The 72,089-nt window shown below is 42.7% G+C and overlaps 3 protein-coding genes across 8 annotated transcripts; 1 reads left to right on the forward strand and 2 right to left on the reverse strand.

The window, feature by feature from the left end:
- Positions 1–4,945: 4,945 nt before the first annotated feature.
- On the reverse strand, positions 4,946–37,186 carry igsf5a (immunoglobulin superfamily, member 5a). Of its 4 annotated transcripts, none has more exons than XM_029691242.1 (9): positions 37,101–37,186; positions 36,564–36,641; positions 17,466–17,777; positions 11,929–12,219; positions 8,408–8,521; positions 7,560–7,584; positions 7,359–7,447; positions 7,019–7,086; positions 4,946–6,507 (listed from the first exon to the last, which is right to left on the reverse strand). In XM_029691242.1, exons 2-9 carry the CDS (start codon positions 36,604–36,606, stop codon positions 6,400–6,402), a joined length of 1,050 nt encoding a protein of 349 aa, XP_029547102.1. In that variant the 5' UTR covers positions 36,607–36,641; positions 37,101–37,186; the 3' UTR covers positions 4,946–6,399. The 4 variants fall into 4 exon arrangements, with proteins under 4 accessions (XP_029547102.1, XP_029547101.1, XP_029547099.1 ...); XM_029691241.1 differs by having other exon boundaries at positions 7,019–7,083; positions 7,359–7,450; XM_029691239.1 differs by having other exon boundaries at positions 7,359–7,450.
- A 7,926-nt stretch (positions 37,187–45,112) lies between these two features.
- Positions 45,113–55,906, reverse strand: LOC115148924 (tail-anchored protein insertion receptor WRB). Of its 3 annotated transcripts, none has more exons than XM_029691245.1 (5): positions 55,785–55,906; positions 53,625–53,790; positions 46,560–46,627; positions 46,316–46,376; positions 45,113–45,609 (listed from the first exon to the last, which is right to left on the reverse strand). In XM_029691245.1, the coding sequence occupies exons 1-5, from the start codon at positions 55,872–55,874 to the stop codon at positions 45,536–45,538; spliced, it is 459 nt and encodes a 152-aa protein (XP_029547105.1). In that variant the 5' UTR covers positions 55,875–55,906; the 3' UTR covers positions 45,113–45,535. The 3 variants fall into 3 exon arrangements, with proteins under 3 accessions (XP_029547105.1, XP_029547103.1, XP_029547104.1); XM_029691243.1 differs by having other exon boundaries at positions 46,262–46,376; XM_029691244.1 differs by lacking the exon at positions 55,785–55,906 and adding an exon at positions 55,463–55,637 and having other exon boundaries at positions 46,262–46,376.
- Positions 55,907–56,365: 459 nt separating this feature from the next.
- Positions 56,366–59,719, forward strand: LOC115148926 (non-histone chromosomal protein HMG-14). Its single transcript, XM_029691246.1, has 6 exons — positions 56,366–56,533; positions 58,065–58,091; positions 58,276–58,305; positions 58,408–58,443; positions 58,538–58,645; positions 58,762–59,719. Exons 1-6 carry the CDS (start codon positions 56,516–56,518, stop codon positions 58,807–58,809), a joined length of 267 nt encoding a protein of 88 aa, XP_029547106.1. The 5' UTR covers positions 56,366–56,515; the 3' UTR covers positions 58,810–59,719.
- The last annotated feature ends 12,370 nt before the right edge of the window (positions 59,720–72,089 follow it).

Here is a 72,089-nt window from a genome sequence, read left to right on the forward strand (position 1 = left end):
AGGAAAATGGCTGTGTGGTTTTTCTTGTGTTGGAACTGTCCTAACATAATCTAACTTTATGCTTTCGCCGTAAAGCCTTTTTGAAATCGGACAATGTGGTTACATTAAGGAGACGTGTATCTTTAAAATGGTGTAAAATGTCATATGTTTCAGAACTTTGAATAATGACATTTTGTGGTTTAGAATTTGGCACTGATTTTTCACTGGCTGTTGAATAGTGTGAACTGTGGGTGGCGTCCCACCTCCGCTACCTATGCTAGCGTAACCAAGAGAGGTTAAATGGCCAGAGATTTGAGTCTGTATGTTGGCAGCAGCCTCTCTATGTTAGTAGCTTGTTGATAGCGGTGTGAACAGGCAGTGGCTCTGTTGGTTGTTGTCCTTGATGATCTTTTCGGCCTTCCTGTGACATCGGGTGCTGTAGGTGATGCATTGTGCAGACCGCACTACCCTCTGGAGAGCCTTGCGGTTGAGGGCAGTGCAATTGCCGTACCAGGCGGTGATACAACCCGACAGGATGCTCTCGATTGTGCATCTGTAAAAGTTTGTGAGCATTTTAGATGACAAGCCACATTTCTTCAGCTTCCTGAGGTTGAAGAGGCGCTGTTGTGCCTTCTTCACCACGTTGTCTGTGTGGGTGGACCATTTCAGTTTGTCCGTGATGTGTACGGAGAGGAACTTAAAACCTTCCACCTTCTCCACTGCTGACCCATCGATGTGGAGGGGGTGGGTGGGGGGGGGGGGGTGCTCCGTCTGCTGTTTCCTGAAGTCCACGATCATCTCCTTTGTTTTGTTGGAGTTGAGTGAGAGGTTTTTTTCCTCACACCACACTCCGAGGGCCCTCACCTCCTCCCTGTAGGCTGTCTCGTCATTGTTGGTAATCAGGCCTACAACTGTAGTATCGTCTGCAAACTTGATGATTGAGTTGGAAGCGTGCATGGCCATACAGTCATGGGTGGAGAGCCTACATGACTGTATGGAGAGGGCTGAGAACGCACCCTTGTGGGGCCCCAGTTTTGAGGATCAGCGGGGTGGAGATGTTGTTTCCTACCTTCACCACCTAGGGGCGGCCCGTCAGAAAGTCCAGGACCCAGTTGCACAGGGCGGGGTCGAGACCCAGGGTCTCGGGCTAAGTGACAAGTTTGGAGGGTATTATGGTGTTAAATGCTGAGCTGTAGTCAATGAACAGCATTCTTACATAGGTATTCCTCTTGTCCAGATGGGATTGTGCAGTGTGCAGTGTGATGGCGATTGCATCGTCAGTGGACCGATTGGGGCGGTAAGCAAATTGGAGTGGGTTTAGGGTATCAGGTAGGGTGGAGGTGATATGATCCTTGACTAGTCTCTCAAAGCAGTTCATGATGACAGAAGTGTGTGCAATGGGGTGATAGTCATTTAGTTCAGTTACCCTAGCTTTCTTGGGAACAGGAACAATGGTGGCTATCTTGAAGCATGTGGGGACAACAGACTCGAATAGGGATTGGTTGAATATGTCCGTAAACACACCAGTCACCTGGTCTGCGCGTGCTCTGAGGACACGGCTAGGGATGCTGTCTGGATCGGCAGCCATGCGAGGGTTAACACGTTTAAATGTTTTACTCACTTTGGCCACGGAGAAGGAGAGCTACAGGATTTGGTAGCGGGCCATGTCAGTGGCACTGTATTGTCCTCAAAGTGAGCAAAGAAGTTGTTTAATTTGTCTGGGAGCAAGACGTGGATGTCCACAATGGGGCTGGTTTTCTTTTTGTAATCCGTGATTGACTAGACCCTGCCCCATATCATATTTGAGCCGTTGATTTGCGACTCTACATTGTCTCTATAGTGACGCGTCGCTTGTTTGACTGCCTTGCAGAGGGAAAAGCTGCACTTTTTCTGTTCGATCATGTTTCCGGTCGCTTTGCCATGATTAAAAGCGGTGGTTCGCGCTTTCAGTTTTGTGCGAATGCTGCCATCAATCCACTGTTTCTGGTTAGGGAAGGTTTTAATAGTCACAGAGGACACGACATCTCCGATGCACTAGCTAATAAACTCGCTCACAGAGTCGGCGTATCCATCAATGTTGTTGTCTGAGGCTATCCGGAACATATCCCAGTCCCCATGATCGAAGCAATCTTGAAGCGTGGAATCCGATTGGTCAGACCAGCGTTGTATTGACCTGAGCATGGACGTTTCCTGTTTTAGTTTCTGTCTATAGGCTGGGACCAACAAAATGGAGTAATGGTCAGACTTGCCAAATGCAGGGCAGGGGAGGGCTTTGTATGCATCGCGGAAGTTCGAGTAGCAATGATCCAGAATACTACCAGAATTGTTCTTAGGTTAGCTTTGTTAAAATCTCCAGCTACAGTAAATGCAGCCTCAGGATGTATGATTTACAGTTTACATAGAGTCCAGTGAAGTTCTTTCAGGGCTGGCGAGGGATCTGCTTGGGGGGGATATACACGGCTGTGACTATAATCAAAGAGAATTGTCTTGGAAGATAATGTGGTCGGCATTTAATTGTAAGGAATTCTAGGTCAGGTGAACAAAAGGACTTGAGTTCCTGTATATTGTTGTGATTACACCATGAGTCGTTAATCATAAGGCATACACCCCACCCCTTCTTCTTACCAGAGAGATGTTTGTTTCTGTCGGTACAATGCGTGAAGAAACCGGATGGCTGTACCGACTCTGACAACATATCCCAAGTGAACCATGTTTCCGTGAAACAGAATGTTACAATCTTTGATGTCTCTCTGGAAGGCAACTTGTGCCCTAATTTCGTTCACCTTGTTATCTAGAGATTGGACATTGGTGAGTAACATGCTTGGAAGTGGTGGATGGTGTGCTCGTCTTCTGAGTCTGACCAGTAGGCCGCTCCGTCTGGCTTTGCTGCGGCGTCCGTTTTGTTTTGGGTCGGCCTCTGGGATAAGATCGCGTGTCCAGGGTGGAGGTCCGAGCAAAGGATCCGCTTGAGACGTATTCCTGGTCATAATGATGGTAAGTTGACATCGCTTTTATATCCAATAGTTCTTCCTGGCTGTATGTAATAAAACTTTAGATTTTCTAGGATAACAATGTAAGAAATAATACATAAAAGAACAAATAACTGCATAGTTTTCTAAGAACCTGAAGCGAGTCGACCATCTCTGTCAGCGTCATTTCACTGGAGGTATGATGGGTGTGTTGGGTCATTGTCCTGGGTTATTGTCCTGTTAAAAACAAATGATAGTCCCACTAAGCCCAAACCAGATGGGATGGCGTATCACTGCAGAATGCTGTGGTAGCCATGCTAGTTAGGTGTTGTAACGGCTGTCGTCTGAAGAAGTGGACCAAGGTGCAGCGGAGTTAGTGTTCATTATTAGAATTTAATATCAACAACATGAACACTATACAAAACAAGAAAAGAGTAAACCGACAGCAAACAGTCCTGTCTGGAACAAAACACTGACAGAAACAATTACCCACAAAACCCAAAGGAAAAACATGCTCCTTATGTGTGACTCCCAATCAGCGGCAACGAGCTTCAGCTGTGCCTGATTGGGAGCCACACACACGGCCCAAAACAAAGAAATACCAAAACCTAGAAAAAGGAACATAGAACGCCCACCCAATGTAACACCCTGGCCTAACCAAAATAAAGAACAAAAACCCCTCTCTTTGGCCAGGGCGTTACAGGTGTGCCTTGAATTCTACATAAATCACAGACAGTGTCACCAGCAAAGCACCCCCACACCATCACACCTCCTCCTCCATGCTTCATGGTGGGAACCACACATGAAGAGATCATCCGTTCACCTACTCTGCGCCTCACAAAGACATGGCGGTTGAATCCAAAAATCTCACATTTGGACTCATCAGACCAAAATGACAGGTTTCCACCGGTCTAATGCCCATTGCTCGTGTTTCTTGGCCCAAGCAAGTCTCTTCTTCTTATTGGCGTACTTTAAAAGTGGTTTCTTTGCAGCAATTCAACCATGAAGGCCTAATTCACACAGTCTCCTCTGAACAGTTGATGTTGAGATGTGTTTGTTACTTGAACTCTGTGTAGCATTTATTTGGGCTGCAATTTCTGAGACTGGTAACTCTAATGAACTTATCCTCTGCAGCAGAGATAACTCTGGGTCTTCCTTTCCTGTGGCGGTCCTCATGAGAGCCAGTTTATCATAGCGCTTGATCATTTTTGCGACTGCACTTGAAGAAACTTTCAAAGTTCTTGACTGACCTTCATATCTTAAAGTAATGATGGACTGTCATTTCTCTTTGGTTATTTGAGCTGTTCTTGCCATAATATGGACTTGGTCTTTTACCAAATAGGGCTATCTTCTGTATACCACCCCTACCTTGTCACAACACAACTGATTGGCTCAAACGCATTAAGAAGGAAAGAAATTCCACAAATTAATTTAAAAAAAGGCACACCTGTTAATTGAAATGCGTTCCAGGTGACTACCTCATGAAGCTGGTTGAGAGAATGCCAAGAGTGTGCAAAGCTGTCATCAAGGCAAAGGGTGGCTACTCTGAAGAATCTTAAATCTAAAATATATTTTTGGGTTATAACATGATTCCATATGTGTTATTTCATAGTTTTTTATCTCTTCACTATTATTCTGTAGAAAATAGTAAAAATAAAGAAAAACCCTTGAATGAGTAGGTGTGTCCAAACCTTTGACTGGTATTGTAGGTTTGAGGTAGAACGTCCTTGTATGTGTGGTTGAGTGTATTTCTGTCAACCATCCTCTTTAATTGCTTCATTAGTCCAAGCAGCATTGTTATGCAACACCATGATGCAGATGATGTCATTTCAGATTAGAAAGCACTGAGATCCACTGATGCAGGCTGACCGATTGACTCTCCATGGCTTTTACACCCCATGGCTTTTGGAAACTTTACCTCTGAAATGGTTGTTATTATTTACCATGCTTATGTTGCACTCTGAAACGTTATATTAGTCACGGTAATGTCTTTGGTAGGAAAATTAGAAAGTGTTTATTTGATTACATCATACATCACTAGACTTGGCCCGGTCAAAACAATTTGACATACTTCATCTGGTAAATCCCTACCTCACAATTACAAGATGTTGCGTATTACAGTAAACAATTGTTAAATGGAATGGAGGTCACTCATATGGAATTGTTGTCATTTTTATTATAAATATAGAATTGATTTATTATGATTATGTTCTGTTTGAACAAAAAGGCCCATGATTATGAAGTTATTACACTATGATAATGATGGAAGACTCTTTTAGGAAATTGCTACACCATCATGTTTTTGGAGTATGACAAAACTTTGTTTCGGGTAGGGTTGAAATACATTCCCTGGTTTTCCGGATGATTCCTGAAATTAGGAGGGAATAAGCAGGAAATGGAATCCGCCTTCCTGGATTTCTAGAAAACCTGGACATTTCTGGAAAGTTACCAGAATTTTGCAACCCTAGTCTCGGGTAATTGCACTTCTCAATATGTCTAGCAAATCACATTGCATACATGCCATTAACAAAATAGACCTATGGGGTAACATTCCAGAAGAGAATACATTTGAACATTGATATAGGCCTAAACCTGAATGGCTGGAGCAGTGAGAGTTCCAACAGACTCAGACACCTTCTTATGGGCTGAAGGAAATGTGGAGGATTCTCTCTGAGCACTTCAGCTCACTGTCATAAACCTCTGGTTCAATCATGCTGAATTTATGAGGCCCACCACAATGCTAGCTGGTACAGTAGATAGAAATGTGGCGGTGCTGGGGCTGTGGGGGGACAAGCTCTTAACCTAACAGAGTTATGGAGCCCTGTGCTCATGACGATTGAGAGGCAGGCCTTGGTGCATCAATCAGTTTGTCAGAGTTTCCATCACATTTACCTTGCATTGCCAAACCTTACTGTCAAAGAGAATTTGGGTGCGTGCTTATGGACTAATTTACACAGTTTGCCATTATATTAAACCATATAGAAATGCATAGCTTGCCGAGTGTGACAATTATTTATCTTCCATGTACTTTAATAAACATTGGCCCCCTCCAGGTCTCCCTTGTGAAAGAGATCTTTCGACCTCAATTGGTCAACCTGGTTTTTCAAGTTTACTCTGCTCCCCATACAGAAGTTTAAAAAGCAGATGATGTCCTTTACCCCTCTGATGTGCTCCTAAAACTCAAGGAGAATTTGTTTGGTTGGCATCATATGCCCCTGCCCTTAGTTGATATAGATGTGTTTTGACATTATTTGGCCTGGTAGGTTTCCCTACAAGCAAACGCTTTGAGGCTTAGTTCCAAAATAGAGGCACCACTTTGTTTCAAAAGTTGGGGAAGTTTCCAAAATGATAACATGAAGAGCAGAGAAGGGCAACATTAAAACATTTAGAGAACATTTGACATATTTTACAGCTTGATTCTGCTGTATGTGAGTAAGATTGTACAATTCCTTCACACAATAGTAACATGTCTGTGTTTCCTGACACCAGTTCCACCCAGGATGTTGTATGCACTGGCATGGCCATTTGCTACCTGGTTACCGTTGACAAGATCAGGAATCTGGTAAACAAAAGCAAAACATAGTTTACAGTGTATACTCTTCCCTAAATGTGTCCCAAATGATACATGTGGTTTACAGTTTATGTTTAACCTCTCCCATTTAGGTAATGAAAGAGCACAGTAACACTTTACAGCTCTCTCGCACTCTCTCTTTTAGGGTTGTTGGTTCGATTCCCACGCGGGACCAGTATGAAAAAGTACATATGCACTCAGTATTGTAAATCGCTCTGGATAAGAGTGTCTGCTAAATGACTAAAATGTAAAATGACTAATAATCTTCAGCTGAAAATGCAATCACCCTGAAATTCATAGGTTATGACTTATTACAGTTGACTTTAATATTACATTTGTTAAGTTTTATGAGGTACTTCTTACCAGACTCATTACTGTAATGAAAACTAATCAATTACACTGTAAATAAATCATACAGAATAAATTGGCATCTGAACAAATTAATAAATCCACATTTAAATCTAGAGGCCACCTCATGTGTCAATGTATTATTACGTACCTCAAAATGTTTTGTATAGTTAGTCTGGATGTAACCACTATCGTTGAATTCACTGTGGGTGACACCTGCTGTAAGAAAGATACATCTCAGTATTTTACCATTGGAGTTTTTCCAGGGATAGAAGAATGTGTACACATGTGACAGCATGGCTGTGAACATGTGACAGCAAGAGCCTTATATTAACATACCATGGCATAACTTAAAATAATTTTGTTAACATTAAAAATGTGTTCTGTTAATCGAAAATGTCATTACAATCTGTGTGTAGGCATAAGTGCCTATGCGGGCGCATGTGTGTGCCTTTGTGTGTGTGTGTAAAGACAGAAATAATAGCTCCTACTTGTTTTGCCGTCTATCACGTATGCAGGGTTATCCTTGCCCTGTCTCTGTCCCACTGCACCACCACTCATCTGGATCTGGGACCTCGTTCTCCTGGGAAACATCAAACACTTCACTGCAACAATCACACTATAAACCTCACATAATGATCAAGGTAACTGATCTGGTAATTGGGGACAAAATGGTAGCAGAACTCTCTTACCCCATTTCCTTCTGGTAGCTGGATTCTGAAATGAACCACAGAGAGAAAATAATAATGAATCAGGTATAGACATGTGTTGCTTTTGTTGATGGTAATAATGCCAAGATGAATGTAGTAGGTCCAACTTTATTTGGATAGTCGATCTGTAGATGCTATCTACAGGCTATCAGTAACATTTCAACTAACTATCTACTAACCCTAACACTAGGTCTAACCCTAACCTTAACCTAACCCTTATTCTAAACCTAACCTTAGCAAGCACTTGCTTATCAACAGATAGTATGACCATCAGTAGAGCAACTACAGATGGAAAATCCGGACTATCTAAATAAAGTGTGACCGAATTAATTCTCCAACATTTGTCCCTAGACATATAGGCCTACTGGTAGGTGTTATAGACCTATAGTCAGAGTTTTGATATTAGACCTCATGTGTACCCTTTCAGACAGTGAGTAATCTACATCCACAAATGATCATACATTAACCTTCATACTCATTAGAAAGTTTACTGCAAGTCAATCTCTTTGTTGGCATCTCCTTGAAGTCTGTTGCTTGTTGAGCTATCCTGTATGCATCGGACAGATGAGAGGCAAGCAGCGGGAGCCAAACAGTCCTAAAGTCACTATATTTTCTGACTGGTGTGTCCTGTATTTAGATGAAGGCCTCTGCATATATCTCACCCTGTCATTGTCCTAATAGAGGACATCAGTGAGACCTGTCCTGACTCAGTCTACTTGTTTTCTACTTTCTTCAGTGAAACAGAGCAAGAGGCTTGATTTGGGCATGACTCCTGCTCCTTGGACTACAGGGGGTTTGACCTTGATACAAGCTAAAGAAAGACTTCTTACTTGCTTCTTTTCTGCGTTTGCAGCAGAAGACGATTCCAAGGATGAGCAGCACCAGCAGAGCGAAGCCACCGATGGAACAAACGACTGCGATGAGCACAGTCCAGTCATGGGGCTCTGGTGAAACAGTGGTCTCAAGATAAGTAAGAGTTAGTGAGTTAGTATGTATGGTTAGTAAATATCACAATGAAGACTGACATCTTAGCCTTAATCTCAGTTGGCTATTGAGACAGAAGGTTCTATTGTAAGTCCAACCTGCCACTAGTTGTTACAGTACTAAACTAATCAAATGTGTGACGGAACTACAGAAAATTATAAATGGCAATATATGGGAGTTTTCATGTACATGTAATATGGAGCCTCTGTGCTATTGGAATAAATACATAACTTGTATCATGTAAGTATCTACCTGCATAAACAAAGAATTCATTCACTTATTTATTAATGTAATAAGTAATTATGGAAAAATAATCACGGTCCCACAGAACAGTACAAAGGCATATGTTAAGGGAGGTAGCTCTAATCCTTTCTCATATTTTTTATTGCTCTAAAAATTGTAAGGCCAGCCAGGATCATCAGCTTTTAATTGTGATTTTTGGCAGCACCTCAACTTGGCCAGGAACCCATAAATTCCCTTTCCTGACTCCGCAAGGGTTCTCATTTCTGACAGTGTAAGCAGACCTCACTAAATTCTATCCATGTTGAAGGTACTGTCCAGGCTACTGGAAGTGACCAGACATGGCCGGCACTATGGGCTGGCCGTAGGGGGAACGGCCCGCCCTACCTTACCTTCTTCCCTGTCCAAATAAAACATTTAAATATTGATCATTTATTTGATCGAGAAGCAAACAGAAAGACTGATCAATGTCAGATACGTGCGAAGGTAACCCATCTCACCGGAGAAAGAATCCGAGTGAGCAAAACAGCGCCCCTCTGTCTCAGTATGTGTAGCCAACGTATCTGATGCTGGGTGGCCAAAAAGAGTATTGCATATCATACTCTTTTTGGCCAGGCAGCATCAGATACATGGGCTACATACAGTAAGACAGAAAAACACTGTTTCACACGCTCGGATGGTTTCTCTGGTGAGATAGTTTCAGCCACTTGCAAATTGAAGGAAAGTTGGCGGGTGCACAGTGTACTGTTTGGATGCTGGAATTATTTTGGACAAACGTGCGAAGGTAACCTACTTTTGAAGTGATTTGTTTGACAATCAGATAAAAACAGACTGGTTGTGTTCATGCACATTAAAATGTAAGATCATCAAGGACATCAACCACCCGAGCCACTGCCTGTTCACCCCGCTACCATCCAGAAGGCGAGGTCAGTACAGGTGCATCAAAGCTGGGACCGAGAGACTGAAAAACAGCTTCTATCTCCAGGCCATCAGACTGTTAAACAGCCATCACTAACACAGAGAGGCTGCTGCCTACATACAGACTCGAATCCTTGGCCACTTTAATAAATGGATTACTATTCACTATAAATAATGCCACTTTAATAATGTTTACATTACTCATCTCATATGTATATATAGTTGAAGTCAGAGGTTTTCATACATTTATGTTGGAGTCATTAAAACTTGTTTTTCAACCACTCCACAAATTTCTTGTTAACAAACTACAGTTTTGGCAAGTCAGTTAGGACATCTACTTTGTGTATGACACAAGTAATTTTTCCAACAATTGTTTACAGACAGATTATTTCATTTATAATTCACTGTATCATAATTCCAGTGGGTCAGAAGTTTACATACACGAAGCTGACTAGGCCTTTAAACAGCTTGTAAAATTCCCGAAAATGTGGTCATGGCTTTAGAAGCTTCTGATAGGCTAATTGACATCAATTGAGTCAATTGGAGCTGTACCTGTGGATGTATTTCAAGGCCTACCTTCAAACTCAGTGCCTCTTTGCTTGACATCATGGGAAAATCTAAAGAAATAAGCCAAGACCGCAATTTCCAAGCGCCTGAAGGTACACGTTCATCTGTACAAACAATAGTACGCAAGCATAAACACCATGGGACCACGCAGCCGTCATACCGCTCAGGAAGGAGATGCGTTCTGTCTCCTAGAGATGAACGTACTTTGGTGCGAAAAGTGTAAATCAATCCCAGAACAACAGCAAAGGACCTTGTGAAGATGCTGGAGGTAACAGGTTCAAAAGTATCTATATCCACAGTAAAACGAGTTCATAACGACATAACCTGAAAGGCCGCTCAGCAAGGAAGAAGCCACTGCTCCAAAACCGCCATAAAAAAGTCAGACTATGGTTTGCAACTGCACATTGGGACAAAGATCGTACTTTTTGGAGAAATGTCCTCTGGTCTGATGAAACAAAAATATAACTATTTGGCCATAATGACCATTGTTATGTTTGGAGGAAAAAGGAGGAGGCTTGCAAGCCGAAGAACACCATCCCAAGCATGAAGCACGGGGGTGGCAGCATCATGTTGTGGGGGTGCTTTGCTGCAGGAGGGACTGGTGCACTTAGATGATGGCATCATGAGGAGGAAAATTATGTGGATATATTGAAGCAACATCTCAAGACATCAGTCAGGAGTTAAAGCTTGGTCGCAAATGGGTCATCCAAACGGACAATGACACCAAGCATACTTCCAAAATTGTGGCAAAATGGCTTAAGGACAACAAAGTGAAGGTATTGGAGTGGCCATCACAAAGCCCTGACCTCAATCCTATAGAAAATCTGTTGGCAGAACTGAAAAAGCGTGTGCAAGCAAGGAGGCCTACAAACCTGACTCAGTTACACCAGCTCTGTCAGGAGGAATGGGACAAAATTAATCCAACTTATTGTGGGAAGCTTGTGGAAGGCTACCCGAAACGTTTGACCCAAGTTAAACAATTTAAAGGCAATGCTACCAAACACTAATTGAGTGTATGTAAACTTCTGACCCACTGGGAATGTGATGAAAGAAATAAAAGCTAAAATTAATCATTCTCTCTGCTATTATTCTGACGTTTCACATTCTTAAAATTAAGTGGTGATCCTAACTGACCTAAGACAGGGAATTTTTACTAGGTTTAAATGTCAGGAATTGTGAAAAACTGAGTTTAAATGTATTTGGCTAAGGTGTATGTAAACTTCCGACTTCAACTGTACTGTATTTTATACCACGTATTGCATCTTGCCTATGTTGCTCGGTCATCGCTCATCCATATATTTATATGTACATATTTTTATTCCATCCCTTTAGATTTGTATGTATTAGGTAGTTGTGGAACTGTTCGATTATTTGTTGGATATTACTGCACTGTCGGAACTAGAAGCACAAGCATTTCCCTACACTTGCATTAACATCTGCTAAACATGTGCTAACCATAAAATTTGATTTGATACATTTCTACAGTTATATTACATGTATTTACTATAAAAACGAATTTAAAATGTGTGCATGCTCTTGTCCCGTAAACAAAACGTGCCCCCCTATGGAAATCAAATGCCTTTCCAACTGATTCGTTCTGGCGGAGGTCCTGGACAGACAGAAGAGTCAGAAGAGTTCTTACCAACCACCAGGTAGATGGAGCTGGACAGTGGGGTGGTCAGGGCAGATACGCTGGCCAGGCACTTCACTTGGACACTGTTGACCCCACGGACAGTGAGGAGGCTGATGGAGTTATACAGACCGTCCAGAGCCTCACTGCTACTGTTGTAGCTGTTCTGGTCCACCACGACCCCATCCACCACCCAGATCACTGTGGGCTTAGGGAACCAACCAGAGGCCTCACACCGGAAGATGGCCTCGTGGCCCTGGGCCACTGTTATGTTACCTCCCACAATCCTCACTGTGCCACTCTCTGTGGAGACAGACAGAAGAGAACAGTCAGCAACCATGAGGGATGACATCTTACATGAAACACAATGAATATACTGTAGTGTTAATGTTGGACCACCTACAGAGTGGATAATTCTCCAGATGTAGGATCTTAATTTTGAGCCAGTTTGCTTCAGCAGGAAAATAATCCTGCATCTATGTTCTAGTATGGCAAATGCTTCGTGAATGTCCTGACTTAACACTGGTCCCAGCTGAGGGTTGGCCACAATGTAAACAATCAATGTAATATCGACATCCATTCAGTTGGATATTACTACTGCCTGCTTAGAAGTATTGACACATGGAGGGGAATATGTTTGTAATCAGGTAGGTCCAAATCAGGGGAATGAGAAGTCCATCCATGCACCATACTGTATATCAGGTGTGAAGGTACAACCCAGATGCAGACCACGTTGAATAAACAATAGCTTAATATTCCAACAGGGACAGACAATGGACAGGTCAAGGCAGGCAGGGCTCAGTAAACCAGAGGTGGGGCAACGGTACCGGGTAGCAGACAGGCTCAGGGAGACAAAGGGCTGTGAGACATGGGTTTGACTCTGGAGACATGAAAGGTGGGATGAATACAAAGGGTACGAGGCAACAGAAGATGAACAGCAGAGGGGCTAATGATCTTGGAGATGGGTAACGGGTCGATAAACCGGGGGGAAGGATTGCCGGATTCCACCCGGAGGGGCAGATCCCGGGTGGATAGCCATACCTTCTGCCCGAGACGATACCGGGGAGCCGGGGTCCGATGGCGATCCGCTTGTTGTCGATACCTGGAGGTGGTCCTGAGGAGTGCTCTCTTCCAGGTACGACGACAGCGGTAGACAAACATCTGGGCAGAAGGTATGCCGACCTCCTCTTCCTGCTCAGGGAAGAGTGGGGGCTAATACCCAAGGGAACACTCAAATGGTGATAGGCCCGTGGCAGAGCAGGGAAGGGTGTTGCCGGCGTATTCCACCCACACCAGCTGCTGGCTCCAGGTGGTGGGGTTGGCGGAGACCTGGCAGTGCAGGGTGGTCTCGAGGTCATGGTTGGCTCGCACCGACTGGCCGTTAGACTGGGGGTGGAACCCAGAGGACAGGCTGGCCAACGACCCAATGAGGGTGCAGAACACCTTCCAGAACTGGGACGAGAACTGAGGGCTGCGGTCAGAGACCATGTCCACGGACAGTCCATAGATCCGGAAGATGTGCTGCACCATGAGCTGGGCCGTCTCCTTGGCAGAGGGTAACTTGGGGAGAGGAATGAAGTGGGCGGCCTTGGAAAAGCGATCCACCACGGTCAGGATGGCGGTGTTGCCATCAGAAGCGGGGAGACCCGTGATGAAGTCCAGGGAGATTTGAGACCTTGGGTGATAAGGAATGGGCAGAGGTTGGAGGAGGCCAGCCGGAGCTTGTCGAGGGGTCTTGTTCCTTGCACAGACCGTGCAGGCAGCGACAAAGGCGGCAACGTCCAGAACCATGGTAGGCCACCAAAAGTGCTGTCGTGTGTAGGCCAGGGTCTGCCGGGAGCCTGGGTGGCAGGCGAGCCTGGAGGAATGGGCCCACTCCAGGACCACAGAGGGGACAACGTCAGGCACGAACATCCGGTTATCTGGGACCCCCTAGGGTTCGGCTGGGACCGCTGTGCCTCCCGGACCTGTTTCCCAATACCCCAACTGAGTGCCGTCGCCAGGCACGAGGTGGGAAGGATGGTCTCGGGCTCCGGGGTGGTAGCTGTGGGGTTATAGCAGTGAGGCAGGGCATCCGGCTTGACGTTCTTGGACCCCGGCTGATAGGTGAGGGAAAAGTTGAACTGGGTAAACAGCAGGGCCCATCTCGCCTGCCTGGAGTTGAGGCTATTGGTGGTGCGGAGATACTCCAGGTTTTTGTAGTCAGTCCACACAATGTACAGATGTTCCGCCCCTTCGAGCCAGTGCCTCCATTCCTCCAATGCCATCTTTACCACGAGAAGCTCCCAATTCCCCACATCGTAATTCCTCTCCGTGGAGGTGAGGTGGTGGGAGAAGAAGGCGCAGGGGTGTAGCTTAAGGTCCAGGGCAGAATGTTGGGACAGAATAGACCTCACTTCGACATCCGAAGCATCAGCCTCCACCACGAACTGACGGGAATGGTCCGGATTAACCAGGATGGGAGCCGTGGTGAAGCGGTGTTTAAAGTCCCGGAACGCCCGGTCCGTGGCCTTGGACCACATGAACAAAACCTTGGTAGAGGTGAGGGCAGACAGGGGGGAGACCAGGGTGCTCTACCATGTGGAAATAGTCAAATTTTACAAATCAATGAGCCTCCCCTTATGCATGGTGCAACTCTTCCAGATAGTCCATAACTGCTGAGCCCTACAAGGCATTTGCATATCCACAGTGTGTTTCCCCTATGCTTGGCTGGTTCTTCTATCATTTTGGGGATAGAAAAGTCACCAAAAGGATAGAAAAAAAAGGAAAATTCTCCCTCGTGAGGACATTTGCAGCATCACCATGAGGACAAAGGCTATTCTAAACTCAGGGGTTTGGTTTAGGGGTAGGGTTGCAATTAGGATTAGGGTCAGAATTTGGGTTAGGGTAAGGGGTTAGTGGTTAGGTTTAGATTTAGGGTTAAGGTTAGGAGTTAGGTTTAGGTTAGGGTTACGGGTTAGGGTAAGGGTTAGGGAACATATTAATTGTAGTTCCCCACGAGGATAGAAGACCATAACGTGTGTGTGTGTGTGTGTGTGTGTGTGTGTATGTGTGTGTGTGTGTGTGTGTGTGTGTGTGTGTGTGTGTGTGTGTGTGTGTGTGTGTGTGTGTGTGTGTGTGTGTGTCTGGACTGGCCTGGCCTGAGGCTGCAGGAGAAACTCGCTGCTCTGAACTGTGCTGACCACTCTGTCTCCCATTCCATGTACCAAAATGCTGCCGTTGGTGAGGACATTCTCAATTTTACTGTAAATTAAGGCGAGGCTGAAAGTTTTACCAACAAAATATAATCTGGCACCCTGGTACCCTGCAAACCACGACCAATTCGGTATTTTACATGAGTCAAATATAATGGAGTCTATTGTCCATGTTGTTAATGCACACAAGCATAAACATTCTTGTGTAAGAGGAAGCTGGTTTGATGTTGATGCCTTTGCCGAGAAGCTGCTTAAGTACCAGCCCATCGGGGAGATGCTTGGACAGCCTTCAGGTGTAGGTGCAAGATGGTGGTGCTGATATTTGGCAGTCTCGGCCACGTACACAGGATTGCAGTGCATGGCCTCCAGATTGCTGGTCTGACAAAAACAAGGGCAAAGCAGTTGGCTAGGTACTGCTCTGTTTTCGCTGTCGAGGGTGTCACGTAAAAATCTTCCCAGCGTGAAATAGTTCCCAATCGTTCTGATTGTGACGTCATGTTGTAACATTCCCAGTCAATAATTGCACGCGCATCTGTGTGGATGGCTGAGCTCCTGCAGATGTTTCTCTCACACCCCCTCGCCCTTGATTTAGCTAGCTAGCTAACTAAGTAACAAATATATGCAGTGTCAATCGAAAAAGTAGGGCCCAAGTCCTTGCAAACGCAAAAAACTCTCCTCACATCAACCCTCAGCACTTTGACGCGCGAGTCCGGGTATTTATATGCAGACCTCACTCCTCAACGAGCTTCTGATTGGTCCCTGGCCACCATTGATTGGCAGACATGTGAAGCAAATTTTTACGCTGGGAGAGATATTACAGATTGACGTCACAATCAGAACACAATCAGAATGATCAGAACTATTGGGAACTATTTCACGCTGGGAAGATTTTTAAATGACAGTGGGCAGAAGGAGGTGCTTTCTGTACCCTTGAGTGCCATTCATACAGGGACCTTTGAAATGTTAGGATCCTTTTTTAATGTAAACTTGATAGGTGGATTTAAATAAAGTATATAAAGTATGTGTGTGTGTGTGTGTGTGTGTGTGTGTGTGTGTGTGTGTGTGTGTGTGTGTGCGTGTGCATGTGCGTGCGTGCGTGCGTGCGTGTGCGTGTGCGTGTGCGTATGCGCACTTGTATGTGTGACTTGAGGAGATCATGCTTCAAAGAAATGCTTACCATCAAAGTAAGCAGTAGAGTACAATTAACCATAATGCAAATCCTACGGCTCCAATGCACTAGTGTGTTTTACCTTACCCTTGTCTAGGAGCCAAAGCATACTTGCTGACTGGAAACAACGGCTGCAAGGGTGGTGTACAAAGTATTGTGGTGTACAAAGTTTCTCTGGAATCCATAGACAGGCACTGTATTTTCCTTGCACATTTGCTAATGTGTAGATCAGACCAGTAAGATTTGTGGCTACAGCAATAAGACTTACGTTACATGGTCTTGGTTCATTGGTTATTTATTACACTAATCACTTTTGGCAACTGTGGCAAATTAGCTAGACAGAGAACTTGCCTTACCCACTTGACACAGACGTCAGTTCAACGTTTAGTTTTGATTTACATTTGGTTGAGCTGACAATTAACGTGAACTCAATCCACCAAAAATGTCACCCTGTCCTTGGAAGTTGATAACTTTTTGTAAATCCAATCAGTTTTCCATGTTGATTCAACGTCATAACATTGAATTATTTGGCTGAAAAAAATTACGTGGTAACTTCGTTGATAAATCAATTTTTGCAAAGTGAGTACATAAAGGGTTCTTTGGCTTCTCCATATGGATTATAGTATCTGCCTTTCTTCTCCAGAGGAATTAACATCAATATTATCCACTCTTCTGCTATAGCAACTGCCCCAGTTACTCTGCAGTTTATTAATTCATTTAATTTAATCTTCTCAACAATGGTACTCTATCATTTCAGTAAAGGTGATTATTTAAATGAACTCCATATTCTAACCTTGGATTATATAGAAGCTCATCAAAAGTCTTTTAAAGAGTTATTTCTGTCTGAATCAGACTGTTCCATCTGCCTAATACATGGATCTTTGTTCCTGTGTTGGTGATTAGCCAGGACCTGCTGAGAGAACAGATTATTAATCCTTTCTATGCTTAGAGTTTACAGTGTGATACCACTTCTCTCCTCTCTGATCTTACAGTGTATACTACTGCTCTCCAGAGCATAGGTCGGTTATTACACTACTGTCATCTATAGTGATACTGTATGTGCACAGCATATACAGTGCAGGATGAGATGGGAAACAGACATTATTTAACTACTCTGCACATTTTGATTCCAGTAAAGAAACCAGTCTTCACTTCTAAGGATGAAATATTGAGGAATTGTTCCCAACCTTGGACAAAGAGCTGAGCGGTCTGGATCGGCTTTTCCTGGACGCCACAGCTGACGTCACCAGAGTCGCCCCTCCAGACATCCCGGATGATGAACTCCCAGCAGTATATGTCGGGGCTGGAGTAGTTTTTAACGGAGAAACGATGGTTGTGCTCAGACACACCGGTGACACTGTTAATGGTGAGGACCAAAACAGTTTTAAGCATCCATGACATGGAGTACCACTCCTCAGACAGGCTGATGTTAAACCGAGCCTCTGAGCCCCGCAGCACAGTCACATTCAGGGGCTCCAGCTGAGGGACTCCTGAGACTCCTGAAGAGGAGAGGAGAGGAGAGGAGAGGAGAGGAGAGGAGAGGAGAGGAGAGGAGAGGAGAGGAGAGGAGAGGAGAGGAGAGGAGAGGAGCATGGTGTGGTTAGGGTTGGGGGTGAGAGGAGATAATGATTATCTATTTGTCATTTGTTATATTTGAGATCATTAAGTTTGCTGATGACACAACAGTGTTAGGCCTGATCACCGACAACAATGAGACAGCCTATAGGGAGGAAGTCAGAGAACTGTCAGTGTGGTGCCAGGATAACAACCTCTCCCTCAATGTGAGCAAGACAAAGGAGCTGATCGTGGACTACAGGAAAAGGCCGGCCGAACGGGCCCCTATTAACATCAACAGGGCTGTAGTGGAGCGGGTTGAGAGTTTCAAGTTCCTTGGTGTCTACATCACCAACTAACTATCATGGTCCAAACATACCAAGACGGTCGTGAAGAGGGCACGACAAAACCTTTTCACCCCCAGGAGATTGAAAAGATTTGGCATTGGTCCCCAGATCCTCAAAAGGTTCTACAGCGGCACCATCGAGAGCATCCTGACAGGTTGCATCCCCGCCTGGTATGGCAACTGCTCAGCATCGGACCGTAAGGCACTACAGAGGGTAGTGAGAACGGCCCAATACATCACTGGGGCCAAGCTTCCTGCCATCCAGGACCTATATAATAGGCGGTGTCAGAGGAAAGCCCATAAAATTGTCAGAGACTCCAGTCACCCAAGTTGTAGACTGTTTTCTCTGCTACCGCACGGCAAGCGGTACCGGAGCGCCAAGTCTAGCACCAAAAAGCTCCTCAACAGCTTCCACCCACAAGCCATAAGACTGCTGAACAGTTCATAAAATCGGCACCGGACAATTTACTTTGACCCCCCCCCCCCCCCTTTTGTACACTCGCTGTTTGTTTGTTACCTATGCATAGTCACTTCGACCCCCCCCCCTACATGTACAGATTACCTCAACTAGCCTGTACCCCCGCACACTGACTTGGTACCGCTGCCCCCTGTATATAGCCTCGTTATTGTTATTCTTATTGTGTTACTTTTATTATTACTTTTTATTTTTGTCTACTTGGTAAACATTTTGCTAATGGTTAATGGCTTGTAAGTAAGCATTTCACGGTAAAGTCTACACTTGTTGTATTCGGCGCATGTGACAAATACATTTGATTTATTTTGATTTGATTTGATATATTTGTGAATTGTTAGGTTCTGTTTGCAAGATAAGCACAGATAAGATAAGCTTTTGTTGAAGAACATTCACTACAGAGTGAAGTTGAAATAGCTATGAAAGGGCCAGGGTGACGATTGTTGTTTATGGCCCTAAGTGGGGGGGAATGGACTTAGAAACAATAAACTAATTCTGTTCACAAGTTTCCCCTTGTTGATGAATTTAGTCACCTTGGCTGGTCTCCTTGGAGATGGACGTTCCCCTGAACTTATACATCTATAATGATTCCGAGCCACTGCACCACTCAAAAGGAGAGCTCAGAGCCACTTCCACTACTGCTACTACTGGGGTCAGACTGCAGCCGCTAAGACTTCTGCCGCTAAGACTTCCTGGTCCAAGAGGGTGGAGTGGAGTGGAGTGGAGCCGAACCGAACCGAACCGATGGTGCTCCAATGCTCAGATGACTGATGCAACGCATGCTATTTCCCAGAAATTGGATGATTGACTTTCCTAACGCGCGTGAGTGATTTGAGGTGCTCTGAGAGAGAGATCTCCTTACCTATGGAGCGATTTCAGTGCCAACAGAAATTGTATTTGAATTCCATAATTTAGAATTTGTATTAGAATGTTGAATTTGAATTTAATATTTTTTAATTTGTAATACAGAAATGTAATCATTGAATTCATAAATTGAAATTGCATTTCATGATTTGAAGCTAAATTGGATGAATATTGCAATCAGTTTTCAAATTCAATTTAAATTGAATTGTATATTCAAATTCAATATTTACATATTCAGTTTCAATATGGTAGATACTGCATTCATTGTCTGTGTATGAAGTTTAAAAACTATAATTTCAAGTTGATCAAAGTTTCATATATTCAACTTCTCAGATGTATTCAGATTCAGTTTTCAAATTCAGTTCTCTAAATGCAAATTCAAAAGCAGAGACAACAGGAAAGGCCAGAAAAGGTAGAGGAGAACAAATAGAATCAAACTCTCTCTGTGGTAAACAGAAACCTCTGTTTCTGAAGCCAACACCCAAACAGACTCAAAACAACACAGGGCAATCCAGAACGAACTGTTGGGACTGTATCTATGTTGGTGTTTGTAAATGTGCACACCCAGATGTCCTTGAACGAATTATAAATAAACTACATTTTAAAAACCTTGTCAGTGTGGTGGCCTGGGGCCTTAGTACCTGCATTCTTGTCTTTGCTGCAAGTGCCACACCTTTAGAACAGTAAACCTGAGGAACCCTCTTGACTCATTATTCTGTCGATAGAACAAGTTCCTAAAACAGTCTCAGGTGTTTGGAATGTTGGGCCTGTTTACACTCTGAGGTGCTCATTCATTACATAATAATAGATGTATTTTACATAGCTCTTTTCATACAGACTTCGTCACTTTAAAAAAAAATGCATCTAAGGAGCCCCATGGAGCTCCAATGAGACATGGATAGGCTTTCAGCAAAGTGACTTTCACTTTTACTTGAGTCATTTTCTATTAAGGTATCTTTACTTTTACTCAAGTATGACTATTGGGTACTTTTTCCACAACTGCTGGTAATGACAGGGTTGTGGGTTCGATTCCCACGGGGGACCAGTGCGAATGAAAATGTATGCACTCACTACTGTAAGTCGCTTTCGATAAGAGCATCTGCTAAATGACAAAAAATTGATGAGGCTACTTGTGGCTACTTTGAAGAATATAAAATATATTTTGATTTTTTGAAACTTTTTTGGTTACTACATGATTCCATATGTGTTATTTCATAGTTTTGATGTCTTCACTATAATTCTACAATGTACAAAATAGTAAAATAAAGAAACACCATTGAATGAGTGGGTGCTTCCAAACTATATAAACTCAGCAAAAAAAGAAACTTTCACTGTCAACTGCGTTTATTGTCAGCAAACTTAACATGTGTAAATATTTGTATGAACATAACAAGACTGAACAACTGAGACATAAACTGAACAAGTTCCACAGACATGTGACTAACAGAAATTGAATAATGTGTCCCTGAACAAAGGGGGTGGGGGTCAAAATCAATGCAACCAGCTGCATTAAGTACTGCAGTGCATCTCCTCCTCATGGACTGCACCAGATTTGCCAGTTCTTGCTGTGAGATGTTAGCCCACTCTTTCACCAAGGCACCTGCAAGTTCCCGGACATTTCAGGGGGGAATGGCTCTACCCCTCACCCTCCGATCCAACAGGTCCCTGTATGCCACCAGCCATACAGAACGAGCAGTATGGCTGGTGGCATTGTCATGCTGGAGGGTCATGTCAGGATGAGCCTGCAGAAAAGGTACCACATGATGGAGGAGAATGTCTTCCCTATAACGCACAGCGTTGAGATTGCCTGCAATGACAACAAGATCAGTCCGATGATGCTGTGACACACCGACCCAGACCATGACGGACCCTAAACCTCCAAATCGATCCCACTCCAGAGTACAGGCCTCGGTGTAAAGATCATTCTTTCGACGATAAACACGAATCCGACCATCAACCCTGGTGAGACAAAACCACGACTCGTCAGTGAAGAGCACTTTTTGCCAGTCCTGTCTGGTCCAGCAACGGTGGGTTTGTGCCCATAGGCGACGTTGTTGCCGGTGATGTCTGGTGAGGATCTGCCTTACAACAGGCCTACAAGCCCTCAGTCCAGCCTCTCTCAGCCTATTGTGGACAGTCTGAGCACTGATGGAGGGATTGTGCATTCCTGGTGTAACTCGGGCAATTGTTGTTGCCATCATGTACCTGTCCCTCAGGTGTGATGTTTGAATGTACCGATCCTGTGCAGGTGTTGTTACACGTGGTCTGCCACTGTGAGGACGATCAGCTGTCCGTCCTGTCTCCCTGTAGCGCTGTCTTAGGCATCTCACAGTACATACATTGCAATTTATTGCCCTGGCCACATCTGCAGCCTTCATGCCTCCTTGCAGCATGCCTAAGGCACGTTCACGCAGATGAGCAGGGACCCTGGGCATCTTTCTTTGGTGTTTTTCAGAGTCATTAGAAAGGCCTCTTCAGTGTCCTAAGTTTTCATAACTGTGACCTTAATTGCCTACTGTCTGTAAACTGTTAAGACACTAACGACCGATCCACAGGTGCATGTTCATTAAGTATTCATGGTTCATTGAACAAGCATGGGAAACAATGGGTAAACCCTTTACAATGAAGATGTGTGAAGTTATTTGGATTTTTACGAACTATCTTTGAAAGACAGGGTCCTGAAAAAGGGACGTTTCTTTTTTTGCTGAGTTTATATTTAAATATTTCCAATTTCATAAAATGTTGTTACATGTAGTCTTTTGGTTCAACCATAATGCATAATAAGCATCATAAACAGGGGGAACATATTGGGTGTACTCTGATAAGGTGGAGAAATAATACATTAATTTACAAGACCTGTTCACAGAAAATACAATTGGTCATAAGATGGGCCTGAGATCAAAGTCAATATTCAGAACACTAGGGGTCAATGTGTTTAAAATAGGATATCCAGTAGGCCTCCCTCTGTAATAGTAGGATCTCCATGTTACCTCCTCTCCTTGGTAGAGCAACATGCTCAATGCCTGTGTATTTGAGGGAGGAGATGGGATGGTTAGCTTCAACAAAGTGAGCTGCTATTGGATAGTTAGTGTTCTTACACCTGATAGAGCTGCGGTGTTCAGCTATGCGTTGTTTTAATTGTCTTTTCGTTTGTCCTACGTAGGCTTTCCCACATGTACAGGTGATGAGATAGATTACTCCCTTTGTCTTGCATGAGATGATACCCCTAACAGGAATTTTTCAACCTCTATGTGGGAGTCTGAAGAAGGATGTTTTTGTAGTGCTATTGCGCTGTGCCTATGAGCTACATTTGTAGTTTCCATTTGGAATGGATGTCAAGAGTGTCTGAGTGAGCTCAGGGGGCAGGTCAGATCTCACCAAGTTATCCCCAATATTGTGGCCATGCTTATAGATAATACCAGTTCAGCAAGTTGCAAGATGCAGTTATTGGATGGAGCAAGGGTAGAGTCTCTGCAGTGCCTGCAAGCCTCCAGTGTGTGGGATGTTAGTGTACAAGCTCTCCACATCAAAAGTGGCCAGCAGGGTGCCCTCTGGTATCCTTCCTAAGCCCTCTATCAATTATATTTTTATTTCACCTTTATTTAACCAGGTAGGCAAGTTGAGAAAAAGTTCTCATTTACAATTGCGACCTGGCCAAGATAAAGCAAAGCAGTTCGACACATACAACAACAAAGAGTTAAACATGGAGTAAAACAAACATACAGTCAATAATACAGTAGAAAAATAAGTCTATATACAATGTGAGCAAATGAGATGAGATAAGGGAGGTAAAGGCAAAAATGGCCATGGTGGCAAAGTAAATACAATATAGCAAGTAAAACACTGGAAGAAAGTGCAAAGTAGAAATAGAAATAATGGGGTGCAAAGGAGCAAAATAAATAAATAAATACAGTAGGGGAAGAGGTAGTTGTATGGGCTAGATTATAGATGGGCTATGTACAGGTGCAGTGATCTGTGAGCTGCTCTGACAGCTGGTGCTTAAAGCTAGTGAGGGAGATATGTGTTTCCAGTTTCAGAGATTTTTGTAGTTCGTTCCAGTCATTGGCAGCAGAGAACTGGAAGGAGAGACGGCCAAAGGAGGAATTGGCTTTGGGGGTGGCAGAGAGATATACCTGCTGGAGCACGTGCTACAGGTGGGTGCTGCTATGGTGACCAGTGAGCTGAGATAAGACCTAGCATCTGAGATAAGGCTGAGATAAGACCTAGCATCATCTACAAGACCTAGCAGGGTCTTGTAGATGACCTGGAGCCAGTGGGTTTGGCGACGAGTATGAAGCGAGGGCCAGCCAACGAGAGCATACAGGTCGCAGTGGTGGGTAGTATATGGGGCTTTGGTGACAAAACGTATGGCACTGTGATAGACTGCATCCAGTTTATTGAGTAGGGTATTGGAGGCTATTTTGTAAATGACATCGCCGAAGTCGAGGATCGGTAGTATGGTCAGTTTTACGAGGGTATGTTTGGCAGCATGAGTGAAGGATGCTTTGTTGCAAAATAGGGAGCCAATTCTAGATTTAACTTTGGATTGGAGATGTTTGATGTGGAAGGAGAGCATACAGTCTAACCAGACACCTAGGTATTTGTAGTTGTCCACATATTCTAAGTCAGAACCGTCCAGAGTAGTGATGCTGGACGGGCGGGCAGGTTCAGGCAGCGATCGGTTGAAGAGCATGCATTTAGTTTTACTTGTATTTAAGAGCAGTTGGAGGCCAGAGAAGGAGAGTTGTATGGCACTGAAGCTCGTCTGGAGGGTTGTTAACACAGTGTCCAAAGAAGGGCCAGAAGTATACAGAATGGTGTCGTCTGCGTAGAGGTGAATCAGAGACTCACCAGCAGCAAGAGCGACATCATTGATGTATACAGAGAAAAGAGTTGGCCCAAGAATTGAACCCTGTGGCACCCACATAGAGACTACCAGAGGCCCGGACAACAGGCCATCCGATTTGACACATTGAACTCTATCAGAGAAGTAGTTGGTGAACCAGGCGAGGCAATCATTTGAGAAACCAAGGCTATTGAGTCTGCCGATGAGGATGTGGTGATTGACAGAGTCGAAAGCCTTGGCCAGGTCAATGAATACGGCAGCACAGTATTGTTTCTTATCGATGGCGGTTACGATATCGTTTAGGACATTGAGCGTGGCTGAGGTGCACCCATGACCAGCTCTAAAACCAGATTGCAGAGTGGAGAAGGTGCGGTGGAATTCGAAATGGTCGGTAATCTGTTTGTTGACTTGGCTTTCGAAGACCTTAGAAAGGCAGGGTAGGATAGATATAGGTCTGTAGCAGTTTGGGTCAAGTGTCCCCTCCTTTGAAGAGGGGGATGACAGCAGCTGCTTTCCAATCTTTTGGAATCTCAGACGACACGAAAGAGAGGTTGAACAGGCTAGTAATAGGGGTTGCAACAATTTCAACAGATAATTTTAGAAAGAAAGGGTCCAGATTGTCTTGCCCGGCTGATTTGTAGGGGTCCAGATTTTGCAGCTCTTTCAGAACATCAGCTGACTGGATTTGGAAGAAGGAGAAATGGGGAAGTCTTGGGCGAGTAGCAGTGGGGGGTGCAGTGCTGTTGACCGCGGTAGGGGTAGCCCGGTGGAAAGCATGGCCAGCCGTAGAAAAATGCTTATTGAAATTCTCAATTATAGTGGATTTATCAGAGGTGACAGAGTTTCCTATCCTCAGTGCAGTAGGCAACTGAGAGGAGATGTTCTTATTCTCCATGGACTTTACAGTGTCCCAGAGCCTTTTTGAGTTTGTGTTGCAGGAAGCAAATTTCTGCTTGAAAAAGCTAGCCTTGGCTTTTCTAACTGCCTGTGTATATTGGTTTCTAACTTCCCTGAAAAGTTGCATATCACGGGGGCTGTTTGATGCTAATGCAGAACACCACAGGATGTTTTTGTGTTGGTTAAGGGCAGTCAGGTCTGCAGAGAACCAAGGGCTATATCTGTTCCTGGTTCTAAATTTCTTGAATGGGGCATGCTCATTTAAGATGGTGAGGAAGGCATTTTTTCAAAATAACCAGGCATCCTCTACTGACGGGATGAGGTCAATATCCTTCCAGGATACCCAGGCCAGGTCGATTAGAAAGGCTTGCTCACTGAAATGTTTCAGGGAGCGTTTGACAGTGATGAGTGGAGGTCGTTTGACCGCTGACCCATTACGGATGCAGGCAATGAGGCAGTGATCGCTGAGATCTTGGTTGAAAACAGCAGAGGTGTATTTAGAGGGCAAGTTGGTTAGGATGATATCTATGAGGGTGCCCGTGTTTACGGCTTTGGGGTGGTACCTGGTAGATTCATTGATAATTTGTGTGAGATTGAGGGCATCAAGCTTAGATTGTAGGATGGCTGGGGTGTTAAGCATGTCCCAGTTTAGGTCACCTAGCAGCACGAGCTCTGAAGATAGATGGGGGGCAATCAGTTCACATATGGTGTCCAGAGCGGTCTATAGCAGCCGGCAACGGTGAGAGACTTGTTTTTAGAGAGATGGATTTTTAAAAGTAGAAGTTCAAATTGTTTGGGTACAGACCTGGATAGTAGGAAAGAACTCTGCAGGCTATCTCTGCAGCAGTAGATTGTGTGAAAATGTTGTAGTTAGGGATGAAGATTTCAGAGTTTTTGGTGGACTTCCTAAGCCAGGATTCAGACATGGCTAGGACATCCGGGTTGGCAGTGTGATAAAGCAGTGAATATAACAAACTTAGGGAGGAGGCTTCTAATGTTAACATGCATGAAACCAAGGCTATTACGGTTACAGAAGTCATCAAAAGAGAGCCCCTGGGGAATAAGAGTGGAGCTAGGCACTGCAGGGCCTGGATTCACCTCTACATCACCAGAGGAACAGAGGAGGAGTAGGATAAGGGTACTGCTAAAAGCTATGAGAATTGGTTGTTTATGACGTCCGGAATAGAGAGTAAAAGGAGCAGGTTTCTGGGGGCGATAAAATAGCTTCAAGGTATAATGTACAGACAACGGTATGGTAGGATGTTAATACAGTGGAGGTAAACCTAGGCATTGAGTGATGATGAGAGAGATATTGTCTCTAGAAACATCCTTGAAACCAGAAGATGTGTGGCTGGTGGAGCTGAAAAGTTGGATAAGGTATAATGAGCTGGGCGAGAGGCTCTACAGTGAAATAAGCCAATAAACACTAACCAGAAGAGCAATGGACAAGGCATATTGACAGTAAGGAGAGACATGCTTAGCCGAGTGATCATAAATGTCCAAGTGAGATTCAGACAGCTAGCCGGGCCATAGGTAGCAAGCTGGCAGAAGATGGAGGGAGGTCAGATCATATGACTAGTGTCTTTGACGTAAGATGGGAGATTCTCAACCATCAGTTTAATGTGTTGGTCCAAAAACGTAGAAATGTTGGACGTCACAGAGTCCATTGCTGCTACAATGGGTCTACCTGGGGGAGGAGACACTTGTTTTTGTAATTTAGCGACTGTATAAAAAGTTGGTATCTTAGGAAATTTCACACATAGAAATTCACATAATTTTTTGGTGATTTGTCCTGATTCCAAATAGCTTTCCACTGTGGATGTGATATTATGCTGGAATTCTAAGGTAGGGTCTTGATTCAGTTTGTGACAACCTTTAGATAGTTGTCGACGACATTCATTCACATTTTCACATTTGTTTTGTATACAAATTCCTCCTCCTTTGTCACATTTATTCATGATAATCTAAGGATCTGATTTTAAGTACTTAAGAGCCATTCTCTCGTCTCTACTCAGGTTATCATAGGATTTGTGTTTCTGTTTGTCTTTCAGTAGGTCACATACATCATTTTCAACAATCCTGCAGAAAGTTTCTATGGATGCATTGCGTTTGGGGGGAGGTACGAATGAACCTTTTGCTCTAAATGTGGTTCTCTCAGAGTTCTCAGGTACCTCAGAAGGCTCCATCTCCTGCTTGACTCACGGTAGGGCAGGTAAGCCTATTGATTAACATGGTAGACCTATGTGTATATCTCATTGAGGATGACATTTCAAGTGGGGTTTTGTAAGTTTCACTCTTATCAAAGAACTCACACAATCTCAGATTACGTAAAGTTGAATAGATCTATCTGGATGTCAAAGTCATCAATGTATGTAGTAGGTGCAAATGATAACCCCTTATTGAGAACACTAAAGTGGTAAGCTGAAGACATTTAGCGCCTGTTGAACTGGGGGCCGTCCTGGATCTCAATTGGTAGGTATCGCAGGGTGGTAGTGGATTTCCTCTTCCCCCGACTTACGTACTCGGGGTGTTGTCCTCGACGTTGTCCCCAGTGTCCCCGCCCTCTGTTGTAGAAAAAACGCTCACCATCGTAGAGGAGCCAGAGGTAGCGCTATATGTGGATAGATGGTCTGACAGAGGGACACTGCGTCTGTCAACGGCTTGTCTCTTCCTGTTTTGTGGTTTCTTGTGCTCAGGATCTCGCCAGAGGTATATTAGTCCGTTGTTCTTTTCTTCCAAATCGCGTTTAAACTCGTTCATTTTCCTCTCCCTCATAATCTTGGTCTGAACGTCAACGTTACTCTTAATGAGATCATCCAGTTTGATTGGATCATGAAGCTTGTCTCGTAGAGCTTGATGTGAATTGTCAAAGGAAGTTTCGATCTCTGTAATATCCTTTTTGAGTTGTTCAATGAACAGTCATCAGGTCCAGTGAACATTTGTTAAGTATATCACACCATCGTTCAAAAAACTCTTCAGTGCGTTGGCCAAGTAAAGGCTCTTTTTGCCAACGTAGTCGTGTGGGATAGCTCCATTTCGAACATACTCACTTAAAGTGACAATGTGCAGGTGTGTTCTAGTTTTGTTAGATGAACAGTCTTGGAATTCTTTAAAAAGATTTTCCCAGGTGCCTTCTGGCTGATCAAATAAAGACTCTGTTACTAAGATGTTGTCTCGTTGTTGTTGGCTGTATTCAAAAAGACTCCAGTGGGCATCGTTTGAGTTTGGTTCAGTTCCCATGTTGGCTAGGGAGTTGAAGTTAACAGGAACTCAATTAATTCCTAACTCTGTTAAATGAGAGTTCTGAATATCTCAAATGAACCATTCAGACTGATGAGAGAAAAATACATTACCTGGACTTATGGATCATCAAAGAGAATGATGCATTACAAACAGACTTATACACAAAACCCACAGACCGCAATACCCTGCTATGTGTGGATCGTATGCATCCCCTTCCCTCCATAATGGTTTACCATATAGCCAGTTATGCAGGGTTAAATGAATCTGTGGCCACCAGTCAGATTTTGACAGCAATGCTAAGAAAATGACAGATACATTCAAAATGAGAGGCTACAAGGACAAAACTCTTAATGCTGCAATGATGAAAATATCTCAAAAACCAAGAGAGGAATTGCGAAAAACTAAACCAAACACGAAAAACAACGCAACAGTGTTTTGCACTAAGTACACCAAGTGTTTGAGAGAAAATGAAAGCAATCCTGAAAAAGCACTGGCATATCAGACAAAAACATTGCACAGGAGCCCCCACTGGTGGTCTATAAGCGTGATCGCAAATATTAAGGATAGCTTGGTGAGATCTGACCTGCCCCCTGAGCCCACTAAGACACTCTTGACACCCATTCCAAATGGGAACTACAAATGTGCCTCATGCGCACAGTGCAATAGCACTACAAAAACATCCTTCTCCAGACTCCCACATACAGGTTGAAAAATCCCTATTATGGGTATCATCTCATGCAAGACAAAGGGAGTAATCTATCTCATCACCTGTACATGTGGGAAAGCCTACGTAGGACAAACGAAAAGACAATTAAAACAACGCATAGCTGAACACCGCAGCTCTATCAGGTGTAAGAACACTAACTATCCAATAGCAGCTCACTTTGTTGAAGCTAACCATCCCATCTCCTCCCTCAAATACACAGGCATTGAGCATGTTGCTCTACCAAGGAGAGGAGGTAACATGGAGATCCTACTATTACAGAGGGAGGCCTACTGGATATCCTATTTTAAACACATTGACCCCTAGTGTTCTGAATATTGACTTTGATCTCAGGCCCATCTTATGACCAATTATATTTCCTGTAAACAGGTCTTGTAAATTAATGTATTCTTTCTACAGCTTATCAGAGTACACCCAATATGTCCCCCCTGTTTATGATGCTTATTATGCATTATGGTTGAACCAAAAGATTACATGTAACAACATGTTTTAATGAAATTGGAAATATTTATAGGTGAAATGAAATGAATCAATATTGTATGTTGATGCTAATGTTATGCTAATGATAACAATGGCATAATATATTCAATATGCTGTGCACTGTAGTCTTTTAACAGTTTAGCTCAATTAATTCTGATCAACCTAGAAATTACGACACACCCCTCACTACTGTCATTGGTTGCACTAATTCCACTGTTTGTCTACATAACCTGGTTCAAGCATTCATGACATTACCCTGAAGAAGGCACAGTGAGGCCGAAACGTTGGTGTGTTTTTTTTTATACTGGGAGGTTATTCATATGGACTGTGCGACTCTCTTGTTATTATAGTAAAGTACTTAAGTAAAAAATACTTTAAAGTACTACTTAAGTGGTTTTTTGAGGTATCTGTACTTCACTTTACTATTTATATTTTTGACTACTTTTACTTTTACTAAAGAAAATAATGTACATTTTACTCCATACATTTTCCCTGACACCCAAAAGTATTCGTCACATTTTTAATGCTTAGCAGCACAGGAAAATGGTCCAATTTACGCACTTATCAACAGAAAGTCCTTGGTCATCCATACTACCTCTGATCTGACGGACTCATTAAACACACATGCTTCATTTGTAAATTATGTCTAAATGTTGGCTATGCGTAAAAAAATCATTTTTGAAATAAATGGTGCCGACTTTTTACTGGGTGACTCACTTTTACTATATATGTTTTATTTTTCTATTAAGGTACAGTGCCTTCGGAAAGTATTCAGACCCCTTTACTTTTTCCACATTTTGTTACGTTACAGCCTTTTTGTAAAAAAATTTAAATTGTTTTTTTACCTCATCAATTTACATAATGACAGAAAAATTGAAATATCACATTTACATACTGTAAGGATTCAGACCCTTTACTCAGTACTTTGCTGAAGCACCTTTGGCAGCGATTACAGCCTCGAGTCTTCTTGAGTATGACGCTACAAGCTTGTCACACCTGTATTTGGGGAGTTACTCCCATTCTTCTCTGCAGATCCTCTCAAGCTCTGTCAGGTTGGAAGGGGAGCGTCGCTGCAAAGCTATTTTCAGGTCTCTCCAAACATGTTCGATCGGGTTCAAGTTCGGCCCTGGCTGGGCCACTCAAGGACATTCAGAGACTTGTCCCGAAGCCACTCCTGCGTTGTCTTGGCTGTGTGCTTAGTGTTGTGAACTTTCGCCCCAGTCTGAGGTCCAGAGTGCTCTGGAGCAGGTTTTCATCAAGGATCTCTCTCTGTACTTTGATCTGTTCATATTTCCCTCGATCCTGACTAGTCTCCCAGTCCCTGCTGCGGAAAAACATCCCTACAGCATGATGCTGCCACCACCATGCTTCACCGTAGGAATGGTGCTTGGTTTCCTCCAGAAGTGACACTTGGCATTCAGGTCAAACAGTTCAATCTTGGTTTCATCAGACCAGAGAATCTTGTTTCTCGTGGTCGGAGACCTTTAGGTGCCTTTTGGCAAACTCCAAGCAGGCTGTCATGTGCCTTTTACTGAGGAGTGGCTTCCGTCTGGCCACTCTACCATAAAGGCCTGATTTGCAGCCATCTGCAGAGATGGCTGTCCTTCTGGAACGTTCTCCCATCTAAACAAAATAAACTCTGGAGCTCTGTCAGAGTGGCCATCGGGTTCTTGGTCACCTCCCTGACCAAGGCCCTTCTCCCCCGATTGCTCAGTTTGGTGGTTCAAAACTTCTTCCATTCAAGAATGATGGAGACCACTGTGTTCTTGGGGACCATAAGTGCTGCAGAAATGTTTTGGTACCCTTCCCCAGATCTGTGCCTCGACACAATCCTGTCTCGGCGCTCTACAGACAATTCCTTCGACCTCATAGACTGGTTTTTGCTCTGACATCACTGTCAACTGGGAACCTTATATAGACAGGTGTGTGTCTTTCCAAATCATTGTCAATCAATTGAATTTACCACAGGTGGATTCCAATCAAGTTGTAGAAACATCTCAAGGGTGATCAATGGAAACAGGATGCACTGAGTCTCATAGCAAAGTGTCTGAATGCTTATGTGAATAAGGTATTTATATTCATATATATATATACTGCTCAAAAAAATAAAGGGAACACTTAAACAACACAATGTAACTCCAAGTCAATCACACTTCTGTGAAATCAAACTGTCCACTTAGGAAGCAACACTGATTGACAATAAATTTCACATGCTGTTGTGCAAATGGAATAGACAACAGGTGGAAATTATAGGCAATTAGCAAGACACCCCCAATAAAGGAGTGGTTCTGCAGGTGGTGACCACAGACCACTTGTCAGTTCCTATGCTTCCTGGCTGATGTTTTGGTCACTTTTGAATGCTGGCGGTGCTTTCACTCTAGTGGTAGCATGAGACGGAGTCTACAACCCACACAAGTGGCTCAGGTAGTGCAGCTCATCCAGGATGGCACATCAATGCGAGCTGTGGCAAGAAGGTTTGCTGTGTCTGTCAGCGTAGTGTCCAGAGCATGGAGGCGCTACCAGGAGACAGGCCAGTACATCAGGAGACGTGGAGGAGGCCGTAGGAGGGCAACAACCCAGCAGCAGGACCGCTACCTCCGCCTTTGTGCAAGGAGGAGCAGGAGGAGCACTGCCAGAGCCCTGCAAAATGACCTCCAGCAGGCCACAAATGTGCATGTGTCTGCTCAAACGGTCAGAAACAGACTCCATGAGGGTGGTATGAGGGCCCGATGTCCACAGGTGGGGGTTGTGCTTACAGCCCAACACCGTGCAGGACGTTTGGTATTTGCCAGAGAACACCAAGATTGGCAAATTTGCCACTGGCGCCCTGTGCTCTTCACAGATGAAAGCAGGTTCACACTGAGCACATGTGACAGACGTGACAGAGTCTGGAGATGCCGTGGAGAACGTTCTGCTGCCTGCAACATCCTCCAGCATGACCGGTTTGGCGGTGGGTCAGTTATGGTGTGGGGTGGCATTTCTTTGGGGGGCCGCACAGCCCTCCATGTGCTCGCCAGAGGTAGCCGGACTGCCATTAGGTACCGAGATGAGATCCTCAGACCCCTTGTGAGACCATATGCTGGTGCGGTTGGCCCTGGGTTCCTCCTAATGCAAGACAATGCTAGACCTCATGTGGCTGGAGTGTCAGCAGTTTCTGTAAGAGGGAGGCATTGATGCTATGGACTGGCCCACCCATTCCCCAGACCTGAATCCAATTGAGCACATCTGGGACATCATGTCTCGCTCCATTCACCAACACCACGTTGCACCACAGACTGTCCAGGAGTTGGCGGATGCTTTAGTCCAGGTCTGGGAGGAGATCCCTCAGGAGACCATTCGCCACCTCATCAGGAGCATGCCCAGGCATTGTAGGGAGGTCATACAGGCATGTGGAGGCCACACACACTACTGAGCCTCATTTTGACTTGTTTTAAGGACATTACATCAAAGTTGGATCAGCCTGTAGTGTGGTTTTCCACTTTAATTTTGAGTGTGACTCCAAATCCAGACCTCCATGGGTTGATAAATTGGATTTCCATTGATTATTTTTGTGTGATTTTGTTGTCAGCACATTCAACTATGTAAAGAAAAAAGTATTTAATAAGATTATTTCATTCATTCAGATTTAGGATGTGTTATTTTAGTGTTCCCTTCATTTTTTTGAGCAGTGTATATATATTTGCAAACATCTCTAAAAACCTGTTTTTGCTTTGTCATTGTGGGGTATTGTGTGTAGATTGATAGAATAAAGCTGTAACGTAACAAAATGTGGAAAAAGGGAAGGGGTCTGAATACTTTCCGAATGCACTGTGTCTTTACATTTACTCAAGTATGACAATTGGGTACTTTGTCCACCACTAGATATAAGTGGTATATTTTCAAAGCTCTAAGTACAAAACTAAACTGATAACACTTGTAATGACCCCTATCTTATGTTCAGAACCTTTGTGCATTCATTGGGGTTTCATATCTTTCACCCCTGAACCATTCATGCAAAATTTAAATCTAACTTTTCTGTATAATATCATGAGCACATTTTATTAAGTCACCCATACATCAGATAATTATAGGCTCACCATTTAGTAATTTCAACAACAACTTAATCCAATAGCAAAAAATGCAAGGTACTTATTTCAAAACTGTTATTTTGAAATGCTGAATATAAATAATAATTGATGGTCAATATAATTTTCCATACAGTATTTGACTATTACTTGACATGCACAATTTTTTTTTTAAATATAACTTGTATCCAATGGCAGGTTGTGAGCATGTTGAGAAGTATTTCAGTCTTAGTTTCATAATCCTTATACAGTAGGCTACACACGTAGGACAAATCATCAGAAATAGGGGTATTGTAAAGCAGTTGGCTACTGTAAAAATGTAGCATGGTATCAAATCAAATCACATTTATTTGTCATGTACACATGGTTAGCAGGTGTTAATGCAAGTGTAGCGAAATGCTTGTGCTTCTAGTTCCGACCATGCAGTAATATCTAACAAGTAATATAACCTAACAATTCCACAACAACTACCTTGTACACACAAGTGTAAAGGAATGAATACGAATATGTACATAAAAATATATAAATGAGTGATGGCCGAACAGCATAGGCAAGATGCAGTAGATGGTATGGAGTACAGTATATACATATGAGATGAGTAATGTAGGTTATGAAAACATATAAAGTGGCATTGTTTAAGGTGGCTAGTGATACATTACATCAGGATGGCAAGATGCATTGATGGTATAGAGTACAGTACATACATATGAGATGAGTAATGTAGGTTATGAAAACATATAAAGTGGCATTGTTTAAAGTGGCTAGTGATACATCTAATTACATCAAGATGCCAAGATGCAGTAGATGGTAAAGCGTACAGTATATACATATGAGATGAATAATGTAGGTTATGTAAACATTATATAATAGAAATAATATAAAGTGGCTAGTGATAAATTGATTACATTCATTTTCCCATTATTAAAGTGGTTTGAGTTGAGTCAGTATGTTGGCAGCAGCCACTCAATGTTAGTGATGGCTGTTTAACAGTCTGATGGCCTTGAGATAGAAGCTGTTTTTCAGTCTCTCGGTTCCAGCTTTGATGCACCTGTACTGACTTTGCCTTCTGTATGTTAGCGGGGTGAACAGGCAGTGGCTCGGGTGGTTGCTGTCCTTGATGATCTTTTTGGCCTTCCTGTGACATCGGGTGGTGTAGGTGTCCTGGAGGGCAGGTAGTTTGCACCCGGTGATGCGTTGTGCAGACCTCACTACCCTCTGGAAAGCCTTCCGGTTTTGGGCGGAGCAGCTGCCGTACCAGGCGGTGATACAGCCTGACAGGATGCTCTCGATTGTGCATCTGTAAGAGTTTGTGAGTGTTTTTGGTGACAAGACAAATTTCTTCAGCCTCCTGAGGTTGAAGAGGCGCTGCTGCGCTTTCTTCACCATGCTGTCTGTGTGGGTGGACCATTTCAGTTTGTCCGTGATGTGTACGCCGAGGAACTTAAAACTCTCCACCCTCTCCACTACTGTCCCGTCAATGTAGATAGGGGGCTGCTCCCTCTGCTGTTTCCTGAAGTCCACAATCATCTCTTTTGTTTTGTTGACATTGAGTGCGAGGTTATTTTCCTGACACCACACTCCGAGGGCCCTCACTTCCTCCCTGTAGGCCGTCTCATTGTTGTTGGTAATCAAGCCTACCACTGTAGTGTCGTCTGCAAACTTGATGATTGAGTTGGAGGTGTGCATGGCCACGCAGTCGTGGGTGAACAGGGAGTACAGGAGATGGACTGAGAACGCACCCTTGTGGGGACCCAGTGTTGAGGATCAACTGGGGTGGAGATGTTGTTACCTACACTCATCGCCTGGGGGCGGCCCGTCAGGAAGTCCAGGACCCAGTTGCACAGGGCGGAGCCGAGACCCATGTATTCCATGTCTGCCCCATGCAACATTTTCAACTGATACAGTATCGCCTGTCTCCATGCTTGACAAAATTCATCAGCTTACAGTGAGTGTATCAATGAAATTCAGATAATGAGTGGAATATATTTGCATATATAACCAAAGTATTTCAGCAGTGAATTGTACACTACACTCCAAATGGTAGCACACAAGAGTGAATCACACTTGCGGATGGAGAATGATGTACAGTATTCACAGCCACATCCATATTTGATTTGGTTTTACCTTCTAACATAAATTGATGTCAAATGGATACATTTATGAGGTACAAATATATAAATGTACTCAGTCAATCAAACGTGCTTCGAGTTTAGAAACATGAGCCATTTTGATGATCTGTTTAGATTTTTGTGCTTGGAGTTGTGAAAATGTACCACATACTTGGGGAAATTGCACCAAAGTGATTGGAGAAAAAAAAACAACAACTGCACTATCCTAATGATGAGACCTGACTCATAAAGTTTCCTTAAGAAGGAAGCAATATTATAGCCTGGTGTAGTCAACGTAAAGCAGTATCCATTAGGCATGTTAAATCAGAGACCTGTATTTCTCTGCATGGCTGTGATAAACATGAGAAGGCCTCCATGTGAAATTAACAGCTTTAATCACTCCCAAACGAGACCAGTCTAACTAGGGCAAGATGAAGCCAGGGATAAATTATATGCTGAGCTGGGTTCTAATGCTGTTCAGTGAAATAGAGTTTTGATGTTTATTCACTAATATCTATTCTCATGAACAGGTAAATGTTTGGGTAATCCCAATTGCGACGTCAACTATGGATTTTGTCCACATCCTGTCATATTCAGTAGATTTGTTTCAATTGTGAGTTTATGGGATAGCGCAATGTAGTGTGTCAAATGTGTATATGTGTGCAAAAAATATTCAGATCTGCTCACCTGTTGCATAGAGTAAAAGCAACGTGAAGAAAACACTGGCCATGTTGCCCAGGTAACAGTCATGCTAATATTCCCTGCCTGTAATATAAAAACAAAAAAGACAATGGTATGGAAACAACCCAGCGGGCAGCAAAATACTGTACACATTCAAACAGACCTGAGCTCTGAACACTACATTTTTCACCAAGGAATGTTGTGTGAGGAAATCCCCTGTTCACAAAAACACACACATTCTCTGATTGATCGCTGATCAAAGACTCACTACAGCCCAACGACAGAAACAGAAACATTATATCTTAATAACTTCTATTCTCTAACAAACATTAATAAAACAAAATATATTGCTGAAACAATATATATTTCAATAATTGCAGTCTCACAGATCCGTCCATTCAGAGTACCGACAGAATCATACTTCCTCCCTAAGTCTTTCCCTCAACAACCAGAAACAAGATCATTTTTAAATTGCATTTTTCTTTAGGAAATATTCCTATTGAGATCCAATATACATTGACATACATCATTCTAATAACTTACTTGTTGAAGACTCTCAGAGCGATGACTAAAATGGATCCAAGGTTAATTTCATGTTGAATCAGACCTAGTAAATAGAGGGACTCCACCTTCAGGTGAAACCAAATGTAGCTTCACTCCCCCATATACATCTACCTCTACAGAGAGCAAGGTCCACCCATGTAACAGTCCCCTTATCAGTCACACTTGCATGAGTGAGTGGTTAAGTGTTTGTTTGAGTGTGTGTCAGGGTTTCACCTTCTTGAATAGTGGTTATTGGCATAGTTAAGCCTGCTGGTAGAGCAGAAGGTTACCAGAGAGTCAACTGAGGTAGGTCGTCTACCCAACAGATTACTTTGGGGGGCTTTGACCCCCACATGACACATCTGGGATGTCATGTGGGTGATTAATACCACAGAGCGGTAGTGTTGTGACACAAATACACAACAGTCATTAAGCAGACACACCCATGTGTTGCATTAGCTGCCATGTTTTAGTGTAAGTACAGCCATTTCAATCTGAGGTTTTTCAACATGGGGACACATACTTCTGACCCACATACAGTGCCTTTGGAAAGTATTCAGACCCCTTGACTTTTCCCACATTTTGTTAAATGGATTAAATAAATAGAAATCCTCAGCAATTTACACAAAATAACACATAATGACAAAGCAAAAAAAAGATTGTTAGCTATTTATTAAATTGAGTTCAGGTATATCCTGTTTCCATTGATCATCCTTGAGATGTTTCTACAACTTGATTGGAGTCCACCTGTGGTAAATACAACTTGATTGGACATGATTTGGAAAGGCACATACCTGTCTATCTAAGGTCCCACAGTTGACAGTGAATGTCAGAGCAAAAACCAAGCCATGAGGATGGAGGAATTCTCCGTAGAGCTCCGAGACAGGATTGTGTCAAGGCACAGATCTGGGGAACGGTACCAAAACATTTCTGCAGCATTGAAGGTCCCCAAGAACACTCCATCATTCTTAAATTGAAGAAGTTTGGAACCACCAAGACTCTTCCTAGACCTGGCCGCCTGGCCAAATTAAGCAATCGGGGGAGAAGGGCCTTGGTTAGGAAGGGGACCAAGAACCCGATGGTCACACTGAGAGAGCTCTAGAGAACCTTCAAGAAGGACAACCATCTCTGCAGCACTCAAACAATCAGGCCTTTATGGTAGAGTGGCCAGACGGAAGCCACTCTTCAGTAAAAGGTACATGACAGCCTGCTTGGAGTTTGTCAAAAAGCACCTAAAACAAGATTCTCTGGTCTGATGAAACCAAGATTGAACTGAATGCCAAGCGTCACATCTGGAAGAAACCTGGCACCATCCCTACGGTGAAGCACGGTGGTGGCAGCATCATACTATGGGGATGTTTTTTCAGTGACAGGGACTGGGAGACTAGTCCGGATCGAGGGAAAGATGAAAGGAGCAAAAGTACAGAGAGATCCTTTATGAAAACCTGCTCCAGAGTGCTCAGGACCTCAGACTGGGGGCGGAGGTTCACCTCCCAACAGGACAATGACCCTAAGCACACAGCCAAGACAACCCAGGAGTGGCTTCAGGACAAGTCTCTGAATGTCCTTGAGTGGCCCAGCCAGAGCCCGGAATTGAACCCGATCAAAAATCTTTGGAGACCTGAAAATAGCTGTGCAGCAACCGTCCCCAACCAACCTGACAGAGCTTGAGAGGATCTGCAGAGAAGAATGGGAGAAACTCCCAAAATACAGGTGCGCCAAGCTTGTAGTGTAATACCAAAGAAGAATCAAGGCTGTAATCACTGCCAAAGGTGCTTCAACAAAGTACTGAGTTAAAGGTCTGAATACTTATATAAATGTGATATCAGTTTTTTTATTTTAATTTATTAGAAAACACTTCTAAAAACCTGTTTTTGCTTTTGCATTGTGGGGTATTGTGTGTAGATTGATGAGGGGAAAAAAACAATTTAATCAATTTTAGAATAAGGCTGTAATGTAACAAAATGTGGAAAAAGTCAAGGGGTCGGGATACTTTCCCTAGTAACAGACTCACCTGTTACTACATCACAGAATCCTTTTTACGCCAAAGGCTTCATGCACAAACATACCATTGTTCGTCCAAACATGGATTTGTGTGTGTGTGTGCACGCAGTGTGGTTCTCCTAGCCTTTTGACTAGTTTGTGAAACAAACACACTCACCTGGTGCTTTTAACCTAGGCAGCTGAGAGCCTCCATCGTCTGGTTTAGTCAATCACACTGAACAATGGTTAGAATACAAAAACAACATATCTGATAATGACTTATTATACAATGGGTGGTTCTAATCCTGAATACTGATTGGTTAAAATCGCATTCCAGCCGGTGTCTATTCCTCAAGTTAGCACTGGCTAAATCTATGACCTTAAAATGCCTATTTACTCTGTTCCATCTGACTGCGCAATCCACTGTCTCATCAGCCCAGCCAGACAATGTATAAACTTGATCTCCACTATAAAAAGCATCTAGATGTTATCTCACATTTCTTTTAGATTAACATTTAGTTTTCAACTGCGGAGATTTGGATAGACCTTGCTGTCTGTCTCTCCGACATTTGCAACATTGTTTACATATTCAAATTTGATCTCCAGCTGTCCCATAGTAATGAACATGTCGGGACGAGACACACAGTCAGGCAGCGTTTCTCAGCCAGCAAAATCATGAATCAGCTGGCATCATTTTTATGGATATATACAAAGAAATGTAAATTGAAAAGGTCAAACAATTTTGCAGTCTTTCCAACTTCAGTTTGAAGTGATTGTGTTAGCTGTGTTGTTGACTAGTTCTTCTGAACAACTGTGTCCTGATGAGAGAGCACATTTTCTAAGCCAGGCAAATTGCAGCTCATTAGCTCATTGTTATGGATGTATCCAAATAAATGTCACTAGAAAACAGTTTAAACAAATGCAGCTACTGTTGTTATTCTTCTGCACTGTTTGACGTGACTGTAAGTTAGCCGTAGTTGGCTAGCTAGCAAGCAAGGGATAAGAACGTTGCCAGCCAGTATGGCAATGGAACGTTTCAAACGAATGACTGGGTCACCTCCATAGACACAGAACAAAAAGACTGAACGACTGGGTCGTGCCTGTGGCAACCGACCCGAAAGAACGAATTACCAGACAGCTTGGGTAGCAATCCTTGTGGAAGGTTGAAATAGTATGAATAAATTCATTAAAAAAAAACACATTTTTAATGAAAATATGTCAGTCATTATTTGAATATGTTAGTAACCCGTTGTGTAAAAGTGATAACGCCCTTGAAGCCGGTGTTTGGAGAATATATTGACATAGTTTGCCCTAACAACACTTTTTGGGCATTATCACTTAACCATATGTGGTCAACTCAAGTATTTTGGCACAGGCAAACAATAATATCAGCAAATACAGTAGATCCAATCAATTATATATTTAACCTACAGCAAACAACATGTATTGTAAAACAACAGGTGAAAAGGCCACGTAGGTCAATATCACACTGGACAGGTGGGTCCGCAGTGCAGGTGTCATCATCACCAGAGTCCAACTGAAGAGTTCACACTCCTACTAGGGTGGCATGTGGTGCACTGACGCACATTTGATGAGTGTGATGGGAGGGATCTAGTCATGTTCAAAGACAAGGTCAAGTGGAGACTGTTTTATGGCTCAGGAGCTGTGTCCATTACTATGGGGTCATTACACAGCAAAGTAGCACCCTATTTATTCCCTGATAAATTACCCAATAATGTCTGTCCATGTCCTGGCTGTTACAAATGGAAAGGTGCACACACACAGATAATTATTTTTTTTAATCCCTAATTGCTGTTCACAATTATAATATGTCTAGGGAAGCTATCCATATCCGAATAATTATGATAGATCACACAGCATTTCCATCTAAATGAAAGGAAACACCAATGTTGAAGAGTCAAGTTTCAGTCAGAAATCTCTGAGATGCATTTGTCTCCCTCTACCACTAGAATGCTCTGTAATGTCCTCGATTGGAAAACATTATTTGCCCCTTTTGCTCACGTCTCTCAATTTCTTTTTATGAGTATCCTTATGTATTTCTCGTAATAAATGTGTTTATGTAGTATATTCATTTAATTATGAAAAGAGACAGAATAGCTTCTCCATTTAAAATTATAGAAAACTACAACCCTGCAAAGGGTAAAAGGACAACATATCCTTGCCTTTTTGTACAATGAAGGTATAGAGACCATATCTGAACATACTAGGGCGACATCTGGTGGATCCTACCTCCCCTGTGGGTAGGAGAAACAACAACCCCATCTGTCTGTCATTGTTCAACTGTGGCTCCAAGCTTTGGCAGGAAAGTGTACTACAACAGAGTTTATGTATAGAAACATAGCTCCCATCAAAATGGGACAAAATTATAGATTCTCTGCAGATGTATAATACTTAAATTTCATAAATTGAGTATCAATAACCCCATGATGGTGCTAAAACTAGTCACATATTTTTGTCTAGTCACACATTTTAGCTGAGCTTGCAGCATCTAATACAACATAAATGTGATTCATCTGTTTAAAATTAGATCATTGTTCCACATAAAGTTTAGTTTCTTTGGTAATGAAATACCCATACATTTTTATAACGTATATGTTTTTGCTGAATAGGCCTCTACAGCATATTGAAACTGACAGTGTATCGCACTATGATGATGTCAATGGCCCAGTACCATTAAAATAAATAAAACAGGAATTGCATGAAGGTGGCAGCCAAAATGGAGTCCAGACAGGCTTTTATGCCTGTGACGTAAAGGGCAGGGTGAAGGGCAGTAATGTCTCCAGACACAGCTGATATTGTATAGGGAGAGAGGAAAGCAGACAAGCATGAAAACAGGAAATAGGTAGTGGCGTTAGGGAGGGGCGGTAGGTCATGCCCTGGAAGTCCCCTGAATCTGGCTGTATGTTGGTTCTGAGGGATCATTACAGCCCTCTTCTCCATTAAAGGTCCTCCTGCTCCGATGTTATCTAGATCATAAGTTGTAACTCTTCAACATTTATCCATTGACTCCGATGGCTTGACTTCTTCTTAAATATCCTACCATTCTGCTTCTTGCCTCTTTTGCGAGTTTGTCACTGCAGATTGGTTAAGCTCAATTACCCCCCATTGTATTTCACCGATAACAAGCATCGAGACTGGGTTGTGACTAGGAGTTATTTTTCGTAGCAGGTCAGGATAGCCTTTTAGCTAACCCTAACCTTTTCCTTACCTATAGGTGGTGGCCTATAGAAGCCTATTGTCCCATGCTAATTGTCTTGTAGTGTATCTACTAAAAATGTACACTTTAAACTCCAGACAAAGGCTAGAGCAAGTTTGTAAAATATTTCATTTGAATAATATGGCTCATTTGTGGCAAAAATGGGCCAAATTAATATGAAGGAAAAAAAAGTTCAGCCTTAGACAAAACAGCTGATAAACATTACAGTATACTGTATGCCTAGGTTTATACCTAGGTGTCTGGTTAGACTGTAAACTCTCCTTCCAGACTCACATTAAGCATCTCCAATCCAAAATTAAATCTAGAATCGGCTTCCTATTTCGCAACAAAGCATCCTTCACTCATGCTGCCAAACATACCCTCGTAAAACTGACCATCCTATGGATCCTTGACTTCAGCGATGTAATTTACAAAATAGCCTCCAACACTCTACTCAGCAAACTGGATGTAATCTATCCCAGTACCATCCGTCACCAAAGCCACATATACCACCCACCACTGCGACCTGTATGCTCTCGTTGGCTGGCCCTCACTTCATATTCGTCGCCAAACCCACTGGCTCCAGGTCATCAATAAGTCTTTGCTAGGTAAAGCCCTGCCTTATCTCAGCTCACTGGTCATCATAGCAGCACCCACCCGTAGCACACGCTCCAGCAGGTATATTTCACTGGTCATCCCCAAAGCCAACTCCTCCTTTGGCCGCCTTTCCTTCCAGTTCTCTGCTGCCAACTACTGGAATGAATTGTAAAAATCACTGAAGCTGGAGTCATATCTCAGCTCACTAACTTTAAGCATCAGCTGTCAGAGCAGCTTACCTATCATTGCACCTGTACACAGCCCATCTGTAAAAAGCCCACCCAACTACCTCATCCCCATATTGTTTTTTTTGCTCCTTTGCACCTAGAGTATCTCTACTTGCACATTCACCTTCTGCACCTCTATCACTCTAGTGTTAATGCTAAATTGTAATTATTTCACCACTATGGCCCATTTATTGCCTTACCTCCCTAATCTTACTACATTTGCACACACTGTATATCGATTTTTCTATTCTATTTTTCTATTGTGACTGTACGTTTGTTTATCCCATGTGTAACTCTGTGTTGTTTGTGTCGCACTGCTTTGCATTATCTTGGCCAGGTCGCAGTTGTAGATGAGAACTTGTTCTCAACTGGCCTACCTGGTTAAATAAAGCTGAATAAAAAATAAATTAAATGAAATATTGCCCTAGTTGTGTCTGTTCTTTTGGCATCTCTCCCCATTGAATTTATTACGTTCTTGTTCGTCTCGGTCACCACTACGTTGATCCACAGAGTACAAAACACACACATTCCTAACACTTAAACACACTGTAACCAGCAATGCTTTAAATGGCAAATCCACCACTTTTGAACCTCATTTTCATTATCTCCAGCACAATACCAGTCTCCATATGTGAAAACGGCACATTTGGTAGCCCTTTCCGTTCATAGCCCGTCATCCCGTATACGGGTTGAAAATAGCAGATTTCGTCATTGATACGTGCCTAAATTGGAACGCAGTGGCTGTACAGTAACATGCTAGACAGTAGGTCCTACATGATGTCAGAGATCAGGTTCACCGCTTCACAGCACTGCATGGGGTCGACTGACAGCCAATATAAACTTGAGCACCGCACGCAACAAAAACATGCCCTCATCCCTCCCACTAATTGGGATACTTTTGCACATTTGTTGTTGTCTGAGTGAGGGAAATGTGTTCTGAAAGATGAGACATTGAGGATTGTAATATCAAATAAATAAAAACAAGTGTGCTTGCTTCAGTTCCTTAATGGCAAAGCTAGGAGAGCTCAAAACAGCACCTTATAGCTGAAGGCTCTTTCCTTGAGTCATAAAAGCGCATTGAAATGACTTTGGAACTGTGCACAGTTTGGAGAGATGTGTGGCCACTTGGAGACACCAGTTAGACCTCTCCCTCAAGCCCCTGTAATTTCAATAAATATTCTTATCATATTACTGAATGTATCCAGAGTATTTTCAGATTTCATTATTGACAAATACTGTGAAAGGTACAGTAAACGTAAAATGCACATAAAATCAACAGTAATGTTAGGATTCAGTCTTGTGTCAGGTGAACAGTTATGTCTTTGGTCTGATCATTTCCCCATAATCTCCAAAGCCTTCTGTTCAATTGTTACCATGGTCATACATGTGTTTTTATAGTTCTTCTGTTATGAATAGGACCAAATTGAAATGTTTCTATAGGCCAATTTCAATGAGTGTAAGGGGTAAAAAAAATCTAGGTAGCCTAGTGGTAAGACCGGTGGGCCAGAAACCGAAAGGTTGCTGGATCAAATCCCTGAGCTGAAAAGGTAAAACATTTGTCGTTCTGCCCCTGAGCAAGGCAGTTAGCCTACCAATCAGGATGCTCTCGATGCTGCAGCTGTATAACCTTTTGAGGATCTGAGGACACATGCCAAATCTTTCAGTCTCCTGAGGGGGAATAGGTTTTGTAGTGCCCTCTTCATGACTGTCTTGGTGTGTTTGGACCATTCTAGTTTGTTGGTGATGTGGACACCAAGGAACTTGAAGCTCTCAACCTGCTCCACTACAGCCCTGTTGATGAGAAACACTTAAAAAAGTATATTTCGTGTAGGCCTACTGCATGACTTTTGATTCACTTTCCGATCAGCATCTAATTTACAATAGACTAGCTAGAGCTTGACCTTGCACTTTCTATAACAGCCTTAACTTTCCGTGACACAGTACCTTTCAAGGATAAATATGTCTTAACTTATAAATCCAGGCACAAATAATGTTTGGCATGTTTTAATTGATATGTCAACCACAAGAATAATTATGGAAGAGGGTTAGAAAAGTAGGCAACCAACAAACACACATGGAAAGCAGAACACTGTCATGTAGGTAAAATAATGATATGGCTTGAATCCTTCAGAAAACGAACAAATTGTAACGAAAGTATTAAGCCACAATTTTTCAGACTAGTTTCATGAAGAGGAATGGATTGGGAAAGAAAGAATATGCAACAAAACAACCCTGCTGGTTTATCAAAATGTAGTGAAGAAAAAAAAAAAGTCTCAACACAAAACATTTAAATATCAAGGCCAGTGTATGAAAAATATTTACAAACCTTGTCATTAAATTGAACAAAATAGCAACAAAAGTACCAACAATTGCATAATTTGGTCTCACAGTAGACAGTAAAGTTCAGGCTGTCAAGCCACCGCTTGGAGAATTATAGCCACTACCTTGTTACAAACAACAAGCCAGCATGTGATTCCAACACCACCTGAAACACAGGCACAAGAGCAGGTGAATGAATAATCATTATATTACCATTTAGATCCAGATCAATGTCATCTAACCTCATTTAAAAGTGTAAACGTTCAAAATTCTCAAAATCACAGCTCAAGCCAAACAATTTAAATCATAAAAATGTGACAAATCCACAGGCAGGGATTTATAAGTGATCCATAGGTATTACTTCTTAGAGAAACAGACTTTTGGGTTTAAATAGAGCTGAGGAAACATCTGCTCAAAAATGACTCTTTAAAGATGAGGGAACTGGTATTCATTCTGCTCTCTTTGAGCTTTAAAACAAAACAGACATTGAGTTGAATGGATTGAGTTGACTGGATTGAATAGCACTAATACAATCCCCATTTACCTCCATTACTGTTCAGTTATATAAACAGTAGAGCTATCTGCATACCTAAAGGAAGCTACAGGTGCAAAGTAGTGTAGGCTATACACTATAAGTTCTGTTATCCTGAAATATCCGTTTGTCTGAAATAGCACTCTATTCCCTATCTAATGCACTACTTTGAAGAGTGTCCTTTGGTTAAAAGTAGTGCACTATATAGGGAATAGGGTGGCATTTGAGCCGCAACCCCTGTTGGTGTTAGAGCCCCTCTCAGGGCAGGTGCTGTAATCTGTTTTACCTGCTACTCCAGATGGGAAGGCCACCATTCGCTCTAGAGGAGAAATCCACTTACTGGGCAAGACCGTCACTGGGTCAGCATAGTATTTCCAGATCAGAGAGATCATCAGCACAGCCTTGGAGGGACGGAAAGGGGGGGGGGGGGGGGGGGGGGAATCAGTCATCATCCCCAGTCCCAAATCTTTATTAAATATTTGCTACTGCAAGATTGTGAAATAATCCTAGCTACTATGAAAATATACCAATAAATGTAAAAATATATATATATAAAAAAAAAAAATCTGCTCTACTTCACTTACCTGCAGAATATAGTACACTATGTTGACGACCCATTTGATTTTGGTCTGCTGACCAGTTCTGGATTTAACTGAGGGAAGAAAGGAAAACACAAACTTCAGACAACAAACTGAAGACTGGGTGTGGTTTCCCCACATGGAGACAATTTGTCACAATGGGACTGTAAAGGTGTCCGCAGGCTTCCCATCCGAAACAGTTTGTAACAGTTTGTGAATATATTATTATGGCATTTTGTGACGTTTTGGTCTTCGGCAAAGGTTTCTTCGGCTGTTCGTGCACACAAAAGCATTTCTTGAGGGAAAGCGAAGTCGGTGAAACCAATTAGTCTCTCGATGAATGACCACAAACACTTCATTGAAGAATCCCTACTGTTCACCAATCACCGACAAAGAGGCATAGACTTTGGCTACCAACTTCGGCTTGCCACTAGAAACATTTGTGTGCACGAACAGCCGAGAAAACCCTTGCCGAAGACCAAAACAAACAAAATCTATAGTCATAATATATATACACGAACTCTTCCAAACGGTCTTTAAGGCTAGCAGGTGAGACTGTACAACAGCTGGTTAGGAGTTGAGCGAGACAGTGACAGAGGTCAGCAGAACTGTTGCCCCTCCACAAAGAAGCTTTGGTCAAGCCACAGGAAGTGTCTGACGTCAAGGTCACTTTTATCTTCATTCATCCTCCACCAGCTCTACCCTGAGGATTATGGGAGATTTCTAATTCAAAAACCTTCATGGATTCATACCGATAGCTACATTCACTTAATCACTTTAGCCAACTACCCTAAAGATATGAAAACTTCTACTAAACATTATTTCCCTGTGCCATTGTCCTTGGAAGATGAATTTGAAATGATAGGAGGTGTGGTAGAGTTACTGTGACTCCAGTGAGAACAGGAATATGCAGCCAATACAGCACATTCTACCCTTAAAATAAATGTCTATGGGGTGTAGTATGAACTACTTAAAATGGCCTCTACGAGTATATACAGTGCCTTCAAAAAGTATTTACACCCTTAGGCTTTTTTCCCCATATTGATGTGTTACAGCCTGAATTTAGAATGGATTAAATGTAGATGTTATGTCACTGATCTACAAACAATACCCCATAATGTCAAAGAGGAATTATGTTTTTAGAAATGTTTACAAATTAATTAAAAATGAAAAGCTGAAATGTCTTGAGTTAATAAGTATTCAACCTCTTTGTTATGGCATGCCTAAATAACTTCAGGAGTAAAAATGTGCTTAACAAGTCACATAATAAGTTGTATGTACTAACTGTGTGCAATAAAGGTTTTTAACATTAATGACTACCGCATCTCTGAAGTTATTAATTACACTTTGCATGGTGTATCAATACACCCAGCCATTACAAAGATACAGGCATCCTTCCTAACTCAGTTGACAAAGAGGAAGGAAACTGCACAGGGATTTCACCATGAGGCCAATGGTGATTTTAAACCAGTTAGAGTTGAATGGCTGTGACAAGAGAAAACTGAGGATGGATCAACAACATAGTAGTTACTCCACAATAATAACCTAAATGACAGTGTGAAAAGAATTCCAATATTCCAAAACACGCATCCTGTTTGCATTAAGGCACTACAGGGCTCCCGAGTGGCACAGCGGTCTAAGGCACCCCATTCTCATTGCAAGAAACGTCACTGCAGTCCTGGTTCGAATCCAGGCTGCATTACATCCGGCCGTGATTGGGAGTCCCATAGGGTGGCGCACAATTGGCCCAGCGTTGTCCGGGTTTGGCCGGGGTAGACCGTCATTGTAAATAAGAATTTGTTCTTAACTTACTTTACTAGTTAAATAAAGGTTACACACACTGTAAAAAAATGTGGGAAAGAAAATAACTTTTTGTCCTGAATACAAAGCATTCTGAGTACCACTCATCATATTTTCAAGCATGGTGGTGGCTGCATCATTTTATGTGCTTGTCATCGGCAAAGACTAGGGAGTTTTGTTAGGGTAAAAAGAAAAGGAACAGAGTTAAGCACAGACAAAGTCCTGAAACAAAACCTGGTTCAGTATGCTTTTCAACAGACACTGAGAGACAAATCCACCTTTCAGCAGGACAATAACCTAAAACACAAAGCCAAATATACACTGGAGTTACTTACCAAGACAACATTGAATGTTCCTGGCTTAGTTACAGTTTTGACTTTAAAAGCGGCTTGAAAATCTACGGCAAGACTTGAAAATGACTGTCTAGCAATGATCAACAACCAACTTGACAGAGCTTGAATTTTAAAAAGAATAATGAGCAAATATTGTACAATCCAGGTTTGCAAAGCTCTTAGGAGACTTACCAAGAAATACTTAGCTGTAATCGCTGCCAAAAGGTGATTCTAACATGTATTAACTCAGAGTTGAATACTTATCTAATGAAAATATATTAGCATTTTATTTATCCATTATTTATTTTGTAGCTTGTGGAAGAGGTGTGATGCTGAATGGTATTTTGTGTAGATTATTGACAATAAATAACAATTAAATCCATTTTAATCCTACTTTGTAACAACAAAATGTGGAAAAGGTCAAGGGGTGTGAATACTTTCTGAAGGCACTTTATCAGTTCCTTTTGGACTGAATAAGGGCCCTGTATTTGGTCGCCACTGTGGTTTGTGGAAGTTGTGTGCTGCTGAATGGCACGTTCTTGAAATGGAGCCCCTTTCCTTTCTGTCTCTGTTACTGTCAGGGGCTCCAGAGATTATCGCGGGAAAATGTAAAAAAGGTGAGTGAGGCGAGAGAAGGCTGATGGCAACAGGCTGCAGCTGTGCAGAAGCCCCCCCAAATGAACACTCAGCTATTACCCTTCCTCTTAACATACACAGAGTGTACAAAACATTAAGAACACCTGCTCTTTCCATGACATAGCTTTAACCTGGATTAACAAGGTCAGTCTATGATCCCTTATTGATGTCACTTGTTAAATCCACTTCACATCAGTGTAGATGAAGGGGAGGAGACAGGGTAAAGAAGGATTTTTAAGCCTTGAGCCACGGATTGTGTATGTCAAATCAAATTTGATTGATCACATACACATTTTTAGCAGATGTTATTGCGGGTGTAGCGAATTGCTTGTGATCCTAGCTCCAACAGTGCAGTAATATCTAACAATTCACAACAATACACACAAATCTAAAAGTAAAAGAATGCAATTAAGAAATATATAAATATTAGGACAAGCAATGTCAGAGTGGCATTGACTAAAATACATTACAAACTGGGTGCTTCGAGCCCTGAATGCTGATAACTGTGGTATATCAGACCGTATACCACGGGTATGACAAAACATGTATTTTTACTGCTCCAATTACATTGGTAACCCATTTATAATTGCAATAAGGCACCTCCAGGGTTTGTGGTACATGACCAATATACCACGGCTAAAGGCTGTGCAAGAACAGCCCTTAGCAGTGGTATATTGGCCATATACCACACCCCCTCGTGCCTTACTGTTTTATTGGAATACAGTATATACATATGAAATTAGTAAAAGAATATGTAAAAATGATTAAAGTGACTAGTGTTCCATTATTAAAGTGACCAGTGATTCCATGTCTATATTTATAGGGCAGCAGCCTCTAAGGTGCAGGGTTCAGTGACCGTGCTAGTAGCCGGCTAGTGATGGCTATTTAACATTCGGATGGCCTTGAGATAGGTGCTGTTTTTTAGTCTCTCGGTCCCAGCTTTGATACACTTGTACTGACCTCGCCTTCTGGATGAAAGCGGGTTGAACAGGCAGTGGCTCGGGTGGTTTATGTCCTTGATTATCTTTTTGGCCTTCCTGTGACATCGGGTGCTGTAGGTCTCCTGGAGGGCAGGCAGTGTGCCCCCGGTGATGCGTTGGGCAGACCGCACCACCCTCTAGAGAGCCCTGCGGTTGCGGGCGGTGTAGTTGCAGTACCAGGCGGTGATACAGCCCGACAGGATGCTCTCAATTGTGCATCTGTAAAAGTTTGTGAGGGTCTTAGGGGCCAAGCCGAATTACTTCAGCCTCCTGGGGGTTGAAGAGGTGCTATTGCATCTTCTTCACCACACTGTCTGTGTGGGTGGACCATTTCAGAAGCTTTTCGCCTTCTCTACTGTGGTCCCATCAATGTGGATAGGAGCGTGCTCCCTCTGCTGTCTCCTGAAGTCTACGATCAGCTCCTTCATTTTGTTGAGGGAGAGGTTATTTTCCTGGCACCACTCCGCCAGGGCCCTCAGCCTACAGGGAGGAGGTATCTCGTCATTGTTGGTAACCAGGCCTACTACTGTTCTGTCGTCTACAAACTTGATGATTGAGTTGGAGGCATGCGTGGCCACGCAGTCATGGGTGAACAGGGAGTCCAGGAGGGGGCTGAGCACGCACCCTTATGGGGCCCCTGTGTTGAGGATCAGCTTAGTGGAGGTGTTGTTTCCTACCTTCACCACCTGGGGGCGGCCCGTCAAGAAGTCCAGGACCCAGTTGCACAGGGCGGGGTTCAGACCCAGGGCCTCGTTCAGACCCAGGGCCCCGAGCTTAATGATTAGCTTGGAGGGTACTATGGTGTTGAATGCTGAGCTGTAGTCAATGAACAGCATTCTTACATAGGTATTACTCTTGTCCAGATGGGATAGAGCAGGGTGCAATGCAATGGCGATTGCATCGTCTGTAGATCTATTGGGGCAGTATGCAAATTGAAGTGGGTCTAGGGTGTCAGGTAAGGTGGAGGTGATAGGCTAGTTAAGGATCTTATCAAAACACTTCATGATGGCAGAAGTGAGTGCTACAGGGCATTTAGTTCAGTTACCTTTGCTTTCTTGGAACAATGGTGGACATCTTGAAGGAAGTGGGGAAAACAGACTTGGATAGGGAGAGATTGAATATGTCCGTAAACACTCCAGCCAGCTGGTCTGCGCATGCTCTGAGGATGTGGCTAGGGATGCCATCGGGCCGGCAGCCTTGCGAAGGATGACATGCTTAAATGTCTTACTCATGTCGGCCACGGAGAATGAGAGCCCACAGTCCTTGGGAGCGGGTCGCGTCAGTGACACTGTGTTATCATCAAAGCGGGTGAAGGTGTTTAGCTTGTCCGGGAGCAAGACGGTGTTCCCTATGTAATCCGTGATTGTCTGTAGACCCTGACACATACCTCTCGTGTCTGAGCCGTTGACTTGTGACTCCACTTTGTCTCTGTCCTGACGTTTTGCCTGTTTGATAGCCTTACGGAGGGAATAACTGCACTGTTTGTATTCGACCATATTCCCAGTCACCTTGCCATGGTTCAATGCAGTGGTTTGCGCAAATGTTGCCATTGATCCACAGTTGTTGGTTTGGGTAGGTTTTAATAGTCACAGTGGGAACAACATCCCCTATACACTTCCTGATGAACTCAGTCCGTGTATACGTCAATGTTATTCTCAGAGGCAACCCGGAACATATCCCAGTCCGCGTGATCAAAACAATCTTGAAGCATGGATTCTGATTGGTCAGACCAGCTTTGAATAGACCTTAGCACGGGTACTTCCTGTTTGAGTTTCTGCCTATAGGAAGGGAGGAGCAGAATGGAGTCATGATCTGATTTGCCGAAGGGAGGGCGAGGGGAGTGCCTTGTAGCCATCCTGGAAGGGAGAGCAACAATGGTTGAGAGTTTTTGAAGCGAGATTACTACAGGCAATGTGTTGATAGAACTTCGGTAGCGTTTTTCTCAAATTTGCCTTGTTAAAATCCCCAGCTACAATAAATACGGCCTCAGGATATGTGGTTTCCAGTTTGCACAAAGTCCAGTGTAGTTCCTTGAGGGCCGTCGTGGAATCGGCTTTAGGGGGAATATACACGGCTGTGACTATAACCGAAAATAATTATCTTGGGAGGTAATACGGACAGCATTTGATTGTGAGGTATTCTAGGTAGGGTGAACAAAAGGACTTGAGTTCCTGTATGTTATCACAATCACACCATGAGTAGTTAATCATGAAACACACCACCGCCTTTCTTCTTCCCGGAGAGTTCTTTATTCCTGTATGTGCGATGTACTGAGAACCCAGCTGGCTTTATGGGCGGGGACAGGATATCCGGAGAGAGTATGTTACAGTCCCTGTTGCCTCTCTGGAAGGAGATCCTCGTCCTGAGCTCGTCTACTTTATTGTCCAGGGACTGAACATTACTGAGTAATATACTCGGAAGCGGTGGATGGTGTACACGCCTTCCGAGTTGGACTAGAAGTCCACTCCGAATACCTCTTCTCCGCCGGCGGTGTCTTGGAGCAGCCTCTGGAATAAGTTAAATTGCCCTGGGGGGTATGATCAAAGGATCCAATTCGGGAAAGTCGTATTTCTGGTCGTAATGCTGGTGAGTTACCGCCGCTTTGATATCCAAAAGTTATTTCCGGCTGTAAGTAATAACACAAAAAAACGTTCTGGGCTAATAATGTAAGAAATATCACACAAAAAAAATTAAATACTGGAAAGTTGCTTAGATGCTAGCAGAGCTTCCATGTCTGTTGGCGCCATTCAGAGGGGGCTAGACAAGATGTTTAAATTTGAACGCGGTATTGTAGTAGGTGCCAGGCGCACCGGTTTGTGTCAAGAACCGCAACTTGACACAACTGTGGGAAGCATTGGAGTCAACATCCCTGTGGAATGCTTGACAGCTTGTAGAGTCCATGCCACGACAAATTGAGGCTGTTCTGAGGGCAACTCAATATTAGGAAGGTGTTGTTAATGTTTTTGTTCACTCAGTGTACATGTGCCTAGTCCCCAATAGAGACATGGAGCAAATGGGTTATTAAAGAGTTTTCCCATCTACTAAATCAGCTGAGAGGGGAGAGAAACAATTGGTGATATTCATAACTTGTGCAATACCACCGCCATGTGTCATTATATTAATAGTGTTGAATTTTGTGAAAATCCAAAGGTTTGGGGAACAATGCATACTTGTCTGTGTTGACTGTAGATAATAAACTATATTGGTTATGTTGAATATGGTGTTGTGTGAGGCCTTTTGGTGTGAAATTTCTAGAACATGTACATAAACGATCATAGCGTTGAGAGGGGTAGAGACAGAGACATAATGCCGTCCACTATTACCATAAGTCTTCAACTTGTCCGTCATCTTGTTGATCTTGCGCTCGAGCCGTGCGTACCTGGCGAACTCGTCCATCATGTTGATGGAAGAAAGCTCCTTCTTCATGGCCTGAATCGCTGCCCTCATCTCCATCTCATCTTCCACATTCTTCTGGAAAACTTTGGACAGCTTCAATAGAAGAAAATACAGCCAAAAATATAAATCTAATGGTTTCTAAGCATGTTTTACACGAGGTGCATTCTGATTCACTTAACTACTGGGCAGTGACTGGCTGGGGTAGCCTGCTTAAAAGTGAACTATGCAGTAAGGTATCATCACAGATAATTATGTTATCAAACTGCAGGGTGTTAGCACAAAAAAATGCAGGGATTAGCACTAATCCATGGCAGATTAAGAGGGATTCATGTGTTTTCTTCAGTTAATGATTTGATGGCAACATACTTGTGTATTGACAGTATTCTATTTGCTATTGGTGTTGCACGATATATCGAAACATATGTACTTTTTTTATACTAGAACAAAAAAAACGGTTCATACTAGACTTGTTACTTTCGGTACTTCTGTAAAAAGCCTGCACTGGGAGTCTGGGCTGCATTCTGTTAGCTCCCCAATCATGTTGCACCAAAGTTAACACACTTGAATAATGTGACAAAGCATGTAGAAATGTTTAAACTGTTCATTACTGTTCGCAAAACAATGTCCATACAGGCAAGAACACTTTACAATGCAAGAAGATACCAGTAGCTTCCAGCTTTGTAGGCTAATTTTCCTTGCTAGCTGACAGTTAAAGCAAACATCAATTCACTTCCCTAGTACTTTGTGATATTATGCAAACCATAACACAAAATATGCTGATTTCCTCCAAAAAATGTATTCATTCACTTATTTATTTGGTCTAGGTCTCTCTCTCAAATCTCTCCCAAAGATTATCTATAGTCTCTGTTGCTCTGATGGGCGCTCTGCTCTTGCCTTTTAATGACGTCATTAATGATTAAAGCAACAGAGCACATTTTTATCAAAGAAGCTACTTCTAAGTAAATGTTGTTGATCAGTACAACAAATAAGTCCCAAACGTAAGAGAAACAGATTGTATATCACCTGTAGCCCCATGAAATCAGCCAACACAAGCTCAATAACTTAATGCATGCACACACTCCTACTGAATATGCATTCACTTGTATTGTGGATAGGACCTAAACTACATCTTAATTTACCCAGTTTATCAAGAGATGTACAATTCAAATACCATAATGTTGTTATGTATTTATATTGGTAAAACCAAAGTCAAACGTATTGTATAATTGAATAATGAATGCATACATGGCTGTCTCAGAAAAACTTTGAAGTAAAACAATTCTAACGTAATGATTTCATGCATTTCACTACACCCGCAATAACATCTGCAAAATATGTGTACGTGACCAATACAAGTTGATTTGATATTGAGCTCAATAGATGCCCAATAATTGAACAGAGCAGTAGCTGAATTTATCTGTCTGGATCAAGCGCCATTCGATTACTTTAGCTAATATGCATTCTTGTTTTGTTGTTAAGGTATCGAGTGTCAAGTATATATTAAACTTGAAGTCAAAATGCTGGTATCATGACAACACTATCTGCTACTGTGGCCTACTATGTGGCCAACACGGGATTTGGTGTTTATGAATCTGACAAGATTTTACATTAGTTTAAATGTTGATTATGGAGAGAAAAAAAAAGTCATTTGAGTCAATATCACTTTGTCATAGCACTAAACCCATGAGATATGCACATTTAACGTTTGACTCCATTATACACGTGATGTTACTTTCCAGATTTCAAACTCAAATTTACTACCTACCCAAATCTGGCATTTACCGTTGTATCGCGGAAATGTCATAGACTGAAAACGCCTATGGTGCTAAAATGAGCAAGGGAGGATCAAGTCAAATAAATTCATAGCGCAGATTACATCGTTTTGGTGAGGGAGATGAACAGTCACAACCAGCCATTAACTGCCGGCGGGTCTTTGTCAATCCCTCCCAGTAGAACGAACGTCATGTCTCTGTGCTAAAATGTTACAGATAAACATGCCCGCGCAACTTAAAAGTTTGAACACACATTTACCGGTACAACTGGGCTACAATTTCTACACAATGTTACCACATGAATGGCATACTCACATAGGAGGAAATTGAAGGTAACAACATTTTGACGAAGTTGCACAAGACCACAGACCCTAAGACCAGCAACCAGACGTACACAGTCGCCATTTTCCTTTGATTATTTACAATAGCCGTCGCTAGGGAAGCACACCCCCTTGTCTTTCTACCCGGTGTAGATCATTTTTTTTACTAAATATTTTGTATTTTTGCCTAGTGACGTTGGCCTGTTTTATTTATTTCCCCCCAAAATCCAACGTGTATCAAAATACTGCATTGTTACTTTGTATTCTGATAATATGGGGTATTGTGTGTATGGAATCTCTCCATATGTGGAGCTTAACATTTTAACCAACATTTTGCCATAAAGGGTATGAGCAAAACAATATGAGGAATGTGTGTCGTGGTTTCCCAACCCTCGTCGAAAGGCAAATAAATATAGATCTGATTGGCATGTAAAGATATCCACACAGGTATCTCGCTATGATTTGAAAATATGTTGACGACTCCTAAAGCCAATCAACGGCCAGGGGCGGAGAGTGTCTTGTCGGTCAGGTTAGCGCTGTAATGAATTGAATAAGAGGGGGGTGGAATCCAATCCGGTTTGAGCTAGTTTTGTTCCAATGGAACATTAACGTCTCGCTACGCTGTAATAGAACGTACTGTTTGAATCTTATACCGAACAGTATTTTTCTTGCTCCGTTTTGGAACATTGCCCTCTTTTTTTCTTTTGACAAATACGCAAAACAGCCATGCCTAAAAGGAGCAAAGTAAGTACAATATTTTTGTATTGATTGTCATTTGATAGATAAAAACATAATTGCATGAAATGCATTTCTTTTTGCACGTACAATTATTGAAATGTAGCCGCAAATGCAAGTTGTTTTGGTCCACTTCGCTGTAACATTGTTACACTGCTGTTGTGTGCAGTCAGGAGTTTTAAAATGTATCACTCTGTTTTGATTTGTGAAGTGGCGGGTTTTCTTCGTCTTATCTTTTTCACGCTGTCATTTTACTCTTCGGAAATTAAGACTTTATATTTATGCTTTATATTTACCTTATCCAGTCTTGTAAATTGGGGAGTGATTTGTCACTTTCCCCCCCCCCATGGTGGTTGTTTAAATGACATTTACTTAAAGCCAGACAAAGAGGTGTAGGGAGTTAGCTATGTCGTGAGATGGCCATTCGGCAGAAATAAAGTTGGTGACATCAATCTTATATTTTAGGCAAATAGGACTACACTTATTGTATAATACCATTGAATTTTAATTGCATTCCGTGTATCCTTTTGACAGTGCAATATCATTCAAATAACTTAATTTGTTGGGATATATGTCCAACGCTCGGTGGGCGGTATGGTATGCACATGCAGAAGACTGCTTCTAGGGTTCTTCAAAAAGGGCACAAAGTCGTGTGTCATGGCTGCCCTTGTGAGGAAGACAAACATTTACGACGTTTGTTGCTTTGTAATATCAAAATTCATAGTTACAACGTAATCTGCTTATGTTCACGCATGCCATGCGGCATCGTGTAGAATAATGTTTGCTTGTGTGGTTTGATTTTATTTTCGTGTGCCCTTCATTTTGTTGGCTCGAGACAATTCTGAGTTATGCAATGGCGATTCGTCGACATCACAGCGCCGCTCTTGTTGCTGGGGATTTTAGTAGATTCTGTAACCATTGAGAGTCGCTGAGGATCTCGGAGAGTTCGAAATTCGAATGAATGGCGGGAACGCAAAGTAGACGGGCTGGTCTGCGAAGAGGACAGTCATGTTGCTTGGCAAATGTCCATTTATCACGAATGAATGCGTTGGGAGGAGGAGTCGGTATTCCCCTCTGTAGCGAGCACAAGCAGCATGGAGAAAATGTCAACTGCATACTCCTCGCGTCCGGTCTCCTTCTCAAAACCCATTGGAGGAAAAGGTCAGAAGGGCTTTTTCCATCCAATGGTGTTTAAGGAGACCAGGGGCACGCAATTGAGTTCTTACCAAGGTAATAATCATTGACAAGTCAATTGATGACTGAAGCAAGTTGACATGTACTGTATTTGTATTAGGTAGTTTATGGATGATGTAAGTGGAACAAACAAGCAGATGTATGACTGTGACCATCACACTATTGCCTCCTTTTACTTTTTTTATTGGCATGGGAAGTATATGTTAACATTGCCAAAGCAAGTGAGGTAGATAAAATACCATTTCTCTAATACTAATGGCATTTAAACTGCCCCTCCCCCAGTAACACCCACCTAACAGTTGTCCTGCTGAGTTGTCACTCATATTCGTCTCTCCTTTTATCACAGGCAAATGCTGATGCTGAGGCAGCAGAGGTGAGTAATGTATTACTCAAATAATATTTTATTTGTATGTTATCAAGGCGCTGGTTCTTTAAGTGTTTAAATGTTCAGAGTACAATTCCATTGCTTTGCCACCAGGGGTCAGCATCAATCATGTTGTCAAAATCTGCTCCCATTCTTATTAAACAATTGGTATTTTCTTTGAAATATTTTGCAGCCCAAGAGGAGATCTGAGAGATTGGTAAACGTGAGTATATTACACACCTTTGTAGACACTTACATTTAAGATGCACCCAAAAACAGACACTTTCAGCTAAGAATCACATGCTAAAATACTTTTTAATTGCAGAAACCAGCCCCTCCAAAGGCAGAGCCCAAGCCAAAGGTGAGGAAGTGCTGACATAACCATGTGAAATGTACATTTAATAGTAAATTAAGTGCAGTTAAGGACTTAAGGTATTGTGTGTGTGTGTATACAGAAGGAGAAGGCAGTACCTAAGCCCAAGAAGGCTAAGGAGGTGAAGAAGGCTGCACCTGAGGAGAAGGAGGTCCCTGCAGAGAATGGAGAAGCCAAAGCTGAGGAAGAGGTAAGGGGCTGATGGGATATGTAGGTATTTTCTCTTACAGATAAATGAAAAAAACAATCCAATTGAGGATATGGTGCTCTCAATTTTTATTTATTTATGATATGTTTGATTTTCAGGAACCTGCCACAGAAGAACCTGAACAGAAAGAAGATGCGGCAGAATAACATCTCTCGAACCACATCTTTTATCACTGCTCCCTATTCCTCTTTTTCTTGTACAATTCAGGGGAATATTTTTATTGACTATTTTCTAAATGCAAGTTTTTTAGTAGTTTGATTGTAGAAACACATTTTTTTAATGAAACAAAAATACATTTGGAGACGGATTTCATTACATCCCACATTTTTACATCTCCGGAACAATTACGGTTATTGTAAATGTCAAAGGTTTTTATTTTTGCCGTGGGGAAGGGGTGGGAATGGGCCAGGTTGCTGCATCAAGAACATGCAAGCACGTTGTTTACAGGATCCGGTTAAAACAGAGAGCTTGCCTGAGAGACTAACATTCCATAGGCTATATGAGGGACGGTATTTGTAACCTGTGTGGTGGGGATGAATTACTCAAGGGGCAACACAGTTTTATTGTTTATAATGAGAAATGTTTTAGAATGTTGTAAGCTGTGTTCCATATGTTAACTATTGTACTCATGGCATTTTTTTTCTTAACCATTCTGCTTAATAAACCTATTCCCTAGCACTGGAGTTCCTCCCTATCAGGCCTGTGCATTGCGTGTAATTGGTTTTGTCTCTGTTCTGTGATAGCATTGCAATAAATGTGTACAGCTGCTGTTTAAAAGGGGTTTCAAACTTTCTATATGCAGTGTGTAATGGTACATTGTAAATGAAATTCTGTGTTCTTAGCCAAGCTAATGACATAAGTGTGAAACATACTGTTGACTATGGTTCATTTTGATGCTGAGAAACTGTACATCCACTTGAGCTGTCAAATACACAAACCAGCAATATTCATGTGGGTTTTAAGTATCAAGTGTACAGTTCTTGTATTCTTTGTTTATAGATGTATCTGTGTCATGATTGGTATAAACAAACCAATAAAAATGTGGTTGTAATCGTTTGATCTCTTCTCATTGTGTGACAAATAGTGATGTGTGAATCCAAACAATCATGTAAATACTGCAGTATTTTAGATATGATTGTCCACAAATGCATTAGCTAAAGAAAAACATGTCAGTTCTGAGACTGACATGGCAAAAGCTAATATCTGTCCTCGATGTGAATAATAAAAATACATTTAAAGAGCAACTGCCACTAAAGAAATGTCTAGTTTTGAAAGCGGCCTTTGTGGCATCCGAGTCAAACATTCTAGTGTCAAAATTGACTACAACTTAAATAGTAACATTTTTGTAATCAAGCCAGTCTTGTCCAAAATGGAATGAAGGTTACTGTTAGTCTTCCCTGGGTTGGGTTAATTTCAATCCTGTCCACAGCAGCACCCAAGTAATCATACATTTGGAGCGCAGCTGCACTTTGGTTTGACATTTGATATTGCTATGTAAGGGACCATCAGTAAATTGTCAATAGCTCCACATTTCAATGACAAGAAACCAACTATAAATTATAGAAATATGTAATTAAATATACTGCTCAAAAAAATAAAGGGAACACTTACACATCCTAGATCTGAATGAAATAATCTTATTAAATACTTTTTTTCTTTACATAGTTGAATGTGCTGACAAAATCACACAAAAATAATCAATGGAAATTCAATTTATCAACACATGGAGGTCTGGATTTGGAGTCACACTCAAAATTAAAGTGGAAAACCACACTACAGGCTGATCCAACTTTGATGTAATGTCCTTAAAACAAGTCAAAATGAGGCTCAGTAGTGTGTGTGGCCTCCACGTGCCTGTATGACCTCCCTACAATGCCTGGGCATGCTCATGATGAGGTGGTGGATGATCTCCTCCCAGACCTGGACTAAAGCATCCGCCAACTCCTGGACAGTCTGTGGTGCAACGTGGCGTTGGTGGATGGAGCGAGACATGATGTCCCAGATGTGCTCAATTGGATTCAGGTCTGGGGAACGGGCGGGCCAGTCCATAGCATCAATGCCTTCCTCTTGCAGGAACTGCTGACACACTCCAGCCACATGAGGTCTAGCATTGTCTTGCATTAGGAGGAACCCAGGGCCAACCGCACCAGCAGCATATGGTCTCACAAGGGGTCTGAGGATCACATCTCGGTACCTAATGGCAGTCAGGCTACTTCTGGCGAGCACATGGAGGGCTGTGCGGCCCCTCAAAGAAATGCCACCCCACACCATGACTGACCCACCGCCAAACCGGTCATGCTGGAGGATGTTGCAGGCAGCAGAACATTCTCCACGGCGTCTCCATACTCTGTCACGTCTGTCACGTGCTCAGTGTGAACCTGCTTTCATCTGTGAAGAGCACAGGGCGCCAGTGGCGAATTTGCCAATCTTGGTGTTCTCTGGCAAATGCCAAACGTCCGGCACGGTGTTGGGCTGTAAGCAAAACCCCCACCTGTGGACGACAGGCCCTCATACCACCCTCATGGAGTCTGTTTCTGACCGTTTGAGCAGACACATGCACATTTGTGGTCTGCTGGCGGTCATTTTGCAGGGCTCTGGCAGTGCTTCTCCAGCTCCTCCTTGCACAAAGGCGGAGGTAGCGGTCCTGCTGCTGGGTTGTTGCCCTCCTATGGCCTCCTCCACGTCGCCTGATGTACTGGCCTGTCTCCTGGTAGCGCCTCCATGCTCTCGACACTACACTGACAGACACAGCAAACCTTCTTGCCACAGCTCGCATTGATGTGCCATCCTGGATGAGCTGCACTACCTGAGCCACTTGTGTGGGTTGTAGACTCTGTCTCATGCTACCACTAGAGTGAAAGCACCGCCAGCATTCAAAAGTGACCAAAACATCAGCCAGGATGCATAGGAACTGAGAAGTGGTCTGTGGTCCCCACCTGCAGAACCACTCCTTTATTGGGGGTGTCTTGCTAATTGCCTATAATTTCCACCTGTTGTCTATTCCATTTGCACAACAGCATGTGAAATGTATTGTCAATCAGTGTTGCTTCCTAAGTGGACAGTTTGATTTCACAGAAGTGTGATTGACTTGGAGTTACATTGTGTTGTTTAAGTGTTCCCTTTATTTTTTTGAGCAGTGTATTAAAAGCATTTAATGAGAACTAAAGAATGTGCAACATGAAAATATTGTACTATTTACATTGTAATTTGACAGCCCCGGCTATAGGGGCGGCAGGTAGCCTAGTGGTTATAGCGTTGGACTAGTAACCGAAAGGTTGCAAGTTCGAATCCCCGAGCTGACAAGGTAAATTAAAATAAAACATCTATTCTGCCCCTGAACAAGGCAGTTAACCCACTGTTCCTAGGCTGTCATTGAAAATAAGAATTTGTTCTTAACTGACTTGCCTAGTTAAATAAAGGTAAAAAAAATCCAGCGTCAAACCAACACCAGGCTAATGATGCTAGCCTGGGTGACTTGAAGACACAGATCTGGTTAGACTGTTTCAAGTTATCTAGAAGGGTGAGTGTCTGTGTACTGTTTTGGCAGAGGCAGAGAATCCTTACCAATTTTTTTTATCAAAATCTAATTTTATTGGTCACATACAGATGTTATTGCGAGTGTAGCGAAATGTTTGCGCTTTTAGTTATGACTGCAGCAATATCTAACATGTCATCTAACAATTCCATAACAACTACCTAATACACACAAATCTAAGTAAAGGAATGCTTCTGGCAAAGAGTTGTGGAAAACCTTTGGCCAATTTGTTGCAAATTTGCGTCACACTCAAATTTCCACATGCAAATTAGTTGTGGACAACTGTTGATGTAAAATTTGCGGCAAGCTCATGTTCACATGCAAATTAGTTTTTAGCAAAACTTGCAGTACATTTGCGGCAACTTGTGAACTTCTAGCAAACTATTCTGGGAAACTTGTGGCGAACATTCTGTTTGCTGCCAATTTGCTGCAAACTCAGTATGAATATGTAAATTAGATCAGGTTTTTACCTACTGTGTGTTAATAACATTGAAATGTTTTATCACATAAACCAAATATAAAATTTAAATGAACTTACTTCTCAGAGTAAAGACTAAACATACTAAATGTAGTAAATATATTAAACGTATTCAATGTTTTAGATAAAATTAAATCTAATACAACTTGAAATCAACAGCATGGTAATGAAGGAAAGAGAAAATTATGGATATTTCCCAAATAAATTGCTTATTTAATATTTTTATGTAGCTACACAATTTACATGAGAGAAATGTGAATACTATGGGGCTATTGACCTTAGGATGTTTAGATGAGCCAAATGATAACTGAGCAATATATTTCTACCAATCAAAGTTTAAAAGATTAACAAAATTGTAAGAATTTAAACAAAAACTAAATCAAACCCAGTTCAGAATTATAGCCTTTTTGAATGAACTTTGGAGATGGCAGCCCTGTGGAAGTTCTTCGTCCAAAGGTTGTTGAATGCATGCACTGAAACGATACGAAAAACAAAACAAAAACAGGATACTGAAAACATTTTATTTTGGTATCTTAAAAAGGTAGAAATTGAGTTATGCCTAATATGGCAATTCATATTATTTTTTCAAAATGAATTTGTTACGCTGGGTCAATATTGGTCAAACACCATGCCCATTGGGTTAAGCGCTTGACCCAGCTGCTGGTAAATTAGTCTATATTGCTGGGTTAAAACAACCCAGCACACTGGGTTGAGGGATTGATCAGGCAGCTGAGTAGTTTAAGTAATCCTTAGGTTACTTTCAGTGTAATCCTAATTTCAATTTTGCTTATACAGTGCCTTCGGAAAGTATTCAGACCCCTTCACTTTTTCAACATTGTTAGGTTACAGCCTTATTCTAAAATTGATACAATTATTTTTTCCCCTTTAATCTACACACAATACCCCCTAATGACAAAGCAAACAGATTTGTAGAAATGATTGCAAATGTATTAATAAAAAAACAACAACTGAAATATCACATCTACGTAAGTATTCAGACCCTTTACTCAGTAATTTGTTGAAGCACCTTTGGCAGAGATTACAGCCTCGAGTCTTCTTGGGTATGACGCTACACGCTTGGCACACCTGTATTTGGGGAGTTTTTCCCATTCTTCTCTGCAGATCCTCTCAAGCTCTGTCAGGTTGGATGGGGAGTGTTGCTGCTCAGCTATTTACACGTCTCTCCAGAGATATTAGATTGGGTTCAAGTCTTGGCTCTGGCTGGGCCACTCAAGGACATTCAGACTTGTCCCGAAGCCACTCCTGCGTTGCCTTGGCTGTGTGCTTAGGGTCGTTGTTCTGTTGGAAGGTGAACCTTCGCCCCAGTCTAAGGTCTTGAGCGCTCTGGATTAGGTTTTCATTAAGGATCTCTCTGTACTTTGCTCCGTTAATCTTTGCCTCGATCCTGACTAGTCTCCCAGTCCCTGCCATTGAAAAACCTCCCCACAGCATGATGCTGCCACCACCATGTTTCACCATAGGGATGGTGCCAGGTTTCCTCCAGACGTGACGCTTGGCATTCAGGCCAAATAGTTCAATCTTGTTTCTCATGGTCTGAGAATCCTTTAGGTGCCTTTTGGCAAACTCCAAGTGGGCTGTCATGTGCCTTTTACTGAAGAGTGTCTTCCATCTGGCCACTCTGCCATAAAGGCCTGATTGGTTGAGTCCTGCAGAGATGGTTGTCCTTCTGGAAGGTTCTCCAATCTCCACAGAGGAACTCTTGAGCTCTGTCAGATTGACCATAGGGTTCTTGGTCACCTCCCTGACCAAGGCCCTTCTCTCACGATTGCTCAGTTTGGCCAGGTGGCCAGCTCTAGGAAAAGTCTTGGTGGTTCCAAACTCCTTCCATATAAGAATGATGGAGGCCACTGATTTCTTGGGGCCCTTCAAAACTGCAAAAAATGTTGGTACCCTTCCCCAGATCTGTGCCTCAACACAATCTTGTCTCTGAGTTCTACAGACAATTACTTCGACCTCACGGCTTGGGTTTTGTTCTGACATGCACTGTCAACTGTGGGACCTTATATAGACAGGTGTATGACTTTCCAAATCCTGTTCAATCAATTGAATTTACCACAGGTGGACTCAAAATCAAGTTGTAGAAACATCAAGGATGATCAATGGAAACAGGATGCACATCAAACCAAATCAAACTTTGTCACATGCGCTGAATACAACAAGTGTAGACTTTACTGTGAAATGCTTACTTACAAGCCCTTAACCAACAGTGCAGCTCAAGAAGAGTTAAGAAAACATTTACCAAGGAGACTATAATAAAAAGTAATAATATAAAGTAACACAATAACAATAACGAGGCTATGTACAGGGGGCATGTAGGTGGGGGTGAAGTGACTATGCATAGATAATAAACAGCGAGTAGCAGCAGTGTACAAAAAGGGGGGGGGGCAGCAATGTAAATTGTCCAGTGGCAATTTTATTCATTGTTCAGCAGTCTTATGGCTTGGGGGTAGAAGCTGTTGAGGAGCCTTTTGGTCCTAGACTTGGTGCTCCGGTACCGCTTGCCGTGTGGTAGCAGAGAGAAAAGTCTATAACTTGGGTGACTGGAGTCTCTGACAATTTTATGGTCTTTCCTCTGACACTGCTGATTGTATAGGTCCTGGATGTCAGGAAGCTTGGCCTCAGTGATGTACAGTCGTGGCCAAAAGTTTTGAGAATGACACAAATATGAATTTTCACAAAGTTTGCTGCTTCAGTGTCTTTAGATATTTTTGTCAGATGTTACTATGGAATACTGAAGTATAAATCACAAGCATTTCATAAGTGTCAAAGGCTTTTATTGACAATTACATGAAGTTGACGCAAAGAATCATTATTTGCAGTGTTGACACTTCTTTTTCAAGACCTCTGCAATTCACCCAGGCATGCTGTAAAAGAACTTCTGGGCCACATCCTGACTGATGGCAGCCCATTCATGCATAAATTGCTCTCGGAGGATGTGTTGGTACCATTCTTTATTCATGGCTGTGTTCTTAGGCAAAATTGTGAGTGAGCCCACTCCCTTGGCTGAGAAGCAACCCCACACATGAATGGTCTCAGGATGCTTTACTGCATGACACGGGACTAATGGTAGCGCTCACCTTGTCTTCTCCGGACAAGCTTTTTTCCGGATGCCCCACAACAATTGGAAAGGGGATTCATCAGAGAAAATGACTTTACCCCAGTCCTCAGCAGTCCAATACCTGTACCTTTTGCAGAATATCAGTCTGTCCCTGATGTTTTTCATGGAGAGAAGTGGTTTCTTTGCTGCCCTTCTTGACACCAGGCCATCCTCCAAAAGTCTTTGCCTCACTGTGTGTGCAGATGCACTCACACCTGCCTGCTGCCATTCCTGAGCAAGCTCTGTACTGGTGGTGCCCCGATCCCGCAGCTGAATCAACTTTAGGAGACGGTCCTGGTTCTTGCTGGACTTTCTTGGGCGCCCTGAAGCCTTCTTCACAACAATTAAACCGCTCTCCTTGAAGTTCTTGATGATCCGATAAATGGTTGATTTAGGTGCAATCTTACTGGCAGCAATATCCTTGCCTGTGAAGCCCTTTTTGTGAAAAACAATGATAACGGCACGTGTTTCCTTGCAGGTAACCATGATTGACAGAGGAAAAACAATGATTCCAAGCACCACCCTCCTTTTGAAGCTTCCAGTCTGTTATTTGAACTCAGTCAGCATGACAGAGTGATCTTCAGCCTTGTCCTCATCAACACTCACACCTGTGTTAACGAGGGAGTCACTGACATGTCAGCTGGTCCTTTTGTGGCAGAGCTGAAATGCAGTGGAAATGTTTTTTGGGGGGGATTCAGTTCATTTGCATGGCAAAGAGGGACTTTGCAATTGATTGCAATTCATCTGATCACTCTTCATAACATTCTGGAGTGTATTCAAATTGCCATCATACAAACTGAGCCAGCAGACTTTGTGAAAATTAATATTTGTGTCATTCAAAACTTTTGGCCACGACTGTACTGGGCCGTACACACTACCCTAAGTAGCGCCTTACGGTCAGATGCCGAGCAGTTGCTATACCAGGCAGTGATGCAACTGGGCAGGATGCTCTCAATGGTGCAACTGTAGAACTATTTGAGGATCTGGGGACCCATGCCAAATCTTTTCAGTCTCCTGAGGGGGAAAAGGTTTTGTTGTGCCCTCTTCACGACTGTCTTGGTATGTTTGGATCATGATAGTTTGTTGGTGATGTGGACACCAAGGAACTTGAAACTCTCGACCCGCTCCACTACAGCCCCGTCGATGTTAATGGGAGCCTGTTTGGCCCGCCTTTTCCTGTAGTCCACAATCATCTCCTTTGTCTTGCTCACGTTGAGGGAGAAGTTGTTGTCCTGGCACCACACTGCCAGTTCTCTGACCTCCTCCCTATAAGCCGTCTCATCATTGTCGGTGATCAGGCCTACCACTGTTGTGTCGTCAGCAAACTTAATGATGGTGTTGGAGTCGTGTTTGGCCACGCAGTCATCGGTGAACAGGGAATACAGTAGGGGACTAAGTACACACCCCTGAGGGGCGCCAGTGTTAAGGATCAGCTTGGCAGATGTGTTGTTGCCTACTCTTACCACCTGGGGATGGCCCGTCAGGAAGTCCAGGATCCATTTGCAGAGGGAGGTGTTTATTCCCAGAGTCCTTAGCTTAGTGATGAGCTTTGAGGGCACTATGGTGTTGAACGCTGAGCTGTAGTCAATGAACAGCATTCTCACATAGGTGTTCTTTTGTCCAGGTGAGAAAGGGCAGTGTGGCGTGCGATTGAGATTGCGTCATCTGTGGATCTGTTGGGGCGGTATGCGAACTGGAGTTGGTCTAGGGTGTCCGGGAGGATGCTGTTGATGTGAGCCATGACCAGCCTTTCAAAGCCCTTCATGGCTACCAACGTGAGTGCCATGGTGTGGTAATCATTTAGGCAGGTTACCTTTGCTTCCTTGGGCACAGGGACTATGGTGGTCTGCTTGAAACATGTATGTATTACAGACTCGGTCAGGGAGACGTTGAAAATGTCAGTGAAGACACTTGACAGTTTGTCCGCGCATGCTTTGAGTACACTTCCTGATGATCCGTCTGCCCTGCAGCTTTGTGAATGTTGACCTGTTTAAAGGTTTTGTTTACATCGGCTACCGAGAGCACTATCACACAGTCATCCAGAACAGCTGGTGCTCTCGTACATGCTTCAGTGTTGAAGTGAGCATAAAAGGCATTTAGCTCATCTGGTAGGCTTGCGTCACTGGGCAGCTCGCATCTGGGTTTCCCTTTGTAATCCGTAATAGTGTTCAGGCCCTGCCACATCCAATGAGCATCAGAGCCGATGTAGTAGGATTCAATCTTAATCCTGTATTGACGCTTTGCTTGTTTGATGGTTCATCTGAGGGCATATGGGGATTTCTTATAAGCGTCCGGATTAGTCTCCTGCTCCTTGAAAGCGGCAGCTCTAGCCTTTAGCTTGATGTGGCTGTTGCCTGTAATCCATGGCTTCTGGTTGGGATATGTACGTACAGACACTGGGGATGACGTCGTCGATGCACTTATTGATGAAGCCGATGACTGAGGTGGTGTACTCCTCAATGCCATTGGATGAATCCCGGAACATATTCCAGTCTGTGCTAGCAAAACAGTCCTGTAGTGTAGCATCCGCGTCATCTGCGTTACTGGTACTTCTTGCTTTTAGTTTTAGCTTGTAAGCAGGAATCAGGAGGATATAATTATGGTCAGATTTGCTAAATGGAGGACGGAGGAGAGATTTGTATGCATCTCTGTGTGTGGAGTAAAGGTGGTCTAGGATATTTTATATGTGATATGCTGGTAAAAATGTGGTAAAACTGATTTAAGTTTGTCTGCATTAAAGTCCCCAGCCACTAGGAGAAGCTTCTGGGTGAGCATTTTCTTCTTTGCTTATGGCCTTATAGAGTTGGTTGAGAGCGGTCTTAGTGCCAGCTTCGTTCTGTGGTGGTAAATAGACAGCTACGAATAATATAGATGAGAACTCTTGGTAGATAGTAGAGGTCGACCGATTATGATTTTTTTCAACGCCGATACCGATACCAATTATTGGAGGACCAAAAAAGCCGATGCCGATCAATCGGCCGATTTTTTTTATTTATAATAATGACAATTACAACAATACTGAATGAACACTTATTTTAACTTAATATAATACATCAATAAAATCAATTTAGCCTCAAATAAATAATGAAACATGTTCAATTTGATTTAAATAATGCAAAATCAAAGTTTTGGAGAAGAAAGTAAAAGTGGAATATGTGCCATGTAAAAAAGCTAACGTTTAAGTTCCTTGCTCAGAAAATGAGAACATATGAAAGCTGGTGTTTCCTTTTAACGTAAGTCTTCAATATTCCCAGGTAAGATGTTTTAGGTTGTAGTTATTATAGGAATTATAGGACTATTTCTCTCTATACGATTTGTATTTCATATACCTTTGACTATTGGATGTTCATATAGGCACTTTAGTATTGCCAGTGTAACAGTATAGCTTCCGTCCCTCTCCTCGCTCCTACCTGGGCTCGAACCAGGAACACATCGACAACAGCCACCCTCGAAGCAGCGTTACCCATGTAGAGGAAGGGAAAAAACTACTCCAAGTCTCAGAGCGAGTGACGTTTGAAACGCTATTAGCGTGCACCCGGCTAACTAGCTAGCCATTTCACATGGGTTACACCAGCCTAATCTTGGGAGTTGATAGGCTTGAAGTCATAAACAGCGCAATGCATTGCGAAGGGCTGCTGGCAAAACGCACGAAAGTGCTATTTTGAATGAATGCTTACAAGCCTGCTGCTGCCTACCATCGCTCAGTCAGTGTGCTCTATCAAATCATAGACTTAATTATAACATAATAACACACAGAAACACGAGCCTTAGGTCATTAATATGGTCGAATCCGGAAACTATCATCTCGAAAACAAATAGTTATTCCTGTTACATTGCACAACCTTCAGTGTTATGTCAAAATTACGTAAAATTCTGACAAATTACCCAAAGTGTTGCATATACCCTGACTGCGTGCAATGAACGCAAAATGACACAATTTCACCTGGTTAGTATTGCCTGCTAACCTGGATTTCATTTAGCTAAATATGCAGGTTTAAAAATATATACTTGATTGATTTTAAGAAAGGCATTGATGTTTATGGTTAGGTACAGTCGTGCAACGATTGTGCTTTTTCGCAAATGCGCTTTTGTTATATCATTCCCCGTTTGGCGAAGTCAGCTGTGTTTGTTAGGAAGAAATAGTATTCACACAGTTCGCAACGAGCCAGGCGGCCCAAACTGCTGCATATACCCTGACTCTGTTTGCAAGAGAAGTGACACATTTTCCCTAGTTAAAATAAATTCATGTTTGCAGGTAATATGAACTAAATATGCAGGTTTAAAAATTACACTGCTCAAAAAAATAAAGGGAACACTTAAACAACACAATGTAACTCCAAGTCAATCACACTTCTGTGAAATCAAACTGTCCACTTAGGAAGCAACACTGATTGACAATAAATTTCACATGCTGTTGTGCAAATGGAATAGACAACAGGTGGAAATTATAGGCAATTAGCAAGACACCCCCAATAAAAGGAGTGGTTCTGCAGGTGGGGACCACAGACCACTTCTTAGTTCCTATGCTTCCTGGCTGATGTTTTGGTCACTTTTGAATGCTGGCGGAGCTTTCAATATAGTGGTAGCATGAGACGGAGTCTACAACCCACACAAGTGGCGCAGGTAGTGCAGCTCATCCAGGATGACACATCAATGCGAGCTGTGGCAAGAAGGTTTGCTGTGTCTGTCAGCGTAGTGTCCAGAGCATGGAGGCACTACCAGGAGACAGGCCAGTACATCAGGAGACGTGGAGGAGGCCGTAGGAGTGCAACAACCCAGCAGCAGGACCGCTACCTCCGCCTTTGTGCAAAGAGGAGCAGGAGAAGCACTGCCAGAGCCCTGCAAAATGACCTCCAGCAAGCCACAAATGTGCATGTGTCTGCTCAAACGGTAAGAAACAGACTCCATGAGGGTGGTATGAGGGCCCGGCGTCCACAGGTGGGGGTTGTGCTTACAGCCCAACACCGTGCAGGACGTTTGGCATTTGCCAGAGAACACCAAGATTGGCAAATTCGCCACTGGCACCCTGTGCTCTTCACAGATGAAAGCAGGTTCACACTGAGCACGTGACAGAGTCTGGAGATGCCGTGGAGAACGTTCTGCTGCCTGCAACATCCTACAGCATGACCGGTTTGGCGGTGGGTCAGTCATGGTGTGGGGTGGCATTTCTTTGGGGGGGCCGCACAGCCCTCCATGTGCTCGCCAGAGGTAGCCTGACTGCCATTAGGTACCGAGATGAGATACTCAGACCCCTTGTAAGACCATATATATGCTGGTGCGGTTGGCCCTGGGTTCCTCCTAATGCAAGACAATGCTAGACCTCATGTGGCTGGAGTGTGTCAGCAGTTCCTGCAAGAGGAAGGCATTGATGCTATGGACTGGCTCGCCCGTTCCCCAGACCTGAATCCAGTTGAGCACATCTGGGACATCATGTCTCGCTCCATTCACCAACGCCACGTTGCACCACAGACTGTCCAGGAGTTGGCGGATGCTTTAGTCCAGGTCTGGGAGGAGATCCCTCAGGAGACCATCCGCCACCTCATCAGGAGCATGCCCAGGCATTGTAGGGAGGTCATACAGGCACGTGGAGGCCACACACACTACTGAGCCTCATTTTTACTTGTTTTAAGGACATTACATCAAAGTTGGATCAGCCTGTAGTGTGGTTTTCCACTTTCATTTTGAGTGTGACTCCAAATCCAGACCTCCATGGGTTGATAAATTGGATTTCCATTGATTATTTTTGTGGGATTTTGTTGTCAGCACATTCAACTATGTAAAGAAAAAAGTATTTAATAACATTTCTTTCATTCAGATCTAGGATGTGTTGTTTAAGTGTTCCCTTTATTTTTTTGAGTAGTATATATACTTGTGTATTGATTTTAAGAAAGGCATTGATGTTTATGGTTGGAGCAACGTGTACCTAAGCGATTATATGCAACACAGGACAGGCTAGATAAACTAATAATATCATCAACCATGTGTAGTTAACTAGTGGTCATGATTGATTGATTGTTTTTTATAAGATAAGTTTAATGCTAGATAGCAACTTACCTTAGCTTCTTACTGCATTCGAGTAACCTCGTGGAGTGCAATGTAAAGCAGGTGGTTAGAGCGTTGGACTAGTTAACCGTAAGGTTGCAAGATTGAATCCCTGAGCTGACAAGGTAAAAATCTGTCTTTCTGCCCCTGAACAAGGCAGTTAACCCACCGTTCCTAGGCCGTCATTGAAAATGAGAATGTGTTCTTAACTGACTTGCTTAGTTAAATAAAGGTAAAAAATAAAATAATAATA

Source organism: Salmo trutta, chromosome 15 (genome assembly GCF_901001165.1).
Source record: "Salmo trutta chromosome 15, fSalTru1.1, whole genome shotgun sequence".
Lineage (NCBI taxonomy): Eukaryota > Metazoa > Chordata > Actinopteri > Salmoniformes > Salmonidae > Salmo > Salmo trutta.

Coding starts and splice junctions, on each gene's coding strand:
- igsf5a (XM_029691239.1), bottom strand. CDS start 36,606: ATGGCCAGTGTTTTCTTCACGTTGCTTTTACTCTATGCAACAG. Junction 8,522..11,928: donor CTCCATCTACCTGGTGGTTG/GTAAGAACTCTT, acceptor CTGTTTCACCAG/AGCCCCATGACTGGACTGTG. Junction 6,508..7,018: donor ACTATACAAAACATTTTGAG/GTACGTAATAAT, acceptor TTTGTTTACCAG/ATTCCTGATCTTGTCAACGG.
- LOC115148924 (XM_029691243.1), bottom strand. CDS start 55,874: ATGGCGACTGTGTACGTCTGGTTGCTGGTCTTAGGGTCTGTGGTCTTG. Junction 53,791..55,784: donor TACCTTCAATTTCCTCCTAT/GTGAGTATGCCA, acceptor CTTCTATTGAAG/CTGTCCAAAGTTTTCCAGAA. Junction 46,628..53,624: donor GGACAAGTTGAAGACTTATG/GTAATAGTGGAC, acceptor TTCTTCCCTCAG/TTAAATCCAGAACTGGTCAG.
- LOC115148926 (XM_029691246.1), top strand. Junction 58,444..58,537: donor AGGCAGAGCCCAAGCCAAAG/GTGAGGAAGTGC, acceptor GTGTGTATACAG/AAGGAGAAGGCAGTACCTAA. Junction 58,646..58,761: donor AAGCCAAAGCTGAGGAAGAG/GTAAGGGGCTGA, acceptor TTTGATTTTCAG/GAACCTGCCACAGAAGAACC.